This window comes from Chenopodium quinoa, unplaced genomic scaffold, assembly GCF_001683475.1.
Source record: "Chenopodium quinoa cultivar QQ74 unplaced genomic scaffold, ASM168347v1, whole genome shotgun sequence".
Classification (NCBI taxonomy): Eukaryota; Viridiplantae; Streptophyta; class Magnoliopsida; order Caryophyllales; family Amaranthaceae; genus Chenopodium; species Chenopodium quinoa.
The window spans coordinates 3,475,094-3,547,182 of NW_018742329.1; the positions used below are offsets into that span (position 1 = coordinate 3,475,094).

Here is a 72,089-nt window from a genome sequence, read left to right on the forward strand (position 1 = left end):
GAAAGGTGTTGTAAATTAGCGAACATTTTGGCACTCTAGACATTTTTTAACATATTGTATGCAATCATGTTCCATAGTGGACCAATAGTACCCTTGTCGTGAAATTATTTTTGAAACCATTTTACCATTCATGTGAGGTCCACAAATACCTTTGTGAGTATTTTCCAAAAGGCGTGTGGCTTCTAGTTGGTCTATACACAATAAACTTTGACCATTGGGTCCTCTTTTGCATAATTGACCATTAAATAGACCATATTGGGCCGCAAATGTTCGTAAGGCTCGCTGGTCTTTCGATGAAGTATTTTCAGGATATGTGTCATGGGTAATATATTGGAGGATATGATCATACCAGGGACTGTTTCCTTCGATGTCATTTATTTCCTCTATTGCGTTGCAATATGCTGGTTCTTCTCTTTTATCAACACATAATGGCACCATATTTAAGTGATCTGGAATGTTGATCATTGAGGCTAATTTTGCTAGCGCATCGGCAAATTGATTGTCATCCCTTGGGAGATATTTAAAATCAATATTCAAAATGCTCGATGAGTTACTCTAGGTGTGCTTGGTATAATATCATTGTGGAGTTTTTTATTTTCCATGTTTTTAGTATATGATTTATAATTAAACTGGAATCTCCATATACCTCTAATTTTGCACACCTATGCTAGTTGTTGCTTGTAACCCAATAATGCACGCTTCACATTCTGCGGCATTATTGGTAACCTCAAAGTCTAGTTTAACAGAGATTGGAGTATGTGCTCCCTCTAGACTTATGAGTAACACTCCTACGCCACATCCTTTTCGATTGGATGCACAATCGAAGTACATTACCCATTTGTCATCTTGTGTCATGAGAATCTCTTCATCCGGAAGATGAGTAGTTTCTACACGACTTGTTTGAATTGGATGTTGTGCCGGAAATTCGGAAATTACTTTTCCTTTCATTGATTTTTCAAGAATATATTTTAACTCGAATTCGGCCAACATCACCAATCGCTTAGATATCCTTCCTTGTATAGGTGGTTGCTCAAACAAATACTTTATCGGGTTTTGTTGAGAAATCACATGAGTAGTGTGTGGTAGCATATAATGTCATAATTTTTTAGTTTTCCACACTAATGCTAGGCTTGTCTTTTCCAAGGTGCTATATTTCTTTTCATATTGAATGAATTTTTTACTTATGTAATATATTGCACGCTCGACTTTTTCTACCTCTAGCTTGTGCTAACATGGCACCTGTGGCTGTGTCTGTAACTGTAATGTATAGCCTAAGAGGTAGTTTGGGTACTGGTGGTGCTAAAATTGGTGGACTTTTGAGATATTCTTTGATTTTCTCAAAGGCCTTTTGGCATTGATCGTCCCATTCATGTTTCTCCTCTTTTTTCAATTTTTTAAATATTGGCTCACAAGTCATAGTCAACTTGTTGCTAAATCGACTAATGTGTTGTAGTTTGCCAAGGAATCCCCTAATTTCTTTTTCTGTTTGAAGGGGAGGCATGTCAACAATTGCCTTTATTTTAGAGGGATCGATCTCGATGCCACGTGTGCTTACTACGTATCCGAGTAACTTGCCAGAAGTTACTCCATTTTTGTGGATTCAATCGTATTTTGTATTCTTTTATGCGAGTGAAAAATTTGCGTAAAGCTTTTATATGTCCCATTCTATCTTTGGACTTCACGATCATATCATCCACATACACTTCTATTTCTTTATGCATCATATCATGCAAGAGAGTCGTAGCCGTTCTTTGGTACGTAGCTCCTGCATTTTTTAAACCAAATGGCATGACTGTGTCGCAATACATACCCCAAGGGGTGATAAAGCATGTTTTTTCTTCGTCTTCTTTTGCCATTAAAATTTGGCTGTAACCTGTGTATCCCTCCATAAAGGATAACATCGTATGTTCAGCCGTGTTATCGACCAATATATCAATATGTAGTAGAGGAAAATCGTCTTTAGGGCTAGCTTTATTAAGGTCCCTAAATTCGACACACATGCGAACTCGCCCATCCTTTTTAGGGACTGGGACAATGTTCGCTACCCATTCTGGAACATTACATACGCGAATAAAACCTGCATCCAACTATTTTTGTACTTCTTCTTTTATTTTAATGCGACATCGGGTTTCATTCGTCGATGTTTTTGTTTTAGTGATTTAGAGGTAGGGTTCAAGGGAATGGTATGTTCCGCAATTTCCCTATCTATTCCAGACATTTCCTTGTATGAACAAGTAAACACGTCTTCGAATTCTTTGAGCGTCGATCGCTCTTCCGGATTTAGAGTTAAGCCAATTTTGACTTCTCTTTTATTTTCGTTAGTTCCTCCTTTCACGTGTAGCCTTCGAATTACCACAATCCCGAGCTCAATCGATTTTCGGAGATCACTTGTATGTATGGTCAGGAAGATCCAAATCATTTGGAGCAGTATATTAACTATTTCAGTTTCTTCAACGGCAGGGTTCTTTTGTTCTCGTTCATTCATTAGTTCAACCAATTTATTAATGTTATCATCTTCATTAGATTGATTATTATAGCATTCGAAAGATTCAAGAGAAGGCATATACTTGGAAATAGAGCTCATATTATTAAAATAAAAAAAGAATACATCAAAAGAAGAATCCTTTTTGGGATCTTCGTCCTTAGAACTAGAAAATAAAGACTTAGTAATGGCCACAAGGCCTAGATTTTCAGCTTCCCTAGATTCTATAATAGATTCATCGTCCGATTCTTCAAACATCTTCCTTTCGCCTGTGACGATTCTCAGCTTATCGCCTTTGTGATTGGTCCATTTGAAAGATTTCCTCCATCCATGCTCAAAAGTTTCATTTGAAAGGGTGATTAATGAGGTTGGGTCAAAAGCTTCATCTTGAATGGCGTTTTGATTGGTCATTGTAGCGACATGATTTTGCTCTAGTCCAAATAGCAAGTTAAATGCTTGCCCATCATAGCACCCTTAAGTTAGGTGTTTTGATTTAACGCTACTAAGATCATCATCCAAGAAGTAGCAATCATGAAATATTTCAAATCCAGGCTTCTTGATTCCTTCCAGAACTAAGGGTTCTGGAAAGTCGTAGCATGGGTAATCTTCTCCCTCCCTAATGAATTGTCCATTAAGGGTTTGTTGGTAGGATGGGAGTAAAGTTATTATCCCTTTCTTATTATTGTCTCTACGTGCTTTGTTTTTCACATCGTGAGACTCCAATTCTTCTTTGGTTGGTTTATATCCCAATCCAAAGGAGAAGCTTTTCTTTGGGATAGGAAGTAAGAGAGATTCCTTCATTCCTATTCCCAAAGGCATCCCAGAAAAGTAACTACTCTTGAGTAAGATGTTGTTTACTATCCGGGTGGAGTATGGATCAAGCTTGAATGGTTCTTCAAAGTCTTCTTCCATTTCAATTGTGTAGATTGGCTCTGCGGCAAATCCCCACATGTCCTTTTCATCATTATCATGATTTATTTCTAAGAGTGATTGATCATTTATTGCTATTTTTAGTGGAGAAGAATGTATAGTCACAGGAAGCCCTTGATAGTTCAACCTAATCATTTGATAAAGTGAGGATGGTATTGCACCAAGCTCATGTATCCAAGGACGTCCAAGTAAAAGGTTGAACGTAGGTTTTATGTCCATAACATGGAATTCAACTATCTTTTGAATTAGGCCTGTGGTAATTGGTAGCTTAATAGTTCCACACACCGATCTTCTCAAATTCTCATAGGCCCTAATGCTTTGTGTTATTAATTGAAAATCTTTTTCAGGATTAAGGCCTAAGTATTTTGCCGTTCGTAATGGGCATATGTTTACAGCTGACCCATTGTCTACCAAAGTTAGAGGGATATTGTATCCCTTGCATCCCACAGTTAAGTATAATGCATTGTTGTGAGTAGTGTATTTTGATGGCAAATCATCATTAGTGAAAACGATTGATTTTTCGGATTTCTCGCTAGTAAGCAAGCTAACGAGATCCTGAGGGGTTGTGTCTATGATTACAGACAAAGCCGTTAGAGCGTTCATGAGAGAATTTCTATGTTCTTTAGAAGTACTTAGGAGTTCCCAAATGCTAATATTCGCCTTGGATTGGCGAAGTTGTTTGACCAATGGATCTTCCACCTCAAGTGGAGGTGGTATTGGATTTTGTACTTGACCTTGAGTTTAATTTTGTGTGGTCGAAGATCCATTTGGTGGTGGTGCTTGGTAGACTCGCCCAGAACGAGTTAAATGATCTATCTTGTTTGGGTTAGTTGTAGGGATCACAAACCAACTTTATTCGAGAGGCTTTGGATGTGCCTCCATTTCAAGATGTTCCATGAGTTGTGCTTGATTCCATTGTTCATCCAAGGAGAGATTCGATAAATCTTGCAACTTCCCCAAGAAATGATCCTAATCAAGCGCTCCATTTGTTTCATTTTGTAAACAAGATGGAGGTGGGACGGCGGCATACATAGAGACATATAAGTCTTGAAATTCGTCGTCCCATAGTCCACATACTTCATTAGTTTCCCCTATGAGTATTGTGGATAGAGGTTCTCCTATAGGTGTGCTATAGTCCAAAGGATTGAACATATCACTTCCCATATGGCCTTCATCGATGTGAAACATCCCTAAGGGGGGTGCATTATTGTTAGGTTTAGGCGTGGGAATTCTCCCATCGTCTACTAAATCTTGTATTTTGTGTTTTAAGGCATAGCAACGTTCAGTATCATGTCCAACGCCTCTATAATAAGCACAATAAGCATTACCATCCCATTGAGGAAATCTTCTTTCTGGTGGAGTGGGTGGTGTCGGCTCTGTTGGTGCAAGTAAGCCTTTTTCATTTAATTTTTCTAACAATTCTTTATATCTTACATGAAATGGAGTAAATTTTCTTTCTTTTGTCCATCTTTTCCTAGGATCATCATATTGATTTGTATTATTGTATTGCGTGGTAGTCGCGAATACATCAATAAAGGATGATGCATTATCATTCCCCTTCTTGTAGTTATTCTTAGGTTGATGATGATGATGAGGTTTGTTTGCTTTTTCTTTAACAAGATCATCTTCAATCCTAGTAGCCACAGAATAGACCTTTTGAAAAGTGTCTAAACCAAGGTAATGTAGATTTTTGTTGTACTTTTCATGACAGTTGTCAATGAACTTTTGTACTAACTCGAGTTCAGGCCTTAAGGCAAGGTGGGCCGCCTTTTCTCGCCATTTACCATAGAAAGCAAGGAAACCTTCATCGTCACCTTGCTTAAGAATCTCGAGTTCACGTAAACTTGACTTAAATTCTACGTTAATCTCATATTGGGTAATGAAAGCCGAAACTACATCTTCCCATGTTGCCTTGAATTTTGGATCTAGCCCATAGTACCACTCTCTCGTGGTTAGGTCTAGGGATAAAGGGAAAGTCAAAGCATAAAACTTATGATTAACTCCCTTTAATGCCACAGTTCCAGTAAAGCACATTAAATGATTTTTTGGATTATTGGTCACCTTAAATATTGGCAAGTCTGTAGCTACAAACTTTTCCGATAAAGCAAGTCCTGCGGGAGGAGCAAACTTTTCTGCGTCAAAGTACTTGTTCCCCAATGTAGAACGAAGAACTATCTTCTCCAACAACTTTTCTTTGATGGATAATTGTTCCATCTTTTCTTGCAAGGCTAAGGTTTCAGCATTTTTCTTTTCAGCCTTTTCCATTTTCTTAATTCTTCTCTCCTCGGCCTCTTGAGCCTTTTCCTCTCTCAAACGAAGAATCTCTTGTTGAAGTTCTTCGGTGGTTGCCATTGTTTTTGGACTAGGATTAGTTATCGAAGAAAAGTGGTTTGAAAGGGGTTGATCTTTGGGTGGTAAACGTAGAATGCGAGTGCCCGGGAGTCTCCTTTCCCAAGCTTGGAAACTGGCCCTAAAGGAGTACGAAAGAATAAGTAAATCGATACGCTTGTTTAAAGATGGAGAAAAAAAGGAAAAGACGCAAAATATATTCAAACGGATAACATCACCCTTAACAATTCTTCAATGAAGATATTGTACGGATGAGTCAATTTGTTTTTTGAGAAATCAAAATTGACTCGTCCAGTGGGCGCACGCAAGTGACTCAGTTGCGAGCGGCTGTCGCGCGCAACGGAATCTCTTGCGTTGGGAGGGGTCGCGCAACTCACTAAGTTGCGCGCTCCACCTGCTCGTAGGATTTTTTTTTAATTTGAGCTTTTTTTTTACAAGTATCGGCGTTACAAGAATGATTTAGGATCGCAGAACGTTCTGAATCATTCTCCGTCCCTATCGCTACTTTGACTTTTGTTTTCGAAACTTCCGTTTCTCCAAACTCAGTCAAAGTGGGGGCTTCTGTAGACACCCAAACGTCTCTCCCCAAAACCAAACCCAGTGATGAATACCTTTCATGTCATTTGGTTATCGAATAAAGCGAAAGTGTGAAAAGTCTAGTGATTAGGATGTTTTTATTAAAATATCTCTTCTTTCTGTTTTTGAAAATATTTCTTTTCTTACCTTATTTTTTAAAAACGTGCATTATAGTTTAGTTTGGTCCATGATAAGGGTCCAATAATGGTGTAGTTGGATGGGGTTTGAAAAGACCTTTCCACCGATATATTATAAGCCCAATTCCGATGAATAATGAGTAAGTTATGGCCAAAATACTAAACTGGGCCCGATTTGGTTTTTATATGCGGCCCAATGATCTAGAGAAGGGCCTATGATTAATTATCATTCCTAAAGCTATTAGGATTGATTATAGTCTTCTAGAATACTCTAGAAAGTTCTCTTAAATCCTAATGGAATTACAATTGATAATTATGTTTTAAAGAGTTTGAAATTGAATAAAACTACTCCTTTTTAGAATCCTTGTTTTGTACGAAGTGGAATATATTCAGATTTTATTTTTGTGCCTCATAATAATTATCCAAATTTTATATGGTTGGATAGATATTGAAATTATCTTTCCAATGATATATTATAATATTAAATCCGATCTATAACGAAAAAGATATGAATGAGACATGAAACTCTATCCAAAACTGACACCCTTCCACTATTTCGTCCATATCTTTTATATACAAAATATTTTAATCTCATTCCAATTAGGTTAAAAAGTAGACTTCAATAGCTTTCCAACGACATATTATATGTCTTATTTGGACTTTTGGATCAAAAGATATGATAAAAACAAAACGCGTGAAACTGATTATTAGCGCCTGGCGCTAAGGCTTGGCGTCTGGCGCTAACCTTCAACGCCTAGCGCTAATGTTAGCGTCTGGCACTAATTTCCAGCGTCGGCGCTAATCAAGTTTTATTTGCGTCAAAACTCTGCTTCGATTTTTTATCTTTTTGGCTGATTTTCTCTATAAATAGCCTTCTAAAAACTCCGTTTTAAATTATCAATTATCATCAATTCTTATTCTTTCTAATTCTCACCAACTCTTATCAAGATTCTCTTGATTACTCTCTCTCTCTCTCTCTCTCTCTCTCTCTCCCTCTCTCTCTCTCTCTCTCTCTTTTCTAAACTAGCCTTTTCACAAATATAAAAATTATGCATTTGCAAGACTTAGAAACACCTAGACATATTCGAATTTGCCTTCGCCCTAGACGTGAAAGGTTTTAATTTCTGAGGGTTTGGTCTCAAATCTCTCTTTCAATTATTTAATTTAATTGTTTGTTTTATTATTTTCCTTGAAGTTACTAACGTGTGTATTTTGTTATTAGAAATAGGTATGAGGCCTCCAAGTAAGTGCTTTAATTGTTTAATTGATATTTATGATATAGAAATCATGCTTAGATTGTTTTATTGATTCCTAGTATCATGTTTAGGATGTTCCTAGTATCATGTTAGGATGCTTTCTTTAGTATGATATTTAGGGTAATATGCTTATTATGATTCCTTCAATGCTTCCTCCTCTTCCTAATATTCATGTTAGTATTATGTTAGGGTTAAAGCTTTGATTTTTATTGTTTAGTGACATGCTAGGGTTTGTTATTAATTTTGTTAGTATCATGCCTAGGATCTTACTACTATTATGCTTTAACATGAACATGTTTATTTTTATGATGATTATTATTATGTTACTTGATGATATTTTATTGTTATTGCTTGATCACACCTTTTATGCATGTTTACAGGAAATTGGTACTTGTAATCACGCTTAATAAGATAATTAATAATCTTGTTAGGGTTAATATGATTATAATTCAAGTGATCGCCAATAATAGTTTTATTTGTACATTAATATTCAACCAACATAGATAAACAAGTTAAGGGTAATCCTATTGATTGCATGTTAGTCAGAAAGCGCACATGAATACGATCAGAATAAAGTAGAGGCCTATTATTTAGGGCAGGATCAATCTCTTTTAGGTTGGATTTGTACCTTCATCCCCGAACCCTATTTGGTTCAAGACCTTATGGAGTTGACGATCTCTTAGATCGTTAAGGGGTGTAACCTTCACCTCGTGAACGGTTTACAAGTTCCTAAAAAACTTGTTGGCGACTCTTTTGCTCTATCTTCTTTCCCTTTGGACGCCACCGTACTTTAGTGTATGATCACAGTGGGGTTCAAGTTTGGGTTAACGCTTGAAATATTCCCTACAGGAACCTAGACCAAACTAAAAAGAAAAAAGAAGACTATCCGAACATGTTTCATATAGTCACATAATCACATAAGCGTGCTATAAGTCAAGATACACGCAATGCCATTCTAAGGTCAAGAAAGGCTTGGGTGTCGAAAGGTACCATATCTTAAAAAACGACGCACAAATAAATCACTCAACGTGTTGACTCATGGCATCGCCCTCCCAACATTTTGATGGCGATATGGGTGGGATGATTGTTATTTATTTCTGGATAGAAGCCTAGTGTTGGCGACCCCTAGTCAATGAGCCAATCCCCAATGGTTTAAGTGTGTTATGCTTATGCATGATGCAATGTTGCTTGTTTGGTTTTTACTTTTGTGCAAAAGGAAGATATTATGCGTTCAAGTCTCGCTCTCTAACTAGAGATTATCCAATTTAATTCTCGTTACAACCCATAGGCAGCCTAGTGTTGGAAACCTTGGATCATAACTACAAACTAATCATGTAACCTCTAAGTCCCCAATGGAGTCGCCACTGTAAGGAGGGGGTTCCCATCGTAAGGGGTCCTCTCCTTAAATGCCCATGGCCCTTTAAAATCCTAGGACTTTACACTTGCTAGGGTGTAGTAGGATTTGAATTCCTGACTGTTTGGGGAACCTTGAATTAGAATTGATTCTATCATTACACATTTTTTGTAAGAAACAAGTAGGGATTCGCCAATGAGTTTTAACAAAAATCATAAACCTCGTTCATATATTTCTTCCATGTGGATTTCATGGAATAATTAGCACGAATCATAAGTTTACCCATGCCCAAATTGGTCTATAAACCAGAAATGAGTTCGGGAGCAAGGGTACTAAAATAGCATTCCCTTTACAGGGGAATCGTTATCCTAGCCTTAGTGCGGCCTCTACTAGCTCTTCCTTTTTTACAATTTCATCACCAAACAATACATGCAACGCAATACCAAAAGCTATGTTAGTTGATTTTATTTACACATACCAATTCACATAGGAATTACATCATAATGTCGTTATTCTTTATTTAATCAAATTCGTGAAAAGGACAAGAAAATAAATAATATTCGCCTTGGCTTAAGTGATTAACCAACAATTATTTAATTCAATTCTAATCTTTATTTAACACAAGATACTATGTGAAATTGATTAATTAATTAATTAATTTTAAAGGTGATCATACAACACTAATTAATTAATTAGGGTTCTTTAAAACAAGAAAATAAATGTAATTTAACTAAGTGCTCGGGAATTTACCACTTCTCTTTGCTAGATCTCCGTTTAGAATACTTATGGACTCCTTCTTGTTAGGGAACCTCCACCATAGTAACAAATTATCAAAAGGGGTGAGTGTTTAGGACAAGAGGGGCTAGGTTGCACAAGTTCACAAGTATTTCGCCAAAGTTTTAGGTTATTTTTCTGTCTCCTTAAGCCTCGGTTTAAGCTCTTATTTATAGGGAATGATTAGGTTTAGGGTTACGAGCATTCTGCCGCAGCAGGTGTCGCGCGCAACAAAATGAGTTGCTCGCGGCATACCAGCGCAAGTGATTAGGTTGCACTGCTATGGGCAACACAACTAATTGTCTTGCGAGCGGCTTTATGGTAAGATTCGATTTTATATTTTTCATATAATTCTGAATCTTCCGCAACGCAACTTTGAGTTTGTGTTGGGTGTTGCGCGCAACTGAATTAGTTGCACGGGGCAGCCCAGCGCGACTGTTTAAGATGCACGCGACTTTTTCTGCGGCAGCACTAAAATTTAACCTAGGCGCTCCTAAATTTGTCATTTTTGGGTTTTAAGCACGGGCTTAATCCTAATTATGATCGGGTTTAGTTAATTGGACCTTTGTTTTGGCTTTTTATCTTTAATTCGGGCTAGTCTTTTGTGTTTTGTGGCTTAACCAGTTCTCCATAAGTATTCTTCACATTGATCCAACACGAAGATGGTTTTATTTATCGTCATCGCACTTCCTGTCGGGACAAGAGGCCAAAAGTAGATGTCTACACTCATGCCCATTCATGTGCTTCATCACCTGAAAAGCTTATCTATACTTGTTTCTTCTACTCTTCATTAAAAATGGGTCATCATAGGGCCAAGATAAAGACAAAGCCAACAAACACACAATCAGCAAAGCTAAGTACATAAGCGTAATTAACACACTAACATACAATTTCCTATCAACACACAACTTACCTCGTTGCACCTGTTTTTCAAGCATACAACATTCAATAAATTTTCTTACTAGACACTACATAATTTTATTTAATGTTGACTACGCATCGAACGGGTTTCCCACTTAACCTACCCCCAAATAAATTGAGGATAGTGACACGGGAGCTAACCGTGCCAGCATCATTAACCATACACGGGTGGCTGAATTCCTGCACGTAATAAAAATAAAAGGAATGTACATCGTCCTGTAATCCAGTATAAGTTATGATCAAATATAAAGTCACATAACTCCCCCCATATGTTCATACTCAAGGTGTATACGTTCCAAGAGTTTTGGTGCGTAATCTCTTTCACTTTACGTTATTTACAGATTATTAAACTTGGTGATGACTCTCAAACCATAATCATTCAATCAACAATAATTATTCAAACAATAAAATATACCAATTTAATTCTTGAATAATTAGTGACCACATAATATTTAATGTTGAATCCTTTTAAATTCTACCTCAGCGCCAATGACACCTTAAACGCATAAAGCACCACAAATCCTATCCCTCGGTGTTAAAAACACCTTAAGTGCACTAAGGTACCAACATACAATTTATTCCTCGTGTACATAGACACTTATATAACTCTTTCCTCATGCTTATAGCATCAATAAAAAATTATATGAACCATAATAAAATTCCTTTTCAATATTCTAAATCAAATTAAACATTTAGTTTAATTAAACATGCTCTCTAACATGCCATAAATAAATATGTGGTTCATAAATAATATTTCAAACTATCATTTTCTATTCAATAATCCATCATAAATAAATCATGCTTCATAATCCAATCACCAATAACATCCAAATCACAATTTCCAATCCAAACCTAGCATGATACTACTTGTAATCAATCAAACACATTTAGCCTGCTACGTACTACATTAATATAATTATGCTAAGTACGCAAACGTACTATGTATACGATCTTAAAATCGCCACGACTAATAGAAATCGCGCACTTCAAAGTCTCCTACAATTTAAAATCATAGAATAGTATTAAAATCCTCTCTACACAAATTTCCAGCAATATATACTATTATAAAACCTCTCATAATTTAATTAAAATAAGCTGAAATATAATTAAAAATAAGCTGAAGTATAAAATTGCGGAAATGGTGAAGCTAGGTGCCGGCGTGGCCGGTCACCGAGGGCGGGGATGGTTAGGGTTGCTGGTGATGGTGTTGGAGGAGGGTATTTATTTTTACTTTTAAGTTAGTATTTTTTAAAAAATTATTATTAGAAAAATGGTTCTATTGTTAGTTAAATGTTAATTAGTAATTACTAATTGTTTTCTTAAAAAAATTAGTTATAAATGAAAATTAAAACTTATTTTTGACCAATCAGATATTAACACATGTAAATTAAATCTTAAAAAAAAAAAATTACCAATTCAACAGGTACAAGCCACTTGGGACCGTTGGAAGCAAATTTAGAGACGACAATGGATTGGATTCAGATCGGGTGGAACTTCAACCCGCATCCATCCATCATTCCAATCCCATCATCCACATACATCCATCACCTGCTTCACTTATCACCCGTATCCGTCCATCCATTATCCGCGGATGAAACAGGTGGATCGGGTGACTAATGGATGAACATTTTATGAACAAAATATTCGCATAAAAATTAATTTATGGCTATTTTTACCGTAAGTTATTATTATTTTTTTTAATAAAAAAAGGCACCAACTACATATTCTTTGAAAAAATTAATTTGCAACTTTCAAAAAGTATTTTTATGGTATATTTTAAAATTTTTTTAATTAAAATTCTAAGATGAAAAATCAATCAATAACTATATACTAAAAGATACACCAGAAATGACACGTGTCAGTTTCTGCTGTGTCCTTAGTATTTTTAAAAAAAAATATATTTAATAGAAAATTTATTTCAGGAAATTATTTGTAAAATTTAATTACTACTCCGTACATTAATATAAATGTATTTGCCTTTTTTTAATATTCACATTCAATTAACTAATTAATATGGAAAATAGAATAGCAAAATATAACTTTTGTAAATATTTTCAAAAAAATAATAATATCCGTTTCAAGGATACAATTGAGATAGACTAAAATTAATGACTAAAACGAGATATTACAATATATGATCACTAATAAATATATACGTACATGATTTTTTTTTGTCGATAACCGTGCATGGAACGGGACCTAACCTAGTCTTTATATATGTTAAACGGGTGGGTGGGTGGTTAGCGGTTGAAAAATCATCATCCACATGACCACATCCAATCCGATTCATCATCCAGTTCATCCGTCACCCACTTGTTATCCATTTATTTCGGGTTTTTGTCCATTTACTTTAAGTGAGTGGATCGGGTTAGTGGATATTCACCTAATATTTCCATCCCTAAGCAAATTAAATTCACATTAAAGTTCGGATTATTAAAAAAAAAATCCAAGGTTGAGATTATATTTGACGAATGAGACAAAGTTGAGATTATTTTAGGCAATTTTTTCTTTTTTATTTTTAGTAAGTTTTTTAATAATTAAATAATTATTTCAATAATTTAAAAAATAGCCAATGAGAGGCTCTTATGTGGCGTAATTAACCTTAATGACTAAAGGAGCCGTAACAGAGCCGTTAGTTATTAAGGGCATTTGGTAACATTTTCAGAAAACTTATGGGCATATGATGAATTTGAAAAAATTTATGGATATTTGGTGAATAAAAAAATTACTTAAGGGTATATGGTAACTAATTCTAAAAAAAATAATTTTTAAATATTTTTTTAATAATATAATATATATAAATAAAGTAGGCATTTTTGGAGAGCACTGGGAGCGCCACATAAGAAAAAATATATTTTTGACCAATTAAAAATTAGATTTCTATTTTATTTTAGAATTAAAAAAATCACTCGCCACCTAAACAAAAGTGACAAATAAAATTTTAAATTTTTGCCACGTAGGTAAAAACGACGAATAGTAATTTATTAGGATTTTAATTATTTAAGAACACTAAATTTTATCATTTTTATTTGTTATAAAACTAACAATTATCTTTAGATATTAGGATTTATAATATTTTAAAAAACTAAAAATTATATTTTGATATTTAAAAACTATAAATTATTATTTGATGTTAATGGTTTTATGTAAATAATTTTTAAATTTTAACACTAAACTTATCTTTTGTTGTTTTATTTATTTTATGTGACGCACTGACGCTTGAATTTAAAATCCCAAACCTTATTCACTAATTTTGCTAATGTGACAATTTAAATTTTTAATTCAAAAAAGAAATTGACAATTTAATGTACTCGTTCTGTTTAAAATGTTAGTCTCATGTATAATCGTTTAACTACAAAATATTATGGGAAATTAGTCATATGAGATTTATCCATTTAAGAAAAAAATAACAAATGAAATTTGAGAATTGAAAACAAAAAATAGTAATTTAATATTGAAATTATGAAAAAAAAACAAAAATTATCTTTTATATTATCTTTTACATTAGGATTTATATTATTTTAACAAATAATCAGCAATTAAAAAAATATTTTGATTTAATGATGTAACACCCCAATAATTCTTGCTTTTTAAACCACTTACTTTAAATAAAAATAGAGGAGAACCATTGGCATGTTACCGCCACGTGTTAAAACGTTAAGGCTTTATCAAAGTATTGCAGCGGAAATCCAACTTAAATCTTAAAATAATATAATTTAGAAAACCAATAAGTCAAAGCTTACAAATTGGAACCATAAAGACCCTTATTTAAAAACCAATAATCAAAATCCCAAAACATAACTAGAATAGTAAAACATAAATAAGTTTAACACAAAGAACGAATACTCTCAATCACACCAATCCCTTGACAATGCGTATGTCAAATCCCCGAACTTCACATCATCAAGCTAACCTGTGCAATACTGCTCCCCAATAATACAAGTGTAATTATTGGATCATCACAGGGTCATTGAAAGGCGAAGGCCATGACAAAAAAATACACACAATAGCACGCAATCAGCAAAGCTGAGTACATACAAGCTACAATGCACAAAATCTAGCATGCTCAACTAGTTTAAGTAAATAAACATACAACACGAATTCATTAATCAAGACTCCACACTTAAACAATTCAATTGACTCAACATACTTTCTAATCAATTCCAAACACTTGACTCTTTATATTTAATTTAATTAATTTAGTTTGGAGTAAGCAATAGACGAGGTTGTCCAATCCACCAAATCATTTTGGTCCCAAATGACCATTTAAAATAAAAGATTAGTGCGATGCAAGAATGGGCGCGACTCCATTCTCACAAAGTTAGTCTAGGATCCCATCTAACTTTCATTATAAAATAAAATGTAAATACCAAAAGAAAAGAGGACATGTTGATCAAACAAGCCTCGGAAAGCCACGGGCTACCACCGTGTACCCCAACCCATAATTGTCAATACTCTAGAAGTGTACGCTTTCCAGAGTTTTATTACTCATCCATGTTTCACTTTACGTGATTACAATTTTAATTAATAGCCGACTCAATCAAATAGACCATACATAAAAATCATACATCAATTTACTTTTAATCTTATTTAGGACAATGGTGATCACATCCCAAATTGACCTTTAATTCCATTAAACTTCCAAATTATTCAAAATTGTTGAACATAGTCAACCCACCTAGCCATTTCGGCTTAATCCACCTTGAATCAACATACTAACAATTCATGATTGAGTAATAAAATAAATAAGTAATAACCTTGTGGAATAATTAATAAATTCATTCCACTTAAACCATTCAATTCCAATCCTTTAATAATCCAAATGTGGTTAACAAACCAATCCAATAAAATATGTTTGTATCAACATTCCATACAAACAATTAATCCAATATAACTCAACATGTTTGCATCCATAATTCCATACAAACATAATCAATTCACCAAAACATGTTTCATAAACATAAGCAAATGAATTAATTAAATGTATAACCAAACAATTTTCATCCAAGTGTTCTCTAATCATGAAACTAAGTTCTTTTCTTTGGTACCTAAACATGATACTACTTACAACGAAGTAGACATGTACGTACCTCGTGTAAACAATTCGGTTTGCCACTTAAAAACTAGAAATCACCTTCAATAAACTCCTCTCCTAAACCAAACAATAACATCTCAATCAATACCCAATCAATCAAATTTACAGCAACACTAACTTACTTTAAAACCTTCAAAATCCAAATCAAACAACACTTTAAAACCCTCCCTTTAGTTAAAATTAAAGGCTTATATATAGTTCTTTAAATTTTCTTCATAAAAACCTTAAAATACATCACTATACATGAAATTACAGCAAGTTTAAAGTTTAATAAAAATCTTAAAATTATTTAAAAACCTCTAATAATCTCCCTTTTTAATGGGTGATTAAACCCTCTTTAAAAAACATCAAAAGTAGTACTTAGAAACTATTTCCAACACTTAAAAATTCAATACAAACATATATTTATGCTTAATTAACTTTAAACATAATTAATTTTATTAATCAAACTCAAGGATATTAAGTATAAAAAAACTTTGTTAAAATCAAAAACTGCTCGAAAATCATATTTAGAGGCTGAATTTGGCCACGATAGGGTAGTGAGTCTCTCTTAAAACGTTGTTTCCACATGGAAAACACTACTTTTTAGAGGCTGAAAAAAGGTAGTGAGTCTTTCTTAAAACGTTGTTTCCACATGGGAAACACTACTTTTTTGTCAAAATCGGATAAGTTCAGAACCTGATCGGGATTAATATTAATGAACGGAAATCTAAAAATTAAAACATGAATTTAAGTGTTCAAAACAATCTGGAATTAAGTAAAACTAATTAGTAGTATAATCACCAAAATTTCAAAACATCATTACTATAAAAGCCCTAAATCAATTGTTCATAAAAACCCTAAAATCATGATTTTCAATAATTAAAAACCCTAGGTTATAAAATTTACAAAATCTGAAAATTATGACACTTATAAAATCTGAAATTATAAAGTTTAATAATCAAAATACAATTTGATACTAATTAAATTAATTTCAAACAATAAAATCAAAACCCATAATCAATAATTATAATTACACAAATTAATAAAACAAAGGAGAAAGAAAATAAGACTAACCTTTTGTGTGGAAATTTTTTTTTGGGGATTCATGGGGTATTTATAGGAGAGAATTGTAGGGTAAATAAGAAGATTGGGCCTCGTAAAAATAATGGGTCAATTACAAATAGGTTAGGCTTGTGTGATTGGACATAAATTGTAGAATAAAGGTGCATAAAATAATTTGTTCAAATAAATTTCGACTCAAATTAATAATTTGAAACTTTTGAAATTAAATTATGAAAAATAACAAATAAATATTATAAATAAAATAAATTTTCATTTATAAAATATATAAAAAATACGGGGGATTACAAATGATTTTATTTAACTATCCGATGAATGAGATAATATTTATTTCAATTTATAAATTCAAGTTCTTTATACGTAAAATTTGAATTAGAATAATTTAAAACTGAACAAAATATTTTACCTTAAATTAATGTTAAAATAATAGAGTAGAAAATAAAAACAAAAAATATTAAGAAATTACAAAAAAATATACAAAATGAAATATTTAAAAATCGTGCATCGCAAGGGCTTACATATAGTATTAAATAAAAAAAACAACCAATCAGGAGATGTCACATGACACAATTAACCCTTATTGACTAAGAGAGTTGACCTCCGTTAGTCATATGAGTATTTAGGGGCATTTTTGTTAAACTTGGATGTATATGGTGTATTTAAAGGCCTTGTTTGGTAGTAAGCTTATTGGGGGTATATTAGCTTATTTGACTAACTTTAGCTGATTGACTAGTCAAACAAGCTAATATAAGTGTTTGGTATAAAGCTTATTGAAATAGCTTATTCCACTAAATAAGCTCTTTTTGAAAAAGCTCAATTTAGGAGCTTTTTCAATTAGCTTATTCATTAATTATTGTGAAATGACACTTATAACCTCATTTAATTTAAAATCCTATCTAAACTACCTACCCCACAATTAGCTTATTGGTCATTTCACATACTCAATCACCTTTAAGCTATCAGTTATTTACCAAACACTTTTATATAACCAGTTAATACAATAAGTTAGTCAAATCAGTTAATAAAATCAGCTAGTCAAAATCAGCTAACTCAATCAGCTTAACTTTCAGCTTTTAGCTTTCTGCCTTTCTCCCAAACAAGGCCAAAATATTTCATGGGTATATCGTGAATAACCAAAATACTCCGGGATATTTGGTAAAATTCCAACCTATTCCAACTTCACCTCATTCCTAATTTCAAACCCCATCACACCCTGCGAACCAAACGCCATTAGACGGATCTAACCCATTAGGGCTCCTCCAAGGCGTCCAACCCATTGAATTGCTCTCTCTCAGATCTCCACTGAAGCGCACTCAACGTTTTTCCATTGAAGCGCAGTTGACGTTCTCCATTGAATATAGTTCTTGTATCCGCCATTGAAGCAGCTTCAATTCTGGTAAGTTGTTTGTATTTGTTATCATCATTTCAATTTCACAATCTAATGTTTCGAAAATCTGAACTATTGGTTCTAAATTCTAAGATTATGAAACCATCACCTAAAGAAAAGAAAATTATGAGCCTAATTTGATTATTGAATCAAATATCCCTAAAATTATGAGATGATTGAATCAAATTTGGTTGCTAATGTATTGCACAACCTTTTGATGTTAGGATTCAACTATGAAATTAGAGCTCTTTGTGTGTATTAGTTATGGCAATTTGGGCATGTTAGGAAGAAGCTTATGCCTTTTGCGAATTACTGTAGTATGGGTTTATAATTGTAGTTCAAGTGTTACCTGATTTGCTATGCCCTTAGCTTGTGTATTTGATAGAAGGTGGGAGTTATTCCAACTGATATAAAAAGTTGCTTTGCAAAGCATGTTTTTTTGATCATATTTCATATCCATAACTCTGAGGTTTTTAAGGCATTTTGACAAAATTATCGACGAAGGGGTGTATAACATGATTTTTTTTCTTTTCTCATTCCACCCACTGTTGTCTCAGTGTTTTTATCTTTGAATCCGATTTTTGTTCATTAGTATATTTATTTTATTATTTAGTGCAACTATGTGTGAAGGGCTTTCGTAGATTTATTTTTTGTGCTAATATTATGTATTGCATTTTTTTTTTCCAGATCGTTGAAGGACATTGTTGTTGAACTAACTGCATTATGAGTAATGAAGGCAATGTCTCTACTAGTGGCAAGAAGAAACATAAGAAACGGAAGAATAGTGAGATTAGTGATTTAGGAGCAGAGGAGGCTAATGTAGAATTAACTGATGAAAGCCGTCCCAACATGAAGCTGAAACAGAAGGTTTTGAGTGATTCAGGTGTAGACGTAGACTTTGGTGCAGATATGGATAAAAGTCTTAGGAAGAAGAAAAAGAAGGGTGTGAATGGGATAGATGTAGACACGCTATGGGATAATAATAAAAGTAAGGGAAAAATGAAGAAGGGTAAATCTGGAGACAGGAGAGGGGTTTCTAAGGTTTTAGAATCATCAGGTGAGATTGTTAATGAGGAGACTTCAGAAGTTAGTAGATCAAAAAGGAGTAGGAAGAAGAAAAATGATAGAGATGATGTGGATCATAAAGAGAATAGTGACATTGAGCTGGTGAAGGAAGGTGCGATACACTCTAAAGAAGAAGGGCATGCTAAGAAGAAGAAGAAGAAGAATAAAACAGAATTCAAAGTGAAAAAGAAGTCTAGTGATAATGTTGGTGATGCTAGTTTTGTAGAAAAACAGACTCATCACGAGATTATTACCAACAAGAAGCAGAAAAATGTGAAGGACAATTTGGGAGATGTATATTTGAGTGAAGAGCATTTGGGAAATAGCCATGTGAATGCACACAAGAGTGTTGAGGACAGTCAACTTGGAGGCAATAGTATCAATGAGCAGGTGATTAGGAAAAAGAAGAAGAAATCAGAAAAATGCAAAGATGCTGATTCTGCTGGTGCTTCAGAGATAATGGATACGGAAGGAAGTATTGGTCATACCAATTTGAATGTAAATCAGTTTGACAATGAGGTTATTGAAAACATCCAACCTGTAAAAGACAAAAAAAGAAAAAAGAAAAAGAAGGATACTTCAGGAGCAGTTAATTTGGATGAAGAACTTGAGAAGAGTACCCATTGTGCGCCAATCAGCGGAAGTCAGAAAAGAAAGGATAGAGGCAGTAAAAAGAGGAAGGAGAAATCTCGTGGGTGTTATACTAAGGTAGATGCAACTGATTGTATGCCTGAGATGAATAAAGCTGCTGAGCCTTCTGAATTTTCCAACAATCATAAGAAATCAAAAAAAGTCAAATTTTCTGAAACTGTGGAAGTTTTCCCTCTTGCTGATGAATCGATCAAGAAGAAAAAGAAAGTGGTTTTAGATAGAAATGAGGAGAACAACAGTGTTGAAAATGGGCTGGTACAAGGTAAACGATTCTCCAAAGAGGAGGATGAGATGGTCCGAAAAGCTGTATATAAATACATAGAGGATCACCAGCTGGGTGACGAAGGTGTTGAAATGGTCATGAACTGTAGATTGCACCGAGAACTAAAAGGCTGTTGGAAAGAAATTGGAGAATCTTTGCCTTGGAGACCTTATATAGCTGTCTATAGCAGGGCTCATATACTTTTTGAACGAAGTGAGGATCGCAAGTGGACCCCAGAAGAGGTGGAACTAGTCAAGAAATTCTATGAAAAGCACGGACCAGATTGGAAAACATTGGGTGACGAACTCGGTAAACATCGGTTTCATGTTAAAGATGTATGGAGGAGGATCAGGTATCCCAATTTAAAAAAGGGGGCCTGGTCCCAAGAAGAGTACCAGAACTTATTTAATCTTGTCAACATGGATTTGAGCATGAAAGTATTTACAGAAAAGAGATCAAAGCATGGTATGCTACGAGATAACATAGCTTGGGAGGCAGTTAGTGATCAGCTCACAACTCGAAGCAATTCCTTATGTTGCATGAAATGGTATGACTCGTTAACATCTCCCATGGTAGCTGAAGGGAAGTGGGCTAATTCTGATGACTATAGAATGTTGATTGCACTCGTAGACCGTGATGATGCTTGTGAAGATGATGTGGATTGGGACAACCTTCTGGAACATAGATCTGGTGATATTTGCCGTAAGCGTTGGAATCAAATGGTACGCCATATTGGTGAGCATGGTAGGAAATCATTTATTGAGCAAGTTGAAATTCTTTCCCAGAGATACTGCCCAAATATTTTAGAAGCAAGAGAATCTTATGACAACAGACCTGCTGTTGATGCTTAATGCTGTTTTTGTGTTGTAACTGGTTATAAATTGTAGAGACGATTTGATTTTCTACTTTATCTACTTGTATTTTAGAGATTATACTCTTACATGATAGTAATTTATCTTTGCGGCCCTTTTTTTTGGGTGAATCTCAGTGGAATTTTGTGAAGTTAGGAAAATGTTGCTGTAATTTACCGACCACATAATTTCCGTCTATAGGCTCTATAGTTTCTGAATTGAATGTTTTGCCCTGCTTTGAAGCAGATTCTTATGTTTACTTGGTGTCCTCTTCTATTGTTATTGTATGTATTTGTTATATCTTATGAGTATGATTTTTCTGTTTGTGTGTAGTGAAATAGTGATTGTGCAAGTTATTGAATGCTCCTAACATATCATGATTTTAGTAAATTCACTGTAAGAAGGGAACAACTAGCATGTGACTGAAATCAGAAAAGAAAGATGGAGCAAGAAAGGAAGAGTATGGTTTCTTATGATGTCATTTGCAGTTCATTATTCACATCTATTGTTCCTTGATGCTGAAAGCCTATATGATTTTGACAAAAATGTCAGAATTCGGCACCTTTATTCATTTAAGAATTTCCTTAAAAATAAAGTTAGGAAAATGTTGCTGTAATTTCTGTCTTATAGTTTTTAATCTGTCAACTTAGTGACAAGTTTGTTTTAAAAGAGCCATTTGTTTATAGATGTGATTTCTTCCTATTTTGTCTATGTGGGATTGGGTAGTGCTTTTGTTCATTTAGCTGTAGCCAAATATGGAGTAGTTTATCCATTGTCCTGTTTTTAATTCAACACACTCAAATAGCTTGCAAACAAATCTTGTAAGAAACTACCAAATAGAATAATTTATTAACCAAAACAGGAAAAGACAGGAGTTAGTGACTTGGGGAAAAAAATGCCCTACTTTGAATTACAGTTGATTGGGGGTGTAAACACAAATTTTGAGTCTGCGAAATAGTCAAAAATAAATGCAACAAATATAACTTTTATTAATATAACAAATTTGAGTACAATCTCTAATGTAATCCACTAATTTGATTTCCACGCTACGTCGTTAAATGGCTCGATTTGTTGTAGTTGAAACTGGAATTCCTTGATAGAGGGCCGAAAAGGCTTGATCTCAATCAAGGTTGGTCTTCTAGAATGGAACGGCACGTCTGGTGCTTGTTGTTCTTCTTCTAGCTCTTGAGATTGGTTTTTTTTCGAGAAGTTTAGAGAGGGTTTTTTTTAGTAGAGAGGTTTTTCTCTGGATTTTTCATGTGTGTGAAAATGAGGGAGGAGAGTTCTAATTTTTCATGTGTGTGAAATGAGGGAGCAGAGTTCTATTTATAGAGTTCTCCCAAGCTAGGGTTTCAAGATGACCACTAAATGGGCCTTATGTCCATTTCCACCTCATTTCATAAATGACCCATTTATATTAAATCAAATCCATTTTGTTGGACTTTATCATTAATTAAATGAGTTTAACTAAAATAAATAATACGGGCTAAAATAACCCATATTAATTATGTAGTCAATATATTCAAGTCAACAATTTGACTTTGACCCGAACAATGTGTAACGACACTTGATAAAATTTCTGTGCCTACAAATTGCCCCCTCGAGATCGGTCACGGAGACGATTTTAAAGTGTTTGATCGTGATCGGGCTCGAAATTTGGTTGACTCGATAATAACTATTGAGTAACCGGTTTTTTTTTTTTTTTTTTTTTTTTTTTTTTTTTTTTTTTTATTTATTTATCTTGAATTTTTATCTTTTCTCATAGATAAGTAATACAAGATCCCACTTGATTTTAACCAGTTCACCGTTAGCACAATTTAGAGCAGCATATCTTAGTGGATATACTTGTATTTTCACAAATACTACTCTATCTTTTTTCTTGGAAAAACAAGTCAACTTGCTACTTGCTTCATCTTCTTATTGAGATCACTTATAATTATCTTGATGTGCTTGACTATCAATCCCCATTAACATCAAGATACGAACACGGATGACGAAATACGGCACTTATCTTATAATCGAGCTATATCTTATGGACTCCCAAATTTTATCATTTTGAATGAACCAAGATTTTGGAATCCTACTCAATAAAAGATAAAACCTCATCTCCAATTTCAATTTGATTAAAGATAAAACTAGTCAGTTAAACTTGTAATTATCTTCTTGAAGATTAAACCAATTTGTAGCTCTATAAATACAACCTCCTGCAGACCTGTTATACACATCAAACGATCATTGCTGTTGTTTAATTAGCATCGTTCGTCCCAGAAGCCTCGAGATATCGGCCACACACGCCTCGTACAACAACATTGCAGGAGCTTTGAGACCCATTCGACCCCAAACTAGTTCGACTTCGACGAAGATCAGAGGTGATAGGACACTGCCGGACCCGGTCTACAGAGCATCGACGCCTGATTCTTTGACACACCACGCCGGAGTTCACCATCAGAGTATTTACCGCCTCACGCCGAAGCTACATTCAAGTCCAGCCGTCACCAGAGTCTCGACCACCGCACATCGGAGTAGCACATAAGCCTCGCCGCAACCGGAATTTCGACCACCACACATCGGAGCTACGTTCAGCCTTACGCCATCTTGATCGGACAAGAGTATAGGGAATTGAACTTGATACTGGGTATGCTTCGAAACTTACTTGAATTGCTTTAATGGCTTTTCTTGTACTTTGTGCTTCAATGGTCTTTTGAGAAAGAAAGTTTGATGAACACTTGAACAGAGCACTTCTTTATTTTAAGTCAGACACCACTTTTTTTTTTTTTAATATATATATATATTATTATTATTATCGTTCTTTTAATAAATAACATCATGATGATCATGACATTATCAACTAAAATCAAAGACTTTCTATACGTGATTTTTTTTTTTTAATTTTTTTTTAATTTTTTTTTAAATATATATATGATGATAATTTGATACCACCATGATTTCTCACATAAAGTCACACTTTCGCAGATTGTCATGGCGCAATTCAAGTTTGGAGGAGCTCTCGAGGATGACTTCTTACGTGTGTCTAACGGAGCTGCGGTTCCAGATGGGATTCATTTTCCCACCTTTCGCCCTATGACTAGAGCTTTTGCAGAGAATTGGAAAGTGGAACATCCCTCAACAAGCCTAAAACACTGGTGGAAAGAGGTCTTCGAAGGGTCGAATAAGACGCCCAAGGAGGTACTCCAGTCATCGCACCATCGGCCATCTACAGAAATTAAGGTATTGGACACACTCTCCGCACGCATATCTAGTAGGGAAGTCGTCAAATGGGGTTCGAAGTTACTCATTGGAGTTGAATTCTCACACATACCTCAATACTGGGAATGGTTGGAGGACATATTGCAACACTTCAGACACATGCTTACAAGCACCAATATCCTTGACGCAGTTTATGCCTCTATGTTCTGTTACGAACGCAACACTCCATACATGCAAGCTTTTTGTGAGATGTGGAGCTCAACGACCAACACACTACTTACTTCAGCGGGCGAAGTCTCGATCAGTTTATGGGACTTGCACCATCTCAGCGGACTCCCAATAAATGGTTCTTTCTACGACGAGGTCGTCCCATTCGCCACGGAGTTAGAAGGGTATGACCAAAACGGCTCTTTGTATCTTCCTTATAGTTGCAAGTAACTTTTCGCGGCTTATCAACACATTGCTGCAAAGTCACGCGAAACTCACGTCAAATTTGATAGTTGGTGTAAATTTTGGTTTCATGGTGCTTCGAGATATTCGACCTCTTCTGACGACAGAAGGGCTCACATACTTCCCGTGCCTATGACCAGTTTTGCTACCGTGAATGAGACTTTCCTATGGAACGATGAAGTACATGAAGCTTTTACCATCTTAGGCATCCCCGAGGCACACCGCAAACAGACCTATCTTACCGCCTTTCTTTCTTGCTGGTTGTGCGCTTTCGTCCTCCCTCTGAAAGACTTAGGCTTCATTCGTCCAGGAGTATTCAAACCTGCATCTTCACTTGCAAGTGGTCGCAAAATATCTTTGGCTATTCCTGTTTTGACCAGCATTTATAGAGGCTTGAACGAGCTATCGACTTCCGCAGCGCCCGGGAGACGTCCAGGATTCTTCCCAGCACACTATGTCTATATATGGATAGCAAAGTATTTTCGAAGTCATCGAATGTCTACTCACAAGTACGCTGGTGCCCATATGATTAGATTTCAAGGCCCTGATGCAGTCATTTACTCGTCATCTGCCGATGCTAAATCGACTATACGTTCTGGTAGATCGATCAACTGGCTTGCAACTTGCCCAAATGAACCTGAAGATAAAAGATTTGTAGATGACAATCAACGTCTTCGCCGCATCTCTGATTTAATCGCCATGAGATCTTGCTATGTGACTCTAAGATACGACGATAGTTACGTGATTGAGTCGTACAACCCTCATAGGTTTGGTCGCCAATTTGGTTTTTACCAGGGGTTGCCTGGTGAACTTGAGCCACAGGTAGATGCCATTACCCCGGAGCGTGTATTCCAATTATTCCAGGCAAGCACCCAATTAGGCACGAAGTCTGAGTTCTTCATCCCGAGTCGTCCGTTTAGTCCTCAATCTCGAGTTACTTCTGCTTATGCGACCTGGTGGGCATCGGTCTTCCCGCGAACCTCGTCAACTTCTAGTTCACCAAGTCCTCTAGATGCTCCTGTAACTCGTAGTCAAGGAAAGTCTAAGAAGAGGAAGGATGATAGCGACCATTTGGGAGGTAAAGTTGTAAAATCAGTCGTCGATTCAAGCAACAAGCGCACATTGAAGGTTAAGCTCAACAAGTCTTGTGAAAAGTCTCCATCCTCAAGGGAGAAAGAGAATGACAAAAGGAACTCCCCCAACAAATTTATTCTTCCAGGCGAGGCTTCTGTCCTTTATGACGTCCTTGGCGATTGCTACGATGAGATCGCGAATGACAAGGGACGGGTATATATATATATATATATATATATATATATATATATATATATATATATATATATATATATATATATATATAATATATATATATATATATATATATATATATATATATATATATATATATATATATATATATATATATATATATATATATATATATTTAGGTTAATCATGAGCCCATGAACCTCTCAGACGAGTTGGAAGCTTGTAACGACACTTTCGATCCTCCACTAAACCAAGATTTAATCGATGCGTCTCATGATCCAGTCATCGTTAGTGTTGTAGAAAGCATGGCGATTGATGGATACGGTCCCTCCTCTTTCGCTCCTAGTTCGGCAAAGACCCCTGCTTTCAATGTAAGAGACACGATATCAAAAATTGACAAGTATGCTGCGCGTCTATGGTTGAAGAGATAAAAGGGAAGCTTCTCGCAACTCCCTTGGATGAAGTTCATGAGCTTGATCAAGAACTTATAGAGGCATTCCAGTACATAAGAGCTAAAAAGATCGATAGCTCTATCTTTGAGCAATATGTTAGAAGCTATGTAGAGGTTGCTTCACAACTCCATGCTCAACGAGCAAAATGTGAAGGGAAGGCGCCTTTAGGAGACCTCGAGAAACAACTTTCGATGATGGAATCTCAGTTGAGCAAAGCGGTTATCCTTCAAAAGGAGAATGGAAAGAAAGTTGAAACTTTTCATCAATGAAGTTGCGCAGAAGAAAGCTCAATTGGTGAAGGAAATTGCTAGCTTGACTGAGAAGGAAGCTACTCTTGCATCACTTGTTTCAGATTCAGAGCATCAGTTTGCGGAGTGCACAAAGAAAGTAAATGACTTGAAGACGTCCCATACTTCTCTTGAGCAGAGTGTCTCAGCCATCAAGGAAGCGCAGTCCAAGCTATGTGAAGTTGAGAAGATCTACGATACTCGACGTGACGCATTGAAGACCTTAGATTGGACACCATAGTCATTTTTTTTTGAACTTTTGTTTTGACTCGATTCATGGTAGCATGAAATGAATAATGATTATCCTTCCTTTTACCACTATATCGTCTTTATTTCCTCGTAGAGTTGTTGGCAAGTACAAGGGTTTTTTTTTTTTTTTTTTAAGCCGTTCACAGTTTAAGCTCTTGCGGGCCAGGAGCGTTGCAGGGCATGATGATTTTTTTTTTTTTTTTGATGTGACTGGACTCGAAGTTTTTTTGTGACTTCAAGCTGCCTACGTACCTGTAAAGCGGGAAATCCACCTTACAAGATCAAGCCAACGTAGTTCATCAAGTCTCTTTTTTGATTTTTTGTTTGAACCTTTTTTTTTCTACGCAGTTTAGGCTCTTGCTTAGGAGCTTATTATATCAATTGGTACTTCAGGGGTAGTAGCGCTTCAAGAACTTGCCATTGATAGGGCCTATGCGTAACTCGTCTGCATCAATGATCTTGTACGCTCCATTGGTGTATACTTCTTGGACGATATAAGGACCATCCCATTTCAAACTGAATTTGTTCCCCGTCTTTCTAGAAGTGATGATGGGTCTTTTAACAGCTAGAATAGTATCTCCAACCTGGAATGAACGTACACGCACTTTCTTGTTGAATGCACGTGTTAGTCGAGCATGATAACACTCCAGACTTTGTTGAGCTTCAAGCCTTTTCTCATCCAATGCTTCTAACTCAGCCAATCGGAGTTTAGCATTTTCTTCTTCGGTAAGCTCTTCTTGTATGGCTACACTCAACGACGGGATTTGTATTTCCAATGGTACGATAGCTTGGACACCGTACACCAATGCATAAGGAGTTGCTTGGGTCGGAGTTTTGTAGGTTGTTCGATACGCCCATAGAGCTTCACCAAGCCGCTCATGCCAATCACGTTTCTGCTTCTTTGTTATCTTGCTAAGCAAATTACATAGAGTTTTGTTGAAGGCCTCGGCTAGTCCATTAGCAGGAGCATTATACATCGAAGACTTGCGTTGTGTAAACTTAAACTTGTCACACAGACTTGTCATCAACTTGTTAACGAATGGAGTGTCATTGTCTGTGATGATGTATCGCGGCACGCCGTATCGATGAATAATGTGGTTTCTGATGAAATCCACCACATTCTCCTTTTTGACCTCGCGTAGAGGGATGGCTTCTGCCCATTTTGAAAAGTAATCTGTACCAGCAAGGATATATGCATGACCAACCGACGACTTTGGTGTAATTGGTCCTGCAACATCAAGACCCCATGCTTCAAACGGCCAAGACGTCACAGTAGGATGTAACGGCTCTAGAGGAGTATGAATAAAATTTGCGTGAAATTGACAAGCTTCACATTTCTTCGCAAATTCCATGCAATCTTGTACCATCGTGGGCCAATAGTATCCCATTCTTTTGACACGGTCATGTAGTTTCGAACCTGATTGATGTGCTCCACAAACTCCTGAATGAGCTTCCTTAATAGTTTTAGCAGCTTCCTCATCTCCAAGACATCTTGACCAAGTTCCAAGGAAAGAGCGCCTGTAGAGTGTCCCCTTGTAATAAATGAAGCGTGGAGCTCGCCTTTGAATCTCTGTTTTGTGCTTTAAATCTCTTGGAAGTCTTCCATTCTCTAGGTAGTCAATGAGTGGTTGACGCCAATCCACTGCGTTTATTTCGTAGACCGAAACAATGCACGCATCTTCTATTTCTTCATCTTCTAGAGAAGTCACTACCCACCGATTGCAGACGGAAACTGTGGTGTTCTCATCTGCCCCCAGTGCCAAAGTAGCTGCAAGATTTGCAAGAGAGTCAGCTATCTTATTGGCACTTCTTGGAACATGCTGGAGTTTGACGCTTTCAAATGATTCCAACAATTGCGAAGCGAACTTGTAGGCTTCAAATCTTCTTTCTTAACCTCATATTCATCAAGTTGATGTATTACCAACATGGAATCTCCATATACATCGAGATCCTGGATGTTCATCCTCTTTGCCATTTGCAATCCCAAAATAAGTGCTTGATATTCAACAACGTTGTTCGAGCATAAGTTTTCTAGGGAGAATGAATAAGTCAGGACATGTTTCTCTGGTGACACAAGGACAACACCAGCTCCGGCACCATCTTGTCGTGCAGCCCCGTAAAAATATAGCTCCCATGGTGGAAGGATGTCAATGTTAAACACCTCTTCGCCAGGAAGATCGTTCGAAAGCTCCCAATGTGATGGAATTAGGTGATCGACTAAGAAATCGGCTAGAGCTTGACCTTTAACTGCCTTTTGGGGCACCTACGTGATGTCGTGTTGAGTTATGAGCATAGCCGACTTGGCAAGTCGTCCGTATAGCACCGGTCTTGACAAGATGTATTTGATTGGATCTGCTCTGGAAATGACTCATACTGTATATGCTTGCATGTAATGTCTTAGCTTTTGAATGGAAAAAATCATAGCTAAGCACACTTTTTATATTGGAGTGTAATTTAGTTCGGCACCAACTAGGGTACGACTCAGATAGTAAAGTGCTCTCTCCTTTCCTTCTTCATTTTCCTGGGCGAATAATGCTCCCAGCGATCTTTCTTGAGCCGAAATATACAAGATGAGTGTCTTCCCTTGAATTGGTTCCCCCAAGACTGGTGGAGTTGTCAAGTACCTTTTGATATTGTCAAAATCTTTCTGACACAAGTCGTCCCATTCAAACGGAGCCAGCCAGATTAGAAATGAAGCGCCGAATGTATGCAAGTCGTCCTTGGAGACCACACAACTCTTTGAGATTCTTTGGTTCTGGCATGTTTTGAATCGCGGCAATCTTTGACTGATCAATTTCAATCCCTTTATGCCTCACTACGAATCCTAGAAACTTGCCTAAGCTGACACCGAATGCACACTTCAAAGAATTCATTTTCAGCTAATACCTTCGTAATTTCTTAAACACATCTCGTAAATGAAGTAAATGGTCTTCCCGCTTTTTTGACTTGACAACGAGGTCGTCAACATAACATTCAACAGTTTTGTGCATCATGTCTTCAAAAATTTTCTGCATCGCCCTTTGATAGGTAGCCCCTGCATTTTTCAGGCCAAAAGGCATCACCTTATAGCAAAAGATTCCCTTTGGTGTACGAAAAGCAGTTGCTTCTTGGTCTTCAGGAGCCATGAGAATTTGATTGTAACCCGCAGTGCAATCCATGAAGGATAAAGCCTCGTGCTCTGTTGTGGCGTCGATCATTATCTCAGTGACAGGCAATGGGAAATCATCCTTTGGACACGCATTGTTAAGATCTCTGAAGTCTACAAAAACGCGTAGTTGTCCGTTCTTTTTCCTTACAGGGACAATATTTGCAATCCAAGTTGGATATTTGACCTCACGAACGAAGCCTGCATCGATGAGTTTGTTGACTTCAGCTTCAATTTCAGGGATCAATTCAGGCCGAAAGCGTCGTTGAGGTTGTTTCTTTGATGAGATTCCCTTTCTGATTGCCAGACGATGAACTGCAATCTTAGGATCAAGCCCCGACATCTCTTTATAGCTCCATGCGAACACATCTTTGTACTCCATGAGCAAGTCAAAGTAAGCTTTTTCCTCATTAGGAGAGAGTTGAGCACTTACATAGATAGGGCGTGGCTCATCTGTGGTACCAAGATTCAATTCCTTTAAATCATCAACAGTGGATTGCCCCCCGTCCTCGAGGGTCCTAGGGGCTTCTGTTGGCTCCACCTCTTCATCCAAGATACTCTCTTCCGAGACGGTGACGTGATTGGAAGTAGCAAGGATATTCTCACGGTTATCATCTTCACGATTAGTCAGATCCTTTTGGCCGGTGAGAATCACTATACGTCCTTTCACACTAAGGGTTTATCCTGTCTTTACTTCCAGTAGATCGAGGCGCTTCATGCGAGATGGGATAGTGCTCTTGACATCATTCTCTAACTCAAATTTCTTTATGTTCCTTTTCTGCTGACATCGTGATTTAGAGATGGCTCCAATGCTCCCTAGTCGGTTGAAGACATTTCTCCTATGCTTCTTGACTTGCATGTTTTGTTGGCGATAGTTGATGGGTTTGTTTTCCACTCTTAATCTTTTGAAGACGCCCTTTGACTCCTTTATGCCTCTTGATTGACCACCCAATCTACTAAATATGGACTCTGATGGATCGAGACTTGGACCCTGCAACCTATCAAAAACTGAATGATGTGGCCTAGATGATGCCGGTTGAATCCTATCGAAGACAGAGCCCTTTTGTTTTGGTGTAGTGTTTTCACCTACTCTTTCCTCAACTTCTTCCACCGCAATATACTGGGATGCTTGTACCGACTTTCTTCGAGCCGAGATCTTCACTGGTTGAGGTTCCGTGAAACCCAATCCAACTTTTTTCACCCAAACGCGCTCACCTTGTTGTTGCAGCTGCTGTTGAGATTTGTTGAGGCCGTAGGAGGCAGCATCGATGACCTTTCCCATCAGCTTTGGGTTAGAAAAATCGTACCCTGAGCTTTTCATCAATTTCTAAGCAACTGGGTCAAATCCTTCTTTCCTAGCGCTAGGCATCTCCAATTTATTTTCAAGGCTTGCAGATGGTGGATTAGATATCTTCTGGTTGCTTACTCGCCTAACTGGCGAAGTCATGCTTTCACCTACTGAAGATAGCTTACTTTCGACTTTGTTAGGCTTGACACGTACTTGACATTTTTCGAATGGAGTTTGTCCCTCCTTACGACGTGACATAGGAATGTAACGTAGCACTTAAACATGTGAGTTAGCCTTCACTTCTATGCTTCTTTTCTCATTGATTTCCTCAACCTTCTCACTCAAGACCTCCTTTGAAGGAGGGTCTTCTTTCGTTTGCTGCTTCTTCGGAGCTTGTTTTCCTGTGGAGGCTATTTCCAACGGCATCACTTCAAATGGCTCTTCTTTATCGATGTAGAACTTAGCATCAGCGAAATGAGATTCGGCCTCTGAGAAAGGCTTCACCTCTACGCTCACCCTTCTTTCACCATTCTTGTAATACTTGAAATTGATGCAAGGTTGATGCTACTACTCCGTTTTCGTGCATCCATGGTCGCCCTAACAACAAATTGTATGAAGTTTTTGAATCAATGACATGAAATATTATTGTTGTAGTCATATCTCCAACGGTTAGATTGACTCTTATCATGCCGATGGCTCGTTGTCCCCCGAGGTTGAAACCTTGAATCATGAGGCGGCTTTGAGACAATTCATCGTCGGTGATTCCTAACTTCCTCATAGTATACTTTGGCATGATATTCACTGCAGAGCCTCCATCTATGAGTATGCGATTAACCTTTTGTTTGCGGATGTATCCACAAACAAAAATAGGTCTATTATGAGGTTTCGACCCAAGCATAAGATTTTCATCAGTGAACGCCAAAGATGCACTGCATGCTGCACATCGGTCAGGATGGTCCTCATAGATGCCTTGTTCGATATTTTCCTTTGATGTATAGTGAGTAGGATTTTCTATAGCTCGTGCCTTAGCGAATCACATTTCTTCTGGTAGAGACAAAGCTTGGCGCCATCCCATACGAGCTGGGACTATGTCTAACAACGCAAGAATCTTTGAATCTCTTTCGGGATCTCGTGAATGATCGAGACTTGTAGATGGTTGATTTTCCTCAGATCCATCTTTCACTTCCGCCGTGTAACAAGACACTACATCAACAGAAGCTTCACTGAAATAATTTCGAGGGAAGAATATGCCTAAAGTGATTGGCATCCAGGGCTTTACTTCTTCACGAGGGACACGTAGAGCACATCGCTTCCTCATTCTTTTTATTTCCTCCGCTTTTCTGAGACCTTTCCTTGTTTGCTGGTGCTTCTTAGAAGGTAGTGAAATGGATGTCGTTGGCTTCCTTGCCTTCCTCCTGGTTACCAACGTCCATCCTTCCTCTTCCTTTTCATACGACAATGGAGTAGGATCTGAATGCAATGTTGGGCTGAACTTTATTACTTGTATGACAACAGGCTCCAATCTCCCAAATTGGATGGTTTGTGCACGCCGTTTGCATGGTGAAGCATCCATGGCGACTGTGGTATGATTGGATCCTACTGTTTCATCTAAATCTAGCACAATCCTTCTTTCTTTTGCGAGCCTCATTATTCTCTCCTTGAGAGTGATGCATTTTTCGAGGGGATGACTCACCATTCTATGGTATCAACAATAGTTTGGATCAGATGTTCTACCCATTTGCTCGGGGCGTTTAGACTCAGGCAACTCGATGATCTTTTTCTCGAGCAAATCGTCTAGCATTCCCGACAAATCTAAATCTAGAAATGGGTACTTTTTTGCCTGCAATTCCTTTAAGGTAGGTGTAGACACCCATTTGTGTCTCCCCAAAACCAAACCCAGTGATGAGTACCTTTCACGTCGAATCATAATCGAATGAAACGAAAGTGTGGAAAGGTCTAGTGTTGCGGAAAGTTTTATTTCTTTTCTCTTCTCCCTGTTTTTGAAAACTTTATTTTAAGAAAACATCTAATCCAGTTTGGTTGGTCCATGATATGGGTCCAATAATGGTGTAGTTGGATGGGGCTTGCAAAGAACTTTCCAACGATATATTATGAGCCCAATTCCGATGAATATTGAGGAAGTTATGGCCAATTTACTAAAGTGGGCCCGGTTTGAGCTTTATGTACGGCCCAATGATCTAGGGGACGGCGTAATATGATTTATCATTCCTAATGCAATTAGGAATGGTTTTAATCTTCTAGAATATTCTAGAAGGTTCTTTTCATTCCTAATTCAATTAGGACTTTTTAGGGTTTTAATCAAGATCAAATAGCATTTTCGAAGAAATTATATTATTTTATCTTCCAATACGGTAAACTTATGGGATTTTCAAAAACGCGTTGAAATCCAGTTTGGCGTCCAACCCCAGGCCTTGGCGCCTGGAACCAGGCTTGGCGCCAGACGCTAGCCATTGGCGCCTGGCGCTAGCCACTGGTGCCTGGCGCCAGTTAGCTAGGGTTGGCGCCAATACTGTTTTGCGATCTACAGACTCTGTTTTGTTAAATTATCTTTTTTGGCTCATTTTCTCTATAAATATCGTATTAAAAACTCCGTTTTCATTCATTATCTACATCTATCATTCATCAACTCTCTTCATTCACGAATTCTCATCAACAATTAGTTTTAATCAACTTTCATCAACAATCAAGTATTCTTTAGCATTCAATTCTTTCTTGCTTTTTCATACAAAATTCCGCATTCACAAGATCTAGAAACACCTAGCCATATTCGAAGTTGCCTTCGCTCTAGACGTGAAAGGTTTTAATTTCTGAGGGTTTGGTCCCAAATCTCTCTTTCAATTATTTAATTTAATTGTTTTGATTATTAATTTCCTTGAAGTTACTAACGTGTGTATTTTGTTATTAGAAAGAGGTACGAGGCATCAAAGTAAGTACTTTATTGGTTTTAATTGCTATTATGAAGTAGAAATCATGTTTATATTGTTTTTATGATATTCCTAGTATCATGTCTAGGGTATTTTTAATATATAATATGATTCCTGCGATGCTTCCTATGTTCTTCCTAATATTTATGATTGCTAGTATCATGTTAGGGTTAAAGATTTGATTTTTATTGCTTAGTGACATGCTAGGTTTTGTTATTAATCTTGTTAGTATCATGCCTAGGATCTTGCTATTTTTATTATGCTTTAATATTAACATGAACATGATTATGAATATAATTGTTATAATTTATTATTATTTTGATGATGATTATTTTATCTATGATGATTATTATTATGATTATAATTATTATTCATGATTGATTATTTATTATGTTGCTTGATATTTTATATTTATTGCTTGATCACCTTTATTGCATGTTAAAGGGAATTGGTACTTGCAACCACGCTTAATAAGATAATTAATAGTCTTGTTAGGTTAACTGTGATTATAATTCAAGTGATCGCCAATGATAGATTTATTTGTGCATTAATATTCAACCAACATAGATTAAACAGGTTTAGGGTTAATCCTATTGATTGCATGTTAATCAGAAAGCGCACATGAATACGAGCAGAATAAAGTAGAGGCCTATTATTAGGGTAGGTTCAATCTCTTTTAGGTTGGATTTGTACCTTCATCCCCGAACCCTTATTTGGTTCATGACCTTATGGAGTTGACGATCTCTTGGATCGTTAAGGGGTGTAACCTTCATCCTATGAACGGTTTACAAGTTCCTTAAAAACTTGTTGGCGACTCTTTTGCTCTATCTTCTTCTCTTTTGGACGCCACCGTACTTTAGTGTATGATCACAGTGGGGTTCAAGCTAGTGGGATTTTAAAGGCTTGAAATTATTCCCTACAGTTTTTGGCGACTCCACTGGGGAAGATTTCTATTTTAATTCCTGAATTTGTTTCGGCAATGATTTAGAATGAGTGGATGAGACTCCAAAAGTTCTAAGTATTTCATGTGCGTAATTTTGATTAACATTATTTTCATATGCATAAAAAGGATCTCATTGGAAAGACCATCCGTAATGAGTCAAAAATATAGGATTTTACACGTAGGAAATTTGAGAAATGTCTTTCACAAATAGGACTGAAATAACACCACGTGAAACTGGATGATTTTATTGAGCACAGAAAGCTGCTGAGGCATGTGGGAAGTAGCGTCAGGGGCCAGAGCTTGGAGCCAAACTTTTAGCCGTAGCGCCAAACGCTAGTATTGGCGCCAGGCGCTACAGTTAAAAGTTGGCGCCAGTCTCTGTTTGCTGGCGCCAATTTCCCCCAATACCGAGCCAGAAATATGCGTTCTAATTTCGACCGGTTTTTCGTATTGTTTGCTCGATCCTACTTCCTGATTGAATTTTTTCTCACTTTTCTGAAACCCATATGTGTTCTACATATGGACATAACCCTCTGGGAATTCATGCTCTATCTACCCGATTGAACGCTCCTGGCAACAAAGGGTACATCTGAGATGTTGAATTCACCTAACCATGGAAGTGAGTTTTTTCTAAAACTCGCGGTGTCCCATCCACACGCGCTAACCCTTCACGGTTAGGCTTCTGCGCGGTGCATCCGGACAATTAACCATGGACCCTATTTGACAAAACCATATCCTGAACTTCAGAGAACTAGAGCCATGGTTAGGTTGCAAACTCATTGCATCATATTGTGCCTACTTGACTAATTGTGCATTATTTGTTGTGCATATATATTCTATGTTTCTCTTAACCGTTTGTTGATTTGTGTTGAGACTAAAATTAATAACTTAAAGAACTTTGCCAATTTAATTAATTAATTAATTAATTTGAGTCAATAAAGTTTTTTTTTTAATCGGAATTGACCTAGTACGACTTTAGGCATACCCCAGTTGGCTAATAATACCGAAAACAGTCCCAGACCAAAGCTCCAATATTGGCGTCAAAGTCTAAGCTGTAGCGCCACATTGCAGTGTGTAGCGCCAGACATTTTCTAAATTGTCTGGCGCCAACCACCATAGTGTGACGCCAGTCCCGTCGCTTGGGCGACAGTTCGGATTATTTGTCGAGTCATCACCTAGGGTCTAATTAACCAGTTTTGCTAATTAATTCGGTTAATTTTCGCTGTCAATAACACCTTGTCAAGTCATTAATCGAGTCTTGGTCACATAGTCTAGCCACATGGTCATGACACGAGTCTTAATATGTCATCTACACTCACTAATCTTAGCACACACTTTGAGTACACATCACCATGACCATGTCGTAGGTCCATGCATGAGTTGGTCTTTCCGTCATTTGAGTTGGGGGGTACATTCTATTCCTAGTTCTTCATATCCCTCCATCTAAATCTTCTTCACATTCTTCCATTTTTCTTCACTTCCTCCATCCATTGCATGTTGAATAAAGTTTGAGTCAAATAATTAACAATAAGTATCCCCAAATTCCTTTCCCACAGTACTTGGTCGAGGAGAGAAGGGCGATTAGTCAAGGACAACCTCTTTATTCAAGTCTCGCTTATTGATAAACCGATTCGTCAAAAGAGGAAGGCTAAGAAGATAATGGCAACTCAAGAAGAAGTCAATGAGCTTAGGAACCAATTGGTTACCATGACTGAGACACTGAAACTCCTCACACTTAAGGTCGATGATCCCGTGAAGCAACAACAGATGGATCTCATGCAAGAGAGTCTAAGCAAGCTATCTAGTGACTATAAATTTTAGGGCATGAGTTCACAAGGGGTCTCGCTGGACAAGGAACTTCTTCCGCATATGTTCAACGCCACTGACATCCCTAAATTGAAGGCAACATATAACCCTTACTTCCATCTAAGAGCTTTTGAAACTATAATGAGCATTAAGGGTATCGATAAGAAGGTTTTCCCCTCTCTGTTCCCACTATCTCTTGAAACCGTTTGCCAACAATGGTTCTTCTCCCTTGACAAGGAGAAAACCTCTACCTGGGACTCGATAGTGAATGCTTTCGTTGATAGGTACAAGTGCAATATTCAAGTTGAAACCGACCATAGACAACTTGAGATGCTAAGACAAAAAGAGAATGAAGGCTTTACTTCTTTCTTTAATAAGTGGAGGGAAACTTCCGCCAAGATGATTGAGGTCCCTACTGAAAAGGAGTCTATAAGGATGTTTGTCAAGAATCTCCAAGAAAAGTATTCAAAGCACTTAAAATATCAACACAACTTGAATACTTTCAAGGCCGTCTATGACATAGGTATCGAGATCGAAGACGACCTCGCAAAGCAAAAATCTACTAACAATAGTAACCACGGTGGCTGGAAAGGAAAGAAGAACGACAATCCTTCTTCTTCCGAAAACGCCCACTCTAGCAATAATGTTAGTACCTTTGACCATAATGACGTCTTAGCCATTGACAATCAAGGATCTAAAAGGAAACCCAGGCGAGAGTTCACACCCATTGGAATGACCTACGATGCTGCTTTCGATCGTCTATATGATCGAGGATTAATCAAACCTATTGGCCCTACCGAGGATCCAACACCAGAAAATCTATCTTCGAGATGGAATCCAAACTCCTATTGCAAGTACCATCGAGGAAACGGTCATACTACTAATTAATGCTACAGGTTTCAAAACCTCATTCAAGATCGGAAAATAAGATCCCATTGCCTCTAGCTAGCGAGAAGACTGGATGATGACGAAGCAAACAATACAAGATAGAGGCGAGCTTCAACGACAAGATTTCGTGACCTCTTTTTTTCTATTTCTTTTTTATTTTACCCTCTCCCCAATAAGTCTAGCATAGGCACCTTTCTTTTCCTTTAGATTTATTTTATAAGATCATTATTTATTTTCTTTTAATAAAATGAGCATTTATTTCCTTATATATGATCATTTCATTACATTGCATTCAAAAAAAAAAAAAAAAAAGAAAAAAAAATCCATGTCGAATTAAGCACAAGGTATACCAATGATTTGAGGCACCCCTTGTAGCCACATCATATCTCCTTTCGCCTTTCTAATTTACAAATCCTTTCTTCATAAACCACTTTGAGTCTCGTCTAACGATAGACCTTTTTTTTTCATCCTACATCTATCTAACCTTGGGATGGGATGGTGTGTAACTTATGCAATTCTAAAAAGCTTGAGTGATTTCAAAAGATCAAAATAAATAGCAAAAATAAGCATAAGCAAAAAATAAATAAAAGTGTACGAAAGGGCAAGTGTTCCAATGTCTTTGATATGAAAAATATCTTCGATAAGAACACGTCTCAGATTGCGTCTCTTATCGAGTGCTCGGTACCGTGCCTGAGAAACATGAATGCCAAGTGAGTGATAGACCGCATGATCGAGATTGCTCACACTTATAAAAATGAAATAAATGCTAAAGCAAAAGAAAGAGCTAAAAAAAAAGAGTAGAAAACCTCAAGCATAAAAATACAAATATTCAAAAGCGAGGTTGCACACCTTGGGGGCTTATCTAGGGTCTTGAGCCTTTATCCCCTTCTTCTTCTATAACCTTTAGCCTAACCACGTTACAACCCTTAAAAAGACCTTTTGAGGTATACACACTTGTGCGAGGTTCGGCTAGAGCTACGTTCGGCCTGATTCCTAATGGATACGTAGGCAACCTCACATCGAGGTGCGGCCGTAATAAAAATGAATTCATATTCACATTCACACACTTGCACCATGATCATATAAAGGGATTTCCTATGCTCATCCCTATTTACTTAGAGCTAGACTTGGGGGCTTGATCCCTATATCATTAGCTTACCTAGCCTAAGAGTCACCACCATTTGATTCTTCTAAAAATAATATTTTTCCACACACTTAGCTCTTGCGGCCTAACTTTAGTGTCACTTTCACACACTGCACAGATACATGACCAAATATACTTTCCCTTAGGAACCCTTTGTCATGAAATCTTAACGCTGAAGCGTGCTTCGTCAAAATCAATCATTATCGTCAATGCATCACGAAGCATGAAGTATTTAGCCTTCGTGCCTAAGTTATCCAAATGCTTTCATTATTGAGTCAACAGTTGAGATAGCTTAGGATAAATTAATCCTTGCACCTTGAGAGATAGTATCAAACAACATTTGACTAAGCTCATTCAACATGCATCTTCAAACTTTTGATTTTCTTTTTCACGTCTTTCTTTTTCGGGAGAAAGTCGGTACCCTCCACAAAATTGACGGAAATTTTTTGCTTTTTTTGCATTTTTCGAGTCGCACGATCACATTACAATGCACACACGAGTCATGTACACATTGAGTCATGTCGTGCCATATCACTTTGATTTGAGTCTAACACATGTGTCATTACACTTCGAGTCGAGTCAACCTCGAGTCAGTCAATCAGCGAGTCAAGTTTATACCTTGAGTCGTGTCAAGTCGATGAGTCAAGCAACATTAAACCTTAGGTCAACCCTAAGATAATTAAAAAGATTGGCAAAGTTCTATAGTCAAAATAAATACAGGTGCAGCAGAATAGGGAGGACCCTACTCCAATTCCTGACGCTAGAAATATCTTAGCAACGACAGAGCTCGAAGCCTCTCAGAATGGTGATTTCGACCTCATGCAGCAATTTCGGGTTCCTTGGTACGCCAGTTAGCCCCTCTAAGCAATTTGACATGATTAGTAGTCGGCTCGATTACAATCGTAGTAAGTGATCGACCTGACGAAAGATCGTCTCACTTAGCTTAAGCGCCTAAAACACTGGCTCGTTACAATCAGTTCAAAAGCAAGCACTTAAACGACAATATCTCCAAATATGGATTGTCGCGAATTCTTATTAAACGACAAAGTTTTCCAAAAAAATTGGACTGTCATCCCCAACTGACAATATTTCCAAAAATGGATTGTCGTGCATCTTCTTCAACGACAATTTTTCCAAGATTGGATTGTCATCGCTGGCAAGTTTTCCAAAATTGGATTGTCATACACCTAGTTCCCTATAGCAAAATTTCCCAAAGGATTGTTGTAGGTTTCTATTCATCATAAATATCGGCAAAAGTTCCTCAACGTGGATTGTCATTCATTTCAGTAAGTGGCAAATTTTCCCGAAGTGGATTGTCGGTCGACTCTTTTTTGCAAATGTTCCAAGATGCGGATTGTCAATAGTGGCAATATTTCCCCAAAAGGATTGTCGCATAGCGTTGGCAAATTTCCAAGGTGGATTGCTTTCAAGAGTTATATTCCAAGATGTAGATTGTCGATCGTAGCAAAGTTCTTATGAAAGATTGTTACGAAGCATTGGAAACTTTTCCAAAAATTGGATTTTGGCAAATTTTCCGAGGTACGGATTGTCGCTTCATCGTGACAATATTTCCAAGGATGGATTGTTACGAGGCATTGACAACTTTCCCTAAATCGGATTGTCATACATCATACAAGAGGATTGTCGTCACAGCAAAAGCACCGACATACTGGTTCACAAGCAGCAAAGCGCCGACGTACTGGCATAGAAAATACTAAAAAGCAGTGATCTTTTCGAAGACTATCACAGCGGGAAAAAGAAGCTCTTTGTTCAGAACGTCAAAGCAGCAAGGTGGCATTCCCTAGATTGTGGACAGTTGTCACAAACAACTGAAGGTAATTTCGGGCGAAGTTGTCTTCGATCATATTCCCTTAGGCATGGAAGATGATCATAATGCGGATGAGGATTATTTCAAGAGAAATAATCTTCGATGATGTTCCCTAGGATGTGGAATATTATCATTACGGAGAGGATAGTTGCAGGAGAAGCAATTTTCCAAATTGGAAGCAGTTACGGGCGTAGCAGTTTTAAAGTAGGATGACATTCTCTAGCTTGTAGAAGGTCATCAAAGCAACAGAACAGTAGCAAATCGGTTACTTTCAGAGACGTGTACTCAACGATGCAAGATACGTGTTTCTTAGCTCTTCAATCAGTTTAACTAACGCTAGTTTTGCAGGTAACGGCGTTATAAGGTTGAGTTAGGATCGCAGAACGTTCTGAATCATTCTCCGTCCCTATCGATACTTTGACTTCCTTTTTCGAAACTTGCGTTTCTCCAAACTCAGTCAAAGTGGGGGCTTCTGTAGACACCCATTTGTGTCTCCCCAAAACCAAACCCAGTGATGAGTACCTTTCACGTCGAATCATAATCGAATGAAACGAAAGTGTGGAAAGGTCTAGTGTTGCGGAAAGTTTTATTTCTTTTCTCTTCTCCCTGTTTTTGAAAACTGTGCCTGCTGCAATATGATGAGAGGCTATTCCTCCTGGAACAAAAGGGTCAAAACCTTCCACGGCCCATGCGGGACTTACAGGTTGTACTTTTCCAGTTAGTCCAGTGATTGAAAGGGGGACGCCAAAAGGGAAGGTCGGACACAAAGGAGCGTCTTCAATAAGACCCGATCGATTTCTGTCAACGCCAGCTGTTCAGACGTTTATTTGCCAGTTTTCCGCATGTTAATACCTTCGGTCCTGCATTTCATCGGTATTGTATTGCTGCTACCTAAGTAAGATGTCATAGGCCTAAGAATAAGCGCTTGAGGCCGAATCCTTGGATAGGTTTGGAAGTGGAAAAAGACTAGAAGCGACTTTATTTTAAAAAAACAGCTAATCCAGTTTGGTTGGTCCATGATATGTGTCCAATAATGGTGTAGTTGGATGGGGCTTGCAAAGAACTTTCCAACGATATATTATGAGCCCAATTCCGATGAATATTGAGGAAGTTATGGCCAATTTACTAAAGTGGGCCCGGTTTGAGCTTTATGTACGGCCCAATGATCTAGGGGAGGGCGTAATATGATTTATCATTCCTAATGCAATTAGGAATGGTTTTAGTCTTCTAGAATATTCTAGAAGGTTCTTTTCATTCCTAATTCAATTAGGACTTTTTAGGGTTTTAATCAAGATCAAATAGCATTTTCGAAGAAATTATATTATTTTATCTTCCAATACGGTAAACTTATGGGATTTTCAAAAACGCGTTGAAATCCAGTTTGGCGTCCAACCCCAGGCCTTGGCGCCTGGAACCAGGCTTGGCGCCAGACGCTAGCCATTGGCGCCTGGCGCTAGCCACTGGTGCCTGGCGCCAGTTAGCTAGGGTTGGCGCCAATACTGTTTTGCGATCTACAGACTCTGTTTTGTTAAATTATCTTTTTTGGCTCATTTTCTCTATAAATATCGTATTAAAAACTCCGTTTTCATTCATCATCTACATCTATCATTCATCAACTCTCTTCATTCACGAATTCTCATCAACAATTAGTTTTAATCAACTTTCATCAACAATCAAGTATTCTTTAGCATTCAATTCTTTCTTGCTTTTTCATACAAAATTCCGCATTCACAAGATCTAGAAACACCTAGCCATATTCGAAGTTGCCTTCGCTCTAGACGTGAAAGGTTTTAATTTCTGAGGGTTTGGTCCCAAATCTCTCTTTCAATTATTTAATTTAATTGTTTTGATTATTAATTTCCTTGAAGTTACTAACGTGTGTATTTTGTTATTAGAAAGAGGTACGAGGCATCAAAGTAAGTACTTTATTGGTTTTAATTGCTATTATGAAGTAGAAATCATGTTTATATTGTTTTTATGATATTCCTAGTATCATGTCTAGGGTATTTTTAATATATAATATGATTCCTGCGATGCTTCCTATGTTCTTCCAAATATTTATGACTGCTAGTATCATGTTAGGGTTAAAGATTTAATTTTTATTGCTTAGTGACATGCTAGGTTTTGTTATTAATCTTGTTAGTATCATGCCTAGGATCTTGCTATTTTTATTATGCTTTAATATTAACATGAACATGATTATGAATATAATTGTTATAATTTTTTATTATTTTGATGATGATTATTTTATCTATGATGATTATTATTATGATTATAATTATTATTCATTATTGATTATTTATTATGTTGCTTGATATTTTATATTTATTGCTTGATCACCTTTATTGCATGTTAAAGGGAATTGGTACTTGCAACCACGCTTAATAAGATAATTAATAATCTTGTTAGGTTAACTGTGATTATAATTCAAGTGATCGCCAATGATAGATTTATTTGTGCATTAATATTCAACCAACATAGATTAAACAGGTTTAGGATTAATCCTATTGATTGCATGTTAATCAGAAAGCGCACATGAATACGAGCAGAATAAAGTAGAGGCCTATTATTAGGGCAGGTTCAATCTCTTTTAGGTTGGATTTGTACCTTCATCCCCGAACCCTTATTTGGTTCATGACCTTATGGAGTTGACGATCTCTTGGATTGTTAAGGGGTGTAACCTTCATCCTATGAACGGTTTACAAGTTCCTTAAAAACTTGTTGGCGACTCTTTTGCTCTATCTTCTTCCCTTTTGGACGCCACCGTACTTTAGTGTATGATCACAGTGGGGTTCAAGCTAGTGGATTTTAAAGGCTTGAAATTATTCCCTACAGTAGGCCCTTCTCTTTTTGTATTTGCATCCTTCAAAGATGACTCTCTCTTTTGTTCATTCTTTGGCTTACCGGAAATTTTTACTAGAGCAGATGTGGTGGAGACTGCCAATGACTCTTTTGTAGATTTCTTGTTGGTCTTTTCCGTCTTCCTGAAATTATTTTTCTCTTTCCTGACGAAATCTGAAGAACTTGTACCACGGCTTGAGATGCTTATCTCCATGTCGTGGGCTCGAGTTGCTAGCTCTTGAAAGGACCTTGGTTATATCCCCTGTAGGATGTACAACAGATCCCACTTCATCCCTTGGATACACATTTCAACAACAAAGGTTTCTGATAGGCGGTCTTTGCATTCTAGACTTAAAGCTCTCCATCGACTGATGTAGTCCAGAACTGGTTCATCTTCCCATTGTTCAGTCTTGGTTAATTCGGTCATGCTGACTATGCGTCGTGTATAGTAGAATCTCTTCTTGAACTCCTCCTCCATATCATCCCAACTATCGATGGACTCTCGAGGGAGATCAGTGTACCAATCGAACGCAATTCCCTTAAGGGAACGAACGAATTGTTTGACAAGCAAGTCTCCTACCGTTCCAGCGTTTTTGCATGTTTCAATAAAATGAGCGATGTGCTGCTTGGGATTGCCTTTCCCATCGAATTGCTGGAATTTTGGGGGTTGATAGCCTTTAGGCATCTTCAATTTGCTGATTCTCTTGCTATATGGCTTCTCGTACAACTTCTTGTCACGAGAACCTTCTCCTAGTTGGTTCTTGATAGCGTTTGCTATCATATCTTGGATCTTGTGGATGGTGAATATGGACTCGCTTTTAGCACTTGATTCGGAACTCTCTCCATCAAAGTCTACTTCTTCCTCTTCCAAATCGCTTGCTCCCTTTGGATGTTTTCCAAGCTTTTTGTTTAAAGCAGAGATCTTCTCATTTTGTTGCTTGATCTGCTCGTCTTTTTCTTCTCCATCCTTCATTAACTTTTGAAGGAGGCCCTTCAATTCGACAAGTTGTTCCTCGACGGTCTTGGATTCAATCACCATAACTGCAGCAATAGTTGTTTGTGATGATTGAGAAAACTCAATCATATCAGATGTTCGTCGTGGAGTTGAAGGAGATGAGGCACAACTGCTTTCTTGATCTCCTTCGTCGAATGCATCGAAAAGCGGGCTGGTATGGATAACCAACTTCTCGGATCTGGCAGGTGGAGTCCTCTTTGAGTCGTGTGTAGAGGCGGAAGGTTCACCTTCAGGAGGAGGGAATGAGCCGAACACCGGAATCTCATGAGAAGTACAGAAAAGGCTTGGTGGAAGCGACAAATTTGAGGAGGAACGTCCACAAGATCTCGTGCATGGCTTAGTAGGGATGATAGCAGTTCGAAGTCTTGCGGCAGCTTCCTGAAATTCGGCCCTCCTCTTCATTCCTCTAGTGCGCAAGCCGTCGTCCATGAACAGTGCAGCCAACTCCGCAGCCCTTTGCTGGGCGGAGGTGAGATCCTTGGCGGCGGATTGAGAGGTGTTGTTGTTTGAAGCCATTGTTGAAGACTTGACGTAAAAAAGGAGATGAGTGGTAGAGATTGTCCCACCGAGCGTGCCAAAAATTTGTAAACACAAATTTTGAGTCTGCGAAATAGTCAAAATAAATGCAACAAATATAACTTTTATTAATATAACAAATTTGAGTACAATCTCTAATGTAATCCACTGATTCGATTTTCACGCTACGTCGTCAAATGGCTCGATTTGTTGTATTTGAAACTGGAATTCCTTAATAGAGGGCCGAAAAGGCTTGATCTCAATCAAGGTTGGTCTTCTAGAATGGAACGGCACGTCTGGTGCTTGTTGTTCTTCTTCTAGCTCTTGAGATTGGTTTTTTTTAGAGAAGTTTAGAGAGGGTTTTTTTTAGTAGAGAGGTTTTTTTTCTGGATTTTTCATGTGTGTGAAAATGAGGGAGGAGAGTTCTAATTTTTCATGTGTGTGAAATGAGGGAGGAGAGTTTTATTTATAGAGTTCTCCCAAGCTAGGGTTTCAAGATGACCACTAAATGCGCCTCATATCCATTTCCACCTCATTTCATAAATGACCCATTTAAATTAAATCAAATCCATTTTGTTGGACTTTATCATTAATTAAATGAGTTTAACTAAAATAAATAATACGGGCTAAAATAACCCATATTAATTATGTAATCAATATATTCAAGTCAACAATTTGACTTTGACCCGAACAATGTGTAACGACACTTGATAAAATTTCTGTGGCTACAGGGGGGTTTTCGTTTGTTTGCATTAACTTTCTATGGCATGTATGCATTATGCCTTGAGCATGTGAATCTTCTGAGGTCAAATCTTTATTTCTGTTTTCTGTATCTTTTAACCAGGTAGAAGTTCCCGTCAGTCATGTTTTATTCCGTTAACATGTTTTTTTTTTTTTTTTTTTTTTTTTTTTTTTTTTTTTTTTTGGGTGGGTTTTAATTATGTTTTTGAGTTTTGCATGCCCGTCTTCTTCTTTCTTTCAATAGAAATTTGCGGTTCCCTCTACCATCTTGTATGTTGTATACTTAGCTTTTCATTTAGGCTATTAACAACTTATTCCTTGTTAGTTAATGCTGTTTCTATCTCCTATCAAGTTAATGTGTAGATGATGTTTCCGAGTTTTAATTCCCGAGACGAGGAAAAAAAACCACTTAGTGCTTATGTAGGATCCTTGCTGGCCTGGTGTTGATGCAGTAGTGAGACTCTGTGCAGCTGGTGATTTGAAGGTACAACATTTTATGCAATATTTGTTTGTAGTAAAGTATTTTCTGTGAGCTTAAATGTAAGTCAAGTTAGGTATATTGTGAGAGATCAGCAGATTCAATTCACTGGACTTTTTTATAAGCAAGAGACGAGGAGGAACATCCCTCTCCAATGTCCCCCAACTGGGGAGCTAAAACAAGCAGCAAGATGGGTAACAGTTTTTGAGCTAGCTAAAAGGATTCCTTATTCTATGAGAAATTTTGATGGTAAAATAATGGTTTAGTGTTTATGATAAAAAAAGATGCCTAGAATTTTGCCTTTCTCAGCCTAAGGGTTTTAGATCATCAATTCACTATTTTATTTTATTTTATATTTTTTTTATAGTTTGCTTGTTTTCAGTTAATTTTTGATGAAACATAATTCATGGGTATGATCATTGAACAATTTGTCGTATAATTATTTTTAGCATAATATTGTTCATGTATCTTACTTTCTTAGGATATTGCTATTATATAAGGTTTTGCTGATTTGGATGATGAAGTATGCTGCCAGCTGCTTCCTGATGATCATGAAAATTATGTTTTTAATTGTGCTATCTTGATAATCATCATTAATCAATCACATTGATTGGCCCCTATGTCACATAAATTTTCATCTTTTTCTTTGATAATTTGAAAGATCATTTTTGTGATTTGTTTTGGATTTTTGTGTTTACAATTTGTTATGTGTTTGCTTAATCAACTCTTTTGTGCAACAGACTTTATAGAATAAGCCTTGGGTTTTGATTGATTTTTGACGTGATTCAGTTTGGGTGGTGTTGATAGTAGCATTGAATTGAAGACTCCTCTGGTATGTTCTCCTTGATATGTTGCAGAAGAGGCAGATTATAGACTCGGTGGATATCGGGTGCCTTTCATCCCTAGAACTGTGAGGTCTGCTAGGGTAAATTCACTTCCTTTTGATTATCTGTTGTGTTGAGATTTTGTAATTCATATGAACTTGCATTATAGAAGAGACGCTTGATTTGAGAAAAATCTGTGGACAATCAATTGTGTGCATTTGATTTATTGGCTACTGTTGCTGGGAAATTACTCGAGGAAGAGAGTTCTTAGAATCTGCCAATCAAGAATGATCAGCTAGGCGTTGATCCAGATGTATGCAGGACAAGATGAAGCCAATCAGTGTCTGAAAGATAAGCATTGAGATAAAGGGAGCAATGAAGTTGCACCCCTTAATTTGGATCTTGGATTAAAGGTAACAGGACCAAGATTGCAATGATGCGTCTCCAGCCCCGAATTCTGTGATCACTTCGTCTCACTGGCCGGAGAAGGATGCTTTTTTTGTTAAGATGGATACGAATGATGACATGAGTGATTTCAGTAGCTAGTCCAGGAACACAGTAGGATTTTCTCCTGCTCACACCGATTCTTGTGTTTTGAAAGTGAATGAATCTATGGAAGAACGTGATGGCAAAGGAGAGAGATTGTCTGGCCATGGGCTATTTTTCAATGGCAACACTACCTAGCAAAATGAAACCTGCTAGGTTGCCTGCCCGTATAGGTGATCATAGAATAAGTAAGTTGTTGGCATTCAAGCATTCGAGATTAGCTTCAAAAGTAAAAGGACAGTGATATTCTATTACTGGTAAACTATTGCTCCTTGGTTGTTTTTTGTGTTATCTATTTTTTCTTTCATCATTTGACTGTTTGAAGGCTGATGATGATTTATTAATTTTGCAGGATTACACAGCATTTTCCACAAGAAGAGGACTGGTTATAAGCGCCAGAGATCTCAAAGGATCTATCCTGTATTCCTGTTGATGAGGAAGTTCTATCACTAATTCACTATAGCTCTTTATTGGATTCTGATGGAGATTATGGATGTATTGGTGTGTGATTTTCTTGATAGACCTATTGATCAAATCATCTGTGCATTCGGTGTAGTCAAGCATAGAGTCATGGGCTCATGGCTTCTGGTTTATGTGTTGTTTCCTATCCATTAATGTGTCAAATTGCTGCTAATTGTACATCCTCTTGTATTTAACTATCATATATAATGAATGCCTTATAAATGAATTAAGATTTGTTATGTATTATCTATGTTAATTAAAGAACCTTGTATATAATTGTTCAGTGAATACAACATATAATTATCATAGATTTATTGATTAACTCGCAACAAACATGCATCAAAAGTGTTTTTATTAAAAAAATATTTGCTAATAGCGTACGCACCTATGATTAGATAAAAATCGTACAATTTTAAAGGTATGATCTGTAATACAACTACAAAAATAGAAAAAATTATTAATTATTTAACTGCTCTTGCATGACCACTCAGCTTATTTTGAGGAGCAGGAGGTATATACGTAGTAACATGAATTGCAGCACCAAAATAACTCCAGTACTACATTCAGCATTATTTGACAGCAGTAATATACATCAGTTATCTACCTGTATCGGCTGTATGACTTTCACTTGTTTTCTAACTGTTCGTACCATGAAGAATTCAGAATGATTTTATCATTGGCAAACAAATTATTTGAATATCAATGAAGTGATATGTCTTGAAATCTTAATGGAATCCAAGACCATCAAACATCACCAAGGAATTTCTTGACCATCCCAAGCAAAAAACTTCCCGTTATCATGAATCTTAGCACCATCGATGATGCTTAAGAGCTTATTCACAGAAAACTCTTTGGTGAATTGCTTGTCCTTTGGAACATTTCTCTGAAAAGGCTGAGATAGATCAGTATCAACTGTGCCAGGATGCAGCAAGAGGCAAATAATTGGATCCTTCTTACGAGCAAATTCCACTGAAGCTGTTTTTGTCACTGCAGATGCAAGAAGCAAATGTATAAATACCATGAACAGAATAACCAATTGTTTGAATAGGATTAAAAGACAAGACTGCACCGTGGCAGGTCAAGTGCTAGTGTTCCCTCATATTACAAATTCTAATTCCTTCCATCACAATGATATGTACCTACGTATACTGCTACAGAATGTCCAAAAATGTGATCATATTTCTTAAAATATACGGAAATAAATAGAATATAAAAATTGTTAGCCTAGTAAAGGAGATTCCAGTGCATACGTTAGTGAAGAACCCTTTGAATTATGAAATAATACTAGCCTACTAACAATTGCACCATTTTACAAGAAGTATGGGCAGTTTTCACTGTCAAGAAAAAACAAAAGGGCAAGTTAAGCTTAATTTTGCACCCATATAAAGTATATTTTCCTAACAACAATATTTTTTTGTTTAAATTAACACATGTACCAAATGAGCAAGTTAATGGAATCCTGTACAGACTTGCAAGGTCATAATGGAAATGATAACATGTACTGTGAAGAAACTGAAGATGATAAGAACTAGGTTGGTTTTAGCAAGGATAAAGAGATAATGATGTGAAAATTTTCGATTATCCAAAGGAAAAATAAAAAAAAAACATAAAAAAAAAGCAATTTGCAAGAAATCAAGTCTTCCATAAAGGAATAAAGCTTATCAAAGAAAGGTTTTTCTAGCTAAGGAGAAGATCAGCTTAGCAAGAATATTCAATAAAGCCCTACCATAGGGTTGGGATGAGAAATAAGAGTTCCAGGAGGAATGTTGACATATGGTCGTCTTCTCACCTCTATAAAATTTGTGAATCTTTGACAAGCAGAATACACGCCATATTTAATTGATCTATAGCATGACACAGAATACCATGATCATGTATTTTGGAAGTTATTAAAGTCAACAATTTTGCAGCAGAGTTAAGCTTTCGCTGGGAATCAGATGTGAATTTATCACTGTTATAGCAATGGTGAGATGGATCAACAAAATCTGATAAATTACCAGATTCAGAAGACAAGCTTATGGTGTTTACTATGCCGGATGTTATGTAGTCTTGTTCGCAAACGGGTTTGGCAAGGAATGATGGTTTGTTACTTGAGTGGTTTATTTGTTGTACATAATTGTCTCAAGCGATTGTACCATTTTGTTGGTAGAACTTTTTACCACTAAAGTAAAGGGTCCTGCGATCCTGCCTAGGAAGTTTGTCCATAGAAAGCAATATTAACAAGGACAAATGAGAAAAAATTAAACCCGAGTTACTTGAACGCATTTTTCCTCTATATGAGATTTCTGATCCAATTATTTTTCCCTAGTATTCTAGCAGGCAACTTTGGCTTACAATAATATTCATATATACACTTATAAAAATTATGTATATAAACACCTTCATAATTTTAACTGTATGAGTATATGTTTCTAAAAATCAAAAGAATGCAGTCATAAAGCTTTTATAAAGTACTCGTATAATAATCTTACACTGATTCAATGCTGTCTTTGAAGCTCGATATGAATGCCATCCACCTAGATTATTGTCACCGATAGATCCAACTCTGGCGCTCAAATTTGCCACAACAGCAGCATCCCTCGTAGTCCCTATTTTCCCTCCCGACTTAAGCAGGGGCCACATGTGCTGAACAAAAATGGAATTGAAACAAATGACTATATAAGTTCAGCCACACAAATTATTTAACAACATAGAAGATACTTTTTTTAAAAAAAAAAAAAACAATTGCTCGTTTTATACTACTAAATGAATTACTTTTGTCAAAAGAAAACCAAAAAATAGAGGGTGACATCAATTCAACAGATATTACAAGCAAAACATGTGTGTATAATTGAAATTAAACTTATGCTACTTTAACATTGTTTAAAATTAAAAATTTCTTGCATTATTTGAATTAACTAAACTAGATTATAGGCAGTATTGAATACATTATACATGTAAAAGTATAAATATAATAGTTTTTTTTAATAAACAGTACGAATCCTGCTAGAGGCAGGGGAAAATGAAGTACAAATCATTACTCCTAACCAAGGAGACCAGTTACAACTATACAAAAATTACAATTAGGTGTATCTTTGATATCAGTGTTAATGTTTACCTTCATCATTAGCAGAGGACCCACTGCATTAACTTCATATGCAAGCAGTAAGGCATGTTTCTGTACTTTAGTCAATGTCGTTTCTACGTTGGAAATGAAATCAGTGAAGGCATCAGCATGTTGTTCATGCATGTTTAAAACTTTCTACATCAACATTCCAAATTTGAAATTCATCAAAAAAAAAATACCTGGTTGTAACAAATTGGGTATAGACAGAATTCCAGATGTATTGAGAAGAAGATTCAAATAACCATATGTTTCGCTCACAGAAGTTGCTGCAGCCTGAAAGATATATCGAAAAAGTATATTTTCTTTTCAGTCTTCATCAGCCATGCATGTCATTTTCACCAATTCCAAAGAATATATAAACCTTCCTAAGGGAAGAAGGCTAGTTATATCACGTAGGTTTTACCACATTGAAACTACAAGGCAGACTGTCCATCCAACATAAGTCGGAGAATAGATGGCTGAAATAGAGTTCTTTAAGTCTATCTATTATTGTCAAAATAAACCATATCTGATGCAATGATTTTGTAATTTAGTACATTTAGTAGAGGGAAGCAAATGACCGACACCTAAGAGGCTTAGAATACAAAAACAAAAACAAAAAAAATCAAACAAAATACTGGGAATAATCTCCAACTACAGGCAGCTTGGGCCATTTACAATCATTGACAAAAACTTGGAACCATGATAAAATATAGCACAAAGTTGACCAGCTTTAACACAGCTATCAAGAATTCAAGATAGCTGTTGTTGAAAGTAAAGAAGGGAACCTTTTGTGATTCTTCACAAAAAAAAAAAAAAAAAAAAAAAAAAAAAAAAAAAAAACCTTTTGTGAAGTGCAGAAAGTGGGCAAGTTAGTGTTGTATTTCTGATAGAGCCAAGTTTGTATGAATGGTTGTCGACGTTCCAAAGTGTTTAGATCATTGGAGGAGACTTTTATTTTTATTTATTTTTTTTTTTTTATTTTTTATTTTTTTTTTTTTTTTTTTTTTTTGTATATACTATGTATAAAAATTCCCAAAACTTGATACTCCATAATGAACCAAGTAATTTTTCCTTGCGGAAAAAACAGCTCAAAAGTAGATAGGTAAACTAATGCTGACACCCATTGGGACATCAGGAAATACTAATAAATAAGCAGGTGTTCCAAACCTCAATGGTGTCTTCATCTGTCACGTCGACTTTCAGAAGTTTAAGCCGATCAGAGTATTGATTTTTCAGATCCTGCAGCCCAGTAGATTGATCAGGATTTCGACATGTAGCAAGAACATGCCCTTTCTGGTCCCTACCCAGAAGCTGTTTTACCTGTAAAGTCAATCATCTGGTCAGTACAGTGATGCAATACAAAGTGATTATTCAAATCCATCATGCTACAGGGGTTCCACAATCTAAGATTTTTAATAAGACAGACAAAATACACATATAGCAATATGAGGTAGCAATATTACCAGCAAATAATGAGTCAGAGGGGGCACAGTTCAGAATTTGGAATGAATTTCTTTAAGATAATTAAGGAAACAGCCTTATTATCAAAATACTTAAATTTATAGTTGTAATGAACTGACTTAAGGGAAAGTATTATGGGTATTTTAGTATGTTAGTAGTTATCAAGTGTAGTATGGGCAATTTGGGAAATCTAGTATTATTATGTAAGTAGTTTGTAACCTTAGTATAAATGGAGAGAGGGTAGAAAGAAGAAGGTAGGCAGAAATTTGTATGGAAGGGAAACCTTAGAGAGTCATGGCCTAAAGCCATTTTGAGAGTGATAGCCTAAAGCTATTAACCTATCTTTTGTAACCTTTTGGCCTTTATCAATCAAATTCAAGCTTTAATCTTTATTTGCTTGCACTATTAAATCAGAATTATAAACTCAGAAAATCACAATAGTCTGTGATATATAACATTCATAATGCGTCATACAGTTGTTCCGTCATAGGAGAAATGAGAGTGAACTCTAAACAGTTGTTCCATCATAGTGTTTGAGTACCTTGCTATCTTCACCAAAAATTAGCACATATAAAAAAAATGGCATACAGGAAGTATAATCTTTAGGGCTCAACAAAATGTAGCTCAGAAGATAATGGCATCTAAGAAGTTTGATATCTGTAGGGCTCAAGATATCAGGATTCAGGACATATCTACCTGGGGTGAAAGACTGAAAGTAGCCTGGTGATCTTTGTCATTCTCATTGCACTGGTATCTTGCTCAACTGCTTTCTCTCAGATAAGAAGACATTCATTTTTAGTTCCCGAGAGAGATTTCTCTAGGTTCCCTTGGTTCAGTGACATTATCTTCTCACATCAGGATATTGTTATGTATGTGTTTTACAGAAAACAGCGAAGAAATTCTCAAATTCTTCAGGATTTAGGGAGACAAGATAAGGCTTGATAAATATGAATGTACATCTGCTGTAACATGATTATAAAGGAACGCATAGACATGTAGTCATGTAGTTATGCGGACTTCATAAACTCTCATTACCCGGAATTGCATAGCAAATCAGCTAGGATAGTTCATGCACAGTTGGCCAATAGTGATAGTGTGTTGAGCTAATGCTCATCATATTAGCACTGCTACTCAGACAATTCTGAATTCCCTCCATTACCCCCCCCCCAACACACACACACTGACATTGATAATTGAAACTACTGTATATAGTGATGTGTATGCAAGTAACAAATTGAAATTGATAACTGAACCTTATCAGCTTTGACACTTTTTCATCGCTAAATTTAAAAGGCTAAAAATATGGTACTTACATAAGTTACATAACTACTTATCTAAGCAACTATCCAAAGTATGATTTAACAATTTGTTATCAAATTACCCTGCTTTGACCGTGAAAGTCAAATAAAAAATTAATTAAAATCACAAGTAGTAGTACTGCTCAAGGTCTTCAGTATCATTCAGCAATCATACAAATAATGGATTAAAATATGTTGTTACCCCAAAAGGATCCTGTCAAAGGTAGAGAGAGGGATGCGTATAATTGTAACTATATGATGACATTGTCGCCAGACGAACTCGAACAGGGATTTACAACTTCACTATAACAATATAACTTTCAATATCCCTTCTTCGTTTGTATTAGTATGCATTCCTTCAACTCAGTTATTTTCCCATGATCCAGTGATTACACATGGGTATAGTGGTTGCAACAATGGGTGACTTCACACAGGGTTTGATCTTTTGACAATTTATGTTCTAAAATGGTATGTCTCCCTCAACATCTTTAGATTGTGCATCAAACATGTGTTCTTCCATCAATAAATTTTATTTACCATTGCAATAACAAGAATTGCTCATTACTGAATTAACTAAGACATAAAATTCTGTTTGAAAAATAACACCTTCATTCACTTTTGCTAGATACTCAACTTCCATAGTTGTAAATGTATGACCTCTTGTGTATAAGCAATGAATATATAACATTTATTTTGGACTAAAAAATAGTTATAACTTTCATACTTTCTTCTTATTTTCTTCATTTGCATAGCTTGGCACCTCCAACTCACATATATGCAAATAATGCAAAAGAATAACAAATTGTTGCATAGAGCTTACGTCTTTCATGTACAATGATCACTACAGACACATCAACTTGCTCTTGATGTTGAACAAGATCAAGAGTGATCTTGGAAGATTAAAGAACATCTTAAAATCAAACACCATCAAACAGCTTAATTATATATGTTAGAGCAGAAGAAACCAATCCTGATTTATAGAACTCTACTGTCCTAAATATATCAGAGTTTATAACATTAGAAATAGTTTTATTTACCTAATTAAACCATTCTAGATTTCTAGGGACATAACTTACACCAGCTTCACTCACTATGTTGGGTTCTTTGGAAACTGCTTCGGCCATAACCAAAGTAATGCAAGGATAACGTGAATTAACATCAATAAAAATAAAGTAAAATATACAAGGAGGTTTGTTGGCTGAGAAATAGTTCTAGAACATTTCTGAATTATCAAAGATTCAATATGGTAATAATACATCAAATACTCCCTCCGTTTTTAAATACTTGTTCCATTTCTCCATGCGCGGAGTTTTAGGAGAAATTGGAGAAAATAATAAAATATGGAGGTAGTGGGGTGGGTGGAAGAATAAAAAATTATATAAAGTAAAAGTAGTGGATAGAATTAGAGGAGTGAGGATATGAAATTAATAAAATATGATTTATGTTTGGTCCACTAGGTGAGAGAAATTAATTAAATATTGTAAAAGCTTTCCAAATAAGGAAATGGAGCAAGTATTTAAAAACGGCCGGAAAAGGAAAGTGGAGCAAGTATTTAAAAACGGAGAGAGTATTCCGTAAGGCAAAAAGAGTATCTTTCCTAACACATGCAAGAATAAGATGGCACGGCTGCAGCATCAACATGTGAAAACATGGAATTTAGATAAGTTTCCAAAGTCACCAAGTCTTAACACCTCCCCCCCCCCCCCCCCCCCCCCCCCCCCCCCCCCCCTCCCTCTCTCCCTCGCTAACATAACTGCCCTAAGGTAAGGTAGATTTGGATGCGTGTCCTCCACTGTTAACTGAAGACACATCAAGTTTCCAAACTCACCAAATCCACCATCAAAGTAAATGAGTGCCAAGTTTCCAAACTCACCAAATCCACCATCATATCCCAATACACAAATGAGACTAATTCACCCATCAAAGTAAATGAGTGCCAAGTTACTGCAAAAAGCAAACACAAACCCAAGGAGCAGTCCAAGAAAGCAAAATTGAACCAATCCAACTCCAAGACAAGCCATAAAACAAAAACTCGTCAAATCAAGAATGTGTCACTTGCATACATATCCCTCTTTTGTGATTCTAAACATGCTGAAAAGAAGGAATGATTCAGATAGAAGGTTGAACCCCTTACCCTACAAATCGCACCACCAAGGCTATTAAGAGGTTGTATTAAACACTCATAAATTCATAATATACTTGTATGTAACACTTGTGGGGGAAATTGATTCATTCTTTAAATCTAACATACAAGTAATCATAATAATTAAGACCAATAACTACAAGAATAATCCTTAACACTGATTTGAACAACCATGTATAATTGTTTTATATTCATTTATTATAAATATAAAAATAAAAAGAGTTTTTCTAAGTTATACCCCTAAACTTCTTCATTTTCTAAGTTGTGCCCATGCTTTTTCAAACGTTTAAGATGTGCCCTCAACCTCACTAATTTTTATTAACAATAACCTTTGACGTTAACAATAACCTTTTTTTATTATTTTATTTTCTGATTTTTTTTTAATTTTTTTAAGTGTTAAACCAATTAGAAACACGTATCAAATAAATAACGTCTCGACATCATTGTCGATAAAATAACTTAACTTTCGTTAATGAATATGACTGTCAAAGGGTATTATTGATAAAATATCGTGAAGTGGAAGACACAACTTATAACTTTGAAAAAACACAGGTACAACTTAGAAATTCAATAACTTGGGGGCATAGCTTAGAAAAACCCAAATTAAAAAAAAAAAAAAAAAAAAAAAAAATCAAAAATTGGCACTAACCCACATTTACTAAAAACATTCACATAGTATTCAACATAATATATCGTACGGAGCTTAAGAGCAATGATGTAGATAGAATTTGATCACGATCACTTGGCAGTTCATGACCAACCCCAACAACGCAACGACATCAACTAATCTAGTTGACATCCACATAACTTACTAAATTAAACAAGTTGAAGGCCTCTTAAAGCTCCTAAATTTCAACCAAAAATTCCAGAAAAATCCAAAACTTGCATTTATATATATGAAAATAAATAAGAAAGAAGAATTAAAGAGATTACAAATAAAATGAGGAAAAATGGAAAAAGTACATACAAATTCAAGGCCAATGCCTCTTGAAGCTCCCTGAACCAATGATACCGACGCTTCCCGATTGAACGAAGAGGAGCAAAATTGCCTTTGTATAAATCGGCACCTTGTTATAAAAATTAAATTAAATTGCATCATTTTCATCATATTACAAACAATTTTGTTTTTATTCACAATTCAAGCTTCCAACACTATTATCTTCCAATTTCTGCCTTCAATATATTAATTTTTTTTCCAAGTTTTGAATTTTTTGCATGAATGTGGGTGAAATCAGAAATACCCAGATGAAAATTCAGAGTTTAGATAAGGTGGGTGGGATATTATTGTTATTATGATGATGAAACAATGCAAATGAAATCATGAAGTATTACTTCCTAAGAAAAATAAAATAAAATAAAAAAAAAAATAAAAATAAATAAATTCATGGAGTACTAAAAACAGGGGAAATTGAGTGATAATGTGAGATGTTATAAATGTGAAGGAAGGAATAGTGATTATGTCACTAGTATAGATGTAGGTTAGTTATATATGAACAACTACATGTCAAAATATACTCTCTTTGTTCCTTATTGATAGTCCTGTCAATTTTTAGTTTCAAAATGATAGTCTCATTTGTTTTTTTTATAAGTACCATTAATTTTAAATTTTAACCAAAATTCCCTCGATTTTGCAACAATATTTGTTCAAATTTAACTTTTTTATGTATTTTTATTACTCTCTCTACTTTTTTGCATACCTAAAGTAAATTTACCTTTTCAATGTACTTTTACTACTCCCTTCGTCCCATAATATAGTTCTTGTTTGTGTTTTTTCACGGCATTAAAAAAATAGGAGGAAAAGTGGATGAAGTATCTTAATTAAAGTAAAAGGTACAATCATAGACAAAAGTTAGATAGAGAAAATGGAAAAAAGTACAATGTATGTGCAAAATTCAAGAGTAATTTAGGAATTACAATGAATAAAGTTAAAAAGGTGAAGGTATAATGGTCTTTACATACTATCCAAAAATAAAAACGGAAACACCATTTTAGATCTCCAAATTAGAAAAACAAGAACTATATTATGGGGCGCAGGGATTACTTCTTACTTATGTTTATTAATTTCCGTGAAAATTGTACATTGAAGAGAGATGAAATAAAAAGTAATATAGACCCAATTACAAGTGAAAAAAGAGAAAATAGTGATGGGACCACAATTTGATTGTACCACTGGAAGCTTATAGAATACCATTTGAAGTTTTTTATTTATCACTAAAAGCATATATAGTATCATTGAATATACAATAGTATATTTGACCACTCAATAAGAAACACACTATATTAATACCAATAGAAACTTATATAACACCACTGATAGTGTATTTGGTACCACTACAAGTATATATAATATCACTCGATATATAAAATGGTATTATTTGATCACCTAGTGATACCACGTGAAGTTTTGCGCAATTTAAAGCAAAATGACTGCACTGCCACTCATTATGTATTTGTAAATATCTCCTAAACCTCCCTTTAGAATCCTTCAATTGGAATGCAAATTAAGTGATTATTTTTGCAATTAACTTCGCTCAATGTAGCACTATTTATATGTTAAATCATTATTGATGCGTGGATGATCAATTAGTTTAGTTAGTTAAAGTTTTAAGGGAACAAAGTGAATATTTGAAATCACTAGCGTGGCTAACGCGCACGATGCTCGCTCATAGTTAGCCATGTTCGAGGATTTCTTTCAGTTTGGTTTTATGTCACTATATTATTAGTTTGTAAGATTAATGAGGGAAAGTATGTAAACAAAAAAATTCTGGGTATGAACAAATAACATTAATGTGAGCAAATAAGTAGATATTGTTGTGAAAAATATTTGTGGATGTCCATTATATTCTTGTACACTCTAGAATATTCTAGGTTTAGGGTTTAGTGTTTTCTAAGAAAATCCTAGCTATTATGTATATATATATATATATATATATATATATATATATATATATATATATATATATATATATATATATATATATATATATATATATATATAAATCCTCTACTCAATAGAATAATAAACTGATATATTCTCTTCTGTAAAAAAAATGATCTCTTATCTTCCCAATTTCTCTCATATTCTCTTAAGGGAGATAAAATTAGTATGTACTTGATAAACTCTAGAACATCATTCAGAGGATAATGCCATATCAACACTAAGATGGAGGGTATCATCTTCAAATATACATCCTCGTGTAATAAAGGCCATTGAATGTCATTGTAGGGAATATTTCAAGCATTATCCCTAGTTTGAACCCCATTGTGATCATACACTAAAAAACGGTGGCGTCCAAAGGGAAAGAAGCTAGAGCAAAAGAGTAGCCAACAAGTTTTAGGAACTTATAAACCGTTCACAGGGTGAAGGTTACACCCCTTAACGATCTAGGAAATCGTTAACTCCAATAGGTCTGGAACCATGACTGAAGTTCAGGGATGAAGGTACAAATGCAACCTAACAGAGATTGAACCTGCCCTAATAATAGGCCTCTACTTTATTCTTCTCGTATTCATGTGCGCTTTCTGACTAACATGCAATCAATAGGTTTACCCTAAACCTGTTTATCTATGTTGATTGAATGTTAATGCACAAATAAAACTATAATTGGCGATCACTTGAATTATAATCATATTAACCCTAAATAAGATTATTAATTATCTTATAAGCGTGATTATAACTACCAATTCCCTTTAAACATACATAAAAGGTATGATCAAGCAATAACAAATAAATATCAAGCCACATAACAATAATCAATAATAATAATAATTATAAATTATAAAAATAATCATAATCATATTAAAGCATAATAATATTAATAGCAAGATCCTAAGGATGATATTAACAAGATTAATAACAACCCCTAGCATGTCACTAAACATCAAAGATCAAATATATAGCCCTAACATGATACTAACATGCTATATTAGGAAGAAAATTAGGAAGCATCGCAGGAATCACAATTGTCATATTTGATATTAGAAATTATAGTTATTATCCTAAACATGATACTAGGAAGCAATAAAACGTCCTAACATGATACTAGGAATCATAATAACAACCTAGACATGATTTCTATATCATAATATCAATAAATCAACTAAAGCACTTACTTGGATGCCTCGTATCTCTTTCTAATAACAAAATACAGGCGTTAGTAACTTCAAAGAAAATAATAAACAAACAATTAAATTAAATAATTGAAAGAGAGATTTGGGACCAAACCCTCAAAAATTAAAACGTTTCACCTCTAGGGCGAAGGCAACTTCGAACTTGGCTAGGTGTTTCTAGATCTTGTGAATGCGGAATTTTGTATGAGAAAAGCTAGGAGCGAGAATAAGAGAGAGAGGAGAATTAGAAAACTAGAGAGTTGATGATGGAAAACGGAGGTTTTAGGAGGCTATTTATAGAGAAAATCAGTCGGATGTGATAAAAAACGAATCAGAGTTTTGACGAGAATAAAACACGATTGGCGCCAGACGCTGGACATTAGCGCCAGACGCCGAAGGTTAGCGCCAGACGCCAACCCTTAGCGCCAGACACTAATAACTGGCGTCAGGCGCTTATAGCCGTTTTCACGCGTTTTCTTAATTTTGATAAAATTTAACCGTATAGAAGGGCAAAATCGTATTTTCCTTAAAAACACTTCTTTTATTCTGATTAAAACTATAAAAAGTCAACTAAAGTCAATTTATCAATGTTAATTAAATTAGGAATGAAAAGAACCTTCTAGAAAAATCTAGAAGACTAAAATCAATTCTAATTGCATTAGGAATGATAAATCAATATTAGGCCCTCCTCTAGATCATTGAGCCGCATATAAATATCAAACTGGGCCCAGATTAGTTATTTGGCCATAACTTCCTCATTATTCATCAGAATTAGGCTTATAATATATCGTTGGAAAGCTCTTTTCAAACCCCATCCAACTACACTATTATTGGACCCTTGCCATGTGTTTAGGGTAATTTTACCCCGCCACGTGGTCCAATTAGAGGATGACACGTGTCAGCCTCAGGATGGCCCAAAGTGGACCAATCCCGCTTGACACGTGTCACTCTAGAAATTAAGGGGAAAAGGCGGCCTTCAGGCCCAAATCCCGAGAAAGCCGCAAAGCGGCGCGGCCCACCAATGATTAGGGTTCAGTGACCTAATCAGGGGCACAATTCTCAAAGACCCTATAAATAGGGAGATGTCCCTCTTTTTGAGGGCACGTTTTTTACCATTTATTACACTTGCATTCTCAGAACGGGTTACATTGTTCTTCGCGACCTCGAGAGGTCCAACAATGGTGAATAGTCCGTTTCTTCACCAAATTGAGTCAAACAAGTCTTAAAATAATCCCAAGGAAATATACAAGCATAATCAAGCAAATTCATGGCATAAAATTCGACAAACAAAGCAAATTAAGCAAAGCAAGTTTCGAAGTTTTCGAAATTTCGTGAACAAGAATGGATAATTCATCAAAAACCGGAGTGGTTTGAATAAAACTTACATAGATCGGGAAAATAGATGTGATAAGCTTCGATTTTCAACAAGTTTGAGCGAATTCGGCTAAGAAATGAGCAAGAACGATCGAGTTGAAGTTTCGAACAAAATCGCGAAAAATGCAGAGCATCAGCGGAAAATGAAGAACAAAGGGAGGGTATTTAAAAACCCAATCCTGTCGCCAAACGACAAATTTGTTGCGCGGCGACAAGGTCTGTCGCTTGGTGACACGCATAAAACGCAGCTACAAGCATTTCCAGCGTGCGCTGAAGTGGCGACAAAATACAGGGCTCCATATTTTGGTTATATGGACCTCGTACATCAATTTGGGTTCTTTGGTACGCCAGTTAGCCCCTCTAAGCAATTTGACATGATTTAGTGATCAGCTCGATTACAATCACATTAAGTGATCGACCTGATAAAAGATCGTCTCACTTAGCTTAAAGCGCCTAAGTATTGGCTCATTGCAAAGGCACCGAAATAATGGTTCATAAACAAAAGAATTACCGAAGTAATGGTTCACGAATAGCGGAAGCGCCGACACATTGGCACAACAGCAACATTCAAGTAACATCAAAGATCAATAAGTAGAATGGTCTTCGACGATGTCCCAAGGTAGAGAGGAGATTGTCTATAGCGGTGAAGCACTGACGTGGCGAGGTAATGCCACAACTCTGAAGATGGCAAAGTATGGTCACCTTCGACAATGTCCCAAGGTATGGAGAAGATTGTCTATAGCGGCGAAGCATTGCCGTGGCGTAGTACTACCACAACCCTGAGGATGACGAGGTACGGTCACCTTCGATGATGTTCCCGAGGTACTATGGAGAATTGTCACCAAAAATATTGAAGATGACGTAGTAATGTTACCTTCAACGATGGCATTCACGAGGCACTGTGGAGGTTGTCACAAAATGCAACAACAAAATCGGTTACTTTCGGAGACGTGTGCTCTACAGTGCAAGATACGCGTTTCTTAACTCTCTTTATCTGTTTAATTAACGCTAGTTTGCAGGTATCGGCGTTACAAGAAAGATTTGGGATCGTAGAACGTAATGAATCATTCTCCGTCCCTATCGATACTTTGACTTTTGTTTTCGCTCCAAACTCAGTCAAAGTGGGGGCTTCTGTAGACACCCATTTGTGTCTCCCCAAAACCAAACCCAGTGATGAATGCTGTTTCGGGGTTTTCTGATGTCCTGCGGGAGAGTTACAATTCCGAGACTGGAACCGGACGCCTGTACCTGCAAAATAACGGAGACTCCTGAGAGCTCCGCCTCCAACGGTCAAGTTAGTACCTGATTAAGGAGTAATTAATACGGAAATTAAAGTAATAAGATCTCTCTAGGTGAGAGTGTTTAATGTTGGTAATCTGCGTTGTTAGCGAGATTAGCCGGTTATTAGTATTCCGTAATGTTTCTGTTCTTCTCTGTTCTTCAGGTGAGATTAATTGCTTGATGTTTGCTTGATTGCCTAATTAATCAGGATTAATTAAGTATTTATAGTCTTGAGAAGCGTGCCACTCTCTAGGTTTAGGGTAAACCTAGGGCTGACCGGGCCTCTAGACAGGATTGGGCCTTGTTGGCCGGTTTTCCCATTTGGCATGGGTGGACACGCGGCGTGCCTCGATTGGTCCGTAGAGGACGTATCTGTGATTGACACGTGGCAGGCTCCTATTGGCCTACGTGAAGGACACGTGGCGGAACCTGGTTGGTCCACTTGTCAGACGGTGATTGGTGGATAAAAATCCCCTAATCATTTGCCCCTCACAGGTGGCACGTGACTGGTCACGTGTCGCCTGTGACAGGTGTCGCACGGTGACAGGCGACGGCCTGCTACAGGTGTCACCTTGCAAACGGCCGAGAGATTTTCCCGCCCAAATTTTGAATTTGGAAGCGACCCTTCGCCTTCTCACTTTGCCTATATAAGGAAGTGCTGACTTCGGTCATTTTCACATTTGAGAACTTTGCGAGAACATTCGGACCCCTGAACTTGCTCTGACATTTCGGACCTTTTCTGCCTACCGCCTGTTCTGACAAGCCGACTGCACCGGATTTCCAGAACTTCATCAACCGTCACTCGTTCAGGTAACTCAGTTCTCTTACTCTTAATTTTCTTTTTGTTTTTTGAAATGGCACCACGGAAGCACACGACACGACCTAAGTTAGTGATCAGCCGGTCACCGGGGACGGCTGAATCTAGGACTAGGAGTGCCGCCTGCCCTTTTCTGGACCCATCTTTGCCCTTTATACAAAGTCCGACTGTATCTGTGTCTATGCAGAACGTGATGGCCAGAACAAAAAAGACTGCTATGATCTCAAACTCGGACGGCTCCTCCCAAAGGGTGCTCATTAGTGAAACATCTGACCAGGCGCCAGATGTAGAGGTGAAACAAGACGGCTGCCAAGCCGACAGTTCTGAGAGAGGGGTCAAGGTGGTCCCTTCCCATTTTACCGTTGATATGTCTAATTTTCCTCCTGCTCCTTCTAAGGGAGAGGAGGCGGGCCCCTTTGGGAGAGGGGAGGAGTCGTCCTCTTCGGACTCGTCAGAGGACGAGTCCGAGTCCAGCTCTTCTGGCCACAGTTCTCCAGGCTCAGAAGAAAGAAACAGCCGCCTACAAGAGGCGAGGCTTTCTCATGCAGTTGAGAAGGGGGACAATTGGGCGGAGCCGTCCGCCTCTTACAGAGAGGAAAACGCCCCCTACTACTGCATGGTACCCCGGGGCCGGATCGCAACCATGCAAGACAAAGTGGAGAGCTTTATTGCTAACCACAGAATGGGCCCGGAATTTTTACTGTTCGTGCCGGATCCAGAAGACACTGTCGTCTGGCCGGCTGGTACCAGCTATGATGACGGCTGCTTTGGCTGCTATGTGGCGGCCATCAAAGCTGGACTGCGCTTCCCATTACATCCGGCTGTTCAGCGGATTTTAGATGGGTATGATTTGGGGTTATGGCAGTTAGCCCCCAACTCTTGGGTAAACGTACTCGGCTATGTGGCTGGGTGCGAAATGTACGGGGTGGAGCCAAGCTTTGAGGCTTTCGCCCACATGAACTATCTCAGCCGGACCCCTAAGTCGGGAGGTACCGGCTGGTATCAATTAACAAGCCATAGGGGTTACCTCATGACGAGAGGTAAGGCGAACAAATGGAAGGATTGGCGGAACACCTTCCTTATCATTGAGGGTTCAGACACGGAGCTGAACCAACGTTTTAACAAGTGGAATAGGGATCCGCCTCTTCTCGCAGGCGGCCGCAGCATGCCGCCTGTTCCCCCAAAGGCTAAAAGAGAGATCCTAGACAAAGGACTCTTCAAAGTAGAGACTAGGGTGAACTCTACTTCAGGGGTACGAGAGCAAGTACCCCTAAACTGCGTCCCGAGCTTCAAGTGGCTCTATGACGAGTACTTTTTGGCCGCCTGTGGCCTCAGCAGTCGGTGCTCTAGAGGTAGCCGGCCTGTCAAATACTCTGTTTTTTCACACTTTGTTTACTTGGGATTTTACTAACTTTGCTGTTTATTTTTTGCAGCTGACGCCATGAGTAAAATAACAGCATCCAAGACTGCGGCGGCCATGTTGCGGGCCTCTCTCATGCAACAGTCTTGTACCGACTCCCCCAACAAGGGGGCACCCTTGGTAGGCTTCGAAAACTCTTCTTCTTTTAGGAGTTGTCTTATGCATATACTAACTCTTTTTATTTTCAGTCGGGCACTCCAAGAGCTTCTTCCTCGCAACAGCCGGACCCCAAGGCCCGGAGGACGACTGTTGCAAGCTCTCCTGGGTCTTCCAGGAAAACAGTGGCGGCTAAGAAGCAGCCGGCCACTTCTTCTAAAACCCCGGCGGGGCCGCCTAGAAGTATGGACAATTACTTGTAAAAATTTTTACACTTGCTTCCTTCTTGACTAGGTCTAACTTGCTTTTTTACGCTTGATGCAGCCGGCCCTCAGGGGCTTGACTTGGTTGAGGTAGCCAAGTCCATGATCAAAGTAGTTCCTCCATCTGAAAGGGAGGCGGTCAGGGGTGCCGGCACCATTGACCTTGATGGGATTGCAGGGGTCCTTGCCGAGGTATACTTTTTTGAGTATTTGAATTCCAGGACGCCTGTTATCTTTTTTGTTTGGAAACTGACGCCTGTTTTTTTTTATACTTAGGCCCTGCTCCGAGTTAACAGCCTTCGCAAGCCGATTGATCGGAAAAACAAAGAGGTAAAGGCCGCAAAAGCTATGGCCGCCTCCAACTGTGATAAGGCAATGTTTCAAATTGCCCAAAATGAAGTACTGACCATTGATATTCTTTATTATCAGGCGCAGGCTACCGCCGCTGTTCGGGCTCAGTTAGAGGCGGCCCAGAAGAAGAATGCCGAGCTGGAGGCGACCGTCACAAATCTTAAGGCCGAGCTGAAACCTCTTCGCCAAAAAATGCACTCTTACGAAGCCATGGAGAAATCTTTGGCCAACGTAAAAGAACGCCTGGTGAGCCAAGAGAAGAGTCTTACCCAAGAGCTCTCGGAAAAGGCCGAGCAAGAGAAGAAAGAGCTCGTCCGGGAGATGGTGGAAGACTCCGCTCAAATCCAGCGCATGACCTGGGGCCGCCTGTTCCCCAATGCCGACTTTGCCTCATGGGAAAGAACGTACCGCCAGTGTTCGGAAACATATAATCAAGAGATCCTGGCGGCTGCTGAAGAAGAGGCGTTGGGAGATACGTTGGAGGAGGAGGAAGAGCCGGTTGTGGCGCTTGTGCCACTTGGGGGTAAGGCATCAAAAGAGGATGCAGCTGAAGCCGAGTCCAGCAAGAAGAGTGCTGACCAGGCGGCAGCTGCTAATACTGAACTGCCCCCTTCTTAAGCTTAATGTATTTTTTCCACGGCCTGCGTGCCGTTTGCTTTGTATTTACCCGGCCAGGGGGCCGGGGCTTTGAATATTTTGCTGGTCTTGAATGACCGGCTTATTTTTAATCAAATTTTTGTTTTGCTTCAAATTTGTCTAAGTATTCCATATCTAATATCCCATTGTTCACTAGACCGACTGTTGTACATGGCCGAACGTTGCAGACAGGTACAAATAGTAAGTACGCCGCCTATGCCCCTGGACGACTGGTTGTCTGTTTCCAGGATAGACGATCAGTCGGCCATTTATTCAATCGGTATTCGAACTATTTTGTCTGGATCCTTTTTAGGCAGACGTGCCTGTCTTTTTGTAATTTTAACCAAGTAGGAAAGTGGTCTGACCAAGTAAATAGTATTACCTAGTCGCCAAGGAATTAAGTAAGTAGGATAACAAGCGGCGGGTACCGGTTGTTTCCCTTTATTGCCAATGTTGGCTTTTAACTCGTAATTTGTTAACCTAGCAAGAGTAGTGGTTGAGAGTCCCTGTTTGTTAAAAACAGGCGGACGACTCATACCTTTTAGGCTCCATACTAAGTTTGAGTGACTATTAAGTTAACATAGGAGTTACTTAGTCTTCGTCACACTCTAGATTGAATAGTAGAGGTACCAGGCGGCGGAGGCCGGCTGATCCTCTTGATTTGCCAATGTTTGTTGGCTATTAACTCAATAGGTTACCTAGTAGGAATAGGGGTTTGAGTGCCTTTGTTTGTTAAAAACAGGCGGACGACTCAAACCTTTTAGGTTCCATACCAAATTTGAAGGAGTGACTATGAGTTAACGTTGGAGCTACTCAGTCGCCGTCACTTTTGTTTGAGAAGTAGAGATACCAGGCGGCGTAGGCCGGCTAGACCCCTTGATTCGCCAATGTTCGTTGGCTATTAACTCAATAGGTACCCCCTGCATTTATCCCAAGTAATACAGGCGGTCATCTGACTCAGATGTCAACTGCTACCACTGGTTTGGTTAGTGATAGAGTTATCCTTGTCTCAAAAACGGCTACGTGGTTGCCCTTGGGGACAGTCGTATAGGTGCCGTGTAATTAGTTTATAGAACAATGTTCCACCCAAAAGGGAGCTGCTCTCTGCGACAAATTTCATCCGGAGGGATGCCGTCGGACGCCTGCTATGATGTTGGGACAGGTCGTATTAGTTTTGTAGATTTGATCAGTTGGCTTGGCGCCTGGTCTGATCATTCGGCCGGAGCCTTGGTAAGTTCTTGGTGAACGTAAGTGCTAAGTAAAAGAAGGGTAGCCGCCTGTTAGGCACAGGGTCGGCCAGGCCCTAATCTTTTTAGCCAAGTATTGTGAGTAAAATACTCAATGGAGAGTAGCCGACTGTAAAGGTACAGACGGCATGCCCCTCTGAAGATAGAGTGAAAAACTCAATGGAGAGTAGCCGACTGTAAAGGTACAGACGGCATGCCCCTCTGAAGATAGAGTGAAAAAACTCAATGGAGAGTAGCCGACTGTAAAGGTACAGACGACATGCCCCTCGTAATACAAAATTGAATAGTAAGTGCAAACTTTATTAAGTAGCTCTTTACTTTACATCATTCAGAAGAAATATTTTTTAAGGTTATCTACATTCCAAGTTCGAGGCAACGGTTGTCCGTCTGGTGTTTCCAGACGGTAGGTACCGTCCCTGACTTCCTCATAGATTCGGTAGGGTCCTTCCCAGTTGGGAGTTAGTTTGCCAGACTCATTAGCCCTACCAACTGCTTCCATTTTTCTAAGTACAAAGTCCCCTACTTTGAGTGGACGCCTGTGTACTTTTTTGTTGTATGATCTAGTCATTCTCAGGCGATAGATCTCATGGCGCAAAACAGCATTGCCCCTCTTTTCAGGAAGTGTGTCTAATGCCAGGCGCATGGCTTCCCAGTTTGCCTCTTCGTCATATAGCATTACTCGAAGAGTCGGCTCGTAGTGTTTTATTGGAAGAACAGCTTCCGCACCGTAAGTTAGGAGGAATGGAGTTTCTCCAGTCGCCCCTTTTTCAGTCGTCCTAATGGCCCAGAGAACATGTGGTAGTTCATCCGCCCATAGGCCGCCTGCTCGTTCAATCTTTTTCTTGAGACCGTCTGAGATGATTTTATTAAAGGCTTCTACCTGGCCGTTTGCTTGTGGACGGCCGACAGATGCAAAGTAGTGTGCAATTCCTTGGTCTCCCAACCAGCTTTTGAGAACAGGCGTCTCAAATTGGGGACCATTATCAAAAACCATAGACATGGGAACCCCGAACCGGGTGATGACGTTTTTCCAAATGAATGAAATTACATCTTTCGTCTTGATTCCCTTTACAGCCTCCGCCTCTACCCATTTAGTGAAGTAGTCAACGGCAACAAGTATATACCTTCTGCCGCCTGTAGCAGGCGTATATGGACCCAGAATGTCCATGCCCCACTTAGCAAACGGTAGTGGGCTGTGAATGGTAGTGAGGTCAGTAGCCGGACGGTGAATTAATTTGCCAAACCTTTGGCACTTGTCACATTTTTTCACCATCTCCATTGCATCTGCTTCCAAAGTAGGCCAAAAGTAGCCCTGCCGCCTTGCCCTTTGAGCAAGCATCCTACCACCTATATGAGAAGCACAGTAACCAGAGTGAAGATCATCTAGTATCTCTCGTCCCTTTTCAGGAGTAACACACTTTAAGAAGGGTTGAAGGTACCCCCTCTTGTGAAGTTCTCCCTGTATCATTTCAAAACAGGAGGCTCGTTGAGGATCATCCGGCAGTGTACCGTTTGTCAGATATGCCCTGATTGAATCCATCCAGGTTGAGCTTCTGTCTAGGATTCCAATAGGGTTTTCCTCGATGCTTCTCTTCTCCATTACTTCCCAAAAAACAGTTCGAGGAGTATCGGAGGAGGCGGATGATGCTAATTTTGACAGTGCATCCGCCTGGTTGTTTTCTGATCTCGGCACTTGGATCAGATGGAAATCCTCAAGGGAGCCGACTGCTTGTCGGACCGCCTATAAATACTTGATCATGGCCGGATGGGTTGCTTCGTATTCGCCATTGTACTGACTCACTATCATTTGTGAATCAGAACAGGCGTCTATTTTTCTTGCCCCTGCCGCCTTGCACATGCGGATCCCGGCTAGTAAAGCTTCATATTCTGCCTCATTGTTTGAAGCCTGAAAACTGAAGCGTAGAGCATACTCGAACCTGTCGCCCTCTGGAGATTGACATACGACGCCTGCTCCACAACCATTTGAAGTAGAGCTTCCGTCCACATATACCTTGCAGACTTGGTCTGGAACTTGAGAGTCAGGAGGACGAGTCATCTCTACAATAAAGTCAGCAAAGGCTTGCCCCTTCACTGCTTTTCTAGGCTCGAAAGTAACTTCGAGGCTCTGTATTTCTATGGCCCATTTGATCATTCGTCCTGACGACTCCATGATGGTAAGGGGTCGCTTGATTGGTTGGTCTGTATACACGACGACTGCATGTGCCAAAAAGTAGGGCTTCAATTTTTTAACAGCCATGAAGAGTGCAAGACCAAATTTCTCCACTAGGGGATACCTCAACTCGGCATTTTTCAGTACGTGACTGACAAAGTAGACCGGGTGCTGACAGCCGTCCCTTTCAGCAAGGAGAACAGCGCTTAACGCATGATCAGAGACGGCCAAGTACATGTAGAGATCCTCTTTGGGCAAAGGGCTGACCAGCCTCGGCAAGGAATGCAAGTGAACTTTTAATTTCTGGAAGGCGGCCTCAGCATCCGGGCCCCATTCAAACCTTGCCTTTTTCTTAATTGCCTGGAAAAAGTATAGGCATTTGTCGCCTGATCGGCTTAGGAATCTCCCCAAGGCCGCCAGACAACCTGTTAACTTCTGAACCTCTCGGATGGTACGAGGCGACTGCATGTCAATGACCGCCTGCACCTTCTCAGGGTTCGCCTCTATTCCTCTCTGATTGATAAGGAATCCGAGAAATTTCCCAGACTCAACTCCAAATACACATTTCTTGGGATTGAGCATGACATGGTGCCGCCTGAGTGTGGCGAAAGTTTCTCGGAGGTCCGTCAGATGATCTTTCTGAAGTTTAGTCTTGACAATCATATCATCAATATATGCCTCGACGTTTCTCCCAATCTGATCAAAGAACACAGTGTTTATCATTCGTTGGAAGGTAGCCGGGGCATTCTTAAGACCAAACGGCATGACCGTGTAACAGTATAACCCCTGATCAGTGACGAAGGCCGTCTTCTCCTGATCTTTTTTCCATAAGGGAATTTGATGGAAACCAGAATAGGCGTCCATAAAACTCATCAAGGCATGACCCGCTGTTGAGTCGACCAGGTTATCAATTTTAGGCAGAGGGTAACTGTCTTTGGGGCACGCCTTGTTTAAGTCTGTGTAGTCTACACACATTCGCCAGGTGCCATTCGGCTTTTTAACAAGCACCACATTTGCAACCCAGTCTGGGAAGTAACATTGCCGAATGAACCCTGCATCAAGTAATTTTTTAACTTCGGCGGCTGCCGCCTGACTTCTTTCTTCGCCATGGTTCCGCTTCTTTTGCCGTACCGGCTTCTTTTTCGGATCCACAGCGAGTTTATGTACTGCCAGATAAGGACTAATGCCTGGCATTTCATGGACTTCAAATGCAAAGATGTCCTTGTATTCTTTCAATAAGTTGTGAAAGTCGTCACCAAGGTTTCTCAGAGCAGTCGTCCCAACTTTGACTGTTCGGTCAGGACGTGAGTCGTCTAAGATCAGGTCCGCATGCTCACCAGCCGGCTGAGGGCGGAACTCATCCGGCCGCTCCTCTGCCAATGATTGCTATTTTCTTGCTTTTCTTGCGGACTCTGTCTGGGACGCCTTTCTCTTTTTGTCGCCTGTTTCTTGAACAGGCGCACTCTCCTTGAGATTGTCAAGGTCTGTTTTTTCTCCACTTGACCCAGTGGCCATAACAGTGGGCTTGACATCCGAGAGATAGCACTCTCGGGCCATCCTCTGATCTCCCCTTAGGGAGCCGACTGTTCCATTATCCCTCTCAAACTTAAGCAGCATAAGAGACGGGATTATAACAGCCTTGGAATTATTCAGGGTTGGTCGACCCAGAATCATGTTGTAGGCCGAGAGTTCCTCTACTACTAGGAACCGGACTACCATGTGTCGTCCTTCCCCTTTTTCGCCCAGGCGAATGGGTAAATCTACTCGTCCCAGTGGGTGGACGACTCCTCCTCCAAACCCTATTAAAGGGTGGGAGGCCGGATGTATGCAGTCCGTCTGATATTTCAGTTTCGACAGA

At 37.8% G+C, this 72,089-nt stretch overlaps 2 protein-coding genes across 2 annotated transcripts; one reads left to right on the plus strand and one right to left on the minus strand.

The window, feature by feature from the left end:
- Window positions 1-18,096: 18,096 nt before the first annotated feature.
- LOC110690437 (DNA-binding protein REB1-like) lies at window positions 18,097-21,434 on the plus strand. The gene is made up of 2 exons (XM_021867270.1): window positions 18,097-18,332; window positions 19,011-21,434. The coding sequence occupies exon 2, from the start codon at window positions 19,047-19,049 to the stop codon at window positions 21,150-21,152; it is 2,106 nt and encodes a 701-aa protein (XP_021722962.1). The 5' UTR covers window positions 18,097-18,332; window positions 19,011-19,046; the 3' UTR covers window positions 21,153-21,434.
- Window positions 21,435-48,804: 27,370 nt separating this feature from the next.
- Window positions 48,805-57,920, minus strand: LOC110690444 (C-factor-like). Its single transcript, XM_021867280.1, has 6 exons — window positions 57,434-57,920; window positions 52,732-52,884; window positions 51,762-51,855; window positions 51,574-51,656; window positions 50,948-51,101; window positions 48,805-49,463 (listed from the first exon to the last, which is right to left on the minus strand). The coding sequence occupies exons 1-6, from the start codon at window positions 57,572-57,574 to the stop codon at window positions 49,228-49,230; spliced, it is 861 nt and encodes a 286-aa protein (XP_021722972.1). The 5' UTR covers window positions 57,575-57,920; the 3' UTR covers window positions 48,805-49,227.
- Between the last annotated feature and the right edge of the window lie 14,169 nt (window positions 57,921-72,089).

What these genes read in the sequence shown, in the direction of transcription:
- LOC110690444 (XM_021867280.1), bottom strand. Translation starts at nt 57,574, where the DNA reads ATGATGAAAATGATGCAATTTAATTTAATTTTTATAACAAGGTGCCGA. An exon ending in GAGGCATTGGCCTTGAATTT is followed by an intron (nt 52,885 to 57,433) that starts GTATGTACTTTT and finishes TTGACTTTACAG; the next exon opens with GTAAAACAGCTTCTGGGTAG. An exon ending in GTCCTCTGCTAATGATGAAG is followed by an intron (nt 51,102 to 51,573) that starts GTAAACATTAAC and finishes ATTTTTGTTCAG; the next exon opens with CACATGTGGCCCCTGCTTAA.
- LOC110690437 (XM_021867270.1), top strand. Translation starts at nt 19,047, where the DNA reads ATGAGTAATGAAGGCAATGTCTCTACTAGTGGCAAGAAGAAACATAAG.